Raw genomic sequence first — 62,821 nt, 5'->3', positions numbered from 1 at the left:
TTTATAAAAATTGTTTCAATTCAAAGTCAGATTTAGGATTCTTTTTAAAATATTACTTATACTTAAAGGACCTATCCACATCTGGGTATTTTCGGGCGATAATAACTCGTTTTAATTTTAATCGTACTGTAAAAGAGTAATTCAAAAACAGTTTTCAAACGGATACAGTTCATAAAATACTTGTTTTATGCGTCACAAAATTATATTTTAGCTTCGATAACTGGTTTTGTCAACATGTGTTTTTTTTGTGTATGATGTCACGATAGTTTATTTTCCTGTGGACCTATTTACTTGAGTAGCGCCTCTATAGATCCAAAATCGTATGCGGTTGGTACTTAGTGGGCCAAATTTACTAACTAGGTATTTATAAAAATAAAGAAAGAAACAATTACTTAAATTAGACATTTACTTAAATTTTTACATAACACATTTTTATTTGATTGGATCTCGTTGGAAACAATATTATTTTTATATTTTTTAAATTATTTAATTTTTGTAGGTAAGATATTAATATAATTTAATACTTAAATGCCAAACCTAGGATTAGGTACTTGTTCGCTCCAACAAGTACACAAACGCCGCTATGCTTAACTTAGGAACCCGTAGGCAATATCGCTCTATATTTATGGGCTTTACAAATCACATACCTATGTGAACATACACTACAACTATAGATTAAAATGGGCCAACTATATACCAAACACATGTGCAAAAACTGTGTTCACTGATCGTCAAATAATGTTATAATATTTATAGAAATAAAAGAAGGAATACTTTGGTTTAAAATATAAGATAATATGATAATTGTATATTTGATTATCGGTATGCAAATTTATAGTATTGATGGGAAAGAGATGATTTATGCTACAGAAGCATCGTTTATTTAATTTATATTTAATTTAACTGAATACGTGTACAGTTTCAAACGATGCGAACCCCACGAGAAAATGTATGTGGATTGAAATATGTGTATTGCTATAACCTGCCTTCGAAAATCAATGTACAAGTATCACGTTGTTTTATTATATATAATATTTAAGATAATACAGACATAATAATGTGGTTATAGATAGTAAAATTATAATATCATAGAAGCGGTTTTTTTTTATTTATGTTGTATAATCTGAATATTTTTCAAAAGTACCGTAATAATTATATTAGCTATTGAACTTTATAACAGCCGATTGGCTTTATACACAAATTAATAAATAAATAAAAAATAATTAATTTTATTTATTTAGTAAAGTCATTTATAACATTTTGGAAAAAATGGAAAGTTGTATGGTTTATGAATAAAAAAAAAATTTTTATTTATAGGTTTTTGTTGTATCTACTGACCGAGTTTTGTCAAAGAACCAACTAACAAACGAAGCGTCGACTGGCGTTAACATTTGTTGTAACTGACTTGTATAGCTTTTTAGGTCATTTAAATTAGCCGTGATTTTCTCAAATGTGTTATCAAGAATTTGATGAGTGGTCAATTTGGCCGAGTCTTTTACAGTGGACAGTGTTTCCAATTGTTCGGTAATATATTTTTCTTCTCCAAGATCTAATTTTTTCACCATGCTTAGAAATTCATTTTTCAACATGATTTCTAATTCGACAATCTTTATTTTCTCGATTTGCTTGAAATAGTTCATCATATTACGAAGTGCGAACCAATAAATATCGTCTTTAATTGAAAAAATCCGCAGGATGTGTTTTAGAGTATCTACAAGAGTAAGCCAGTATTGCTGTACTTGAATTTCAGACGGAAACAACACTATTTCCATGCTATTATGCGGTTTTGAATTTGTATACGTTGATAGCATGATGATGGACCATTTTACGTGAAACCACGTATAAAAGAGCATTCTTACTTGAAAGCAATTTAATAACAGTGTATGATACCTAATATAGTATTGCAGTAAAAGTCCATAAGTACGTTTGTTTAAAATAGTATATTTATTAAAATAGGTTATTAGGGCAAATATTGAATTGACGCTTTCCCAGTCCAAAACGATTTCTAGCTTTGAGTTTTGAGTAAAATCTTCATGATTTTCGTACAAGTGAACCAACATTAACTTTTGTACAGTCATGTGGTGTGCGTGCTCGTAAGCGCATTGTAGCTTATCATTGTTGTATAGGTTTTCGATTTCCCACAAAATGTCATAAACATCACGTGTATTCATTCTTTTATTTCCTATACATATTCCCAAAATTATAAATTCGAAACTTCTAAATTTCATTATCAATTCACTGCTAAATTCGGAGGATTGTAAATCCATAGAAACTAGATCATTAAGAAATATGAAAAATTTAACTTGCCATATAGGAACTTCCCATTGTGCTACATGTAACAACGATAAGATGCGAGTTATATGCAAAAAATATTGCTTTACTAGCATTTCTAACGAACTCTTTTCCTCACTCTTCATTAAATGTATTATATTGTCCAACATTATTGCCATATATTCTCTGTTAACGCTCAAGATCCCTTCCATTATATCGTGATATTTTTTGATGGACTCTTTTTTTTTTATCCAATTTAACCGATTTTGGCATTCAGATGAAAGCAAACTAACGTCTTGGTCGTCCAAAGCTGTCACAAAGGTTAACGATTTTAAGAGCCCCTTGTCATACAGTTTTTCTTGTTGACTCTCCTGTCTCCATTCCTGCAAATCAAATATTCATAATTATAAATTAAAATTAAATACATTTTCAACGGAACAAATTAGTGGAAAAGAATACTTATATATATGCAAACACAACATACGAAAGTAGTATTTGAGTATATGGAATGGTTGTCGACATTAATTAATATATTGGGATAAGGGATATGAATAAAATAATAATATAACTAAGTTCTTTAGCACCATGTTGTTGTTGATCAAATTGGTTTTGAATAAAGTTTGTACAAGACTAACTTGATTGGATATCAGGAGGAGGTGCAGTTGATGGGGTTGGTTGTTTAAAGCAATTGATGTGGATATGGGGTGCCCAAGTTAAGTAATGGTCTAAGGAAAACATAGATAACATTTTTTGCAGAAAAGATAGGAAGTCAATGACTCATTCAATGTGGACACATAATTTTACCATTTTATGAACAATTTTTCCAAGTGGTAAGCCGGCTCCATTTCTATCGACAATATATATATATAGATATATATTTATTCATATTTACATGCTATAAAGTATTATCAACAATTCTTTTAGAGAGGATAACTCCATACGCCGAAGAGATTATAGGACGGTACCAATGTGGCTTTAGAAAAGGAAGGTCAACGACGGATCAAATATTTATTCTGAGACAAGTAATGGAGAAACATTACGAATTTGACAAAGACCTACACATGGTATTCGTCGACTATGAGCAGGCGTATGATAGCACAAAATAGGGAAGAGTTATGGAACACAATGATCCATTTCGTGATACCAAAAAATTACGTTAATATGATAAAACTGTGCTACAAAAAAACAGAATTTAAAGTGTAATTTCTGAGAGAATTGCCATCATCCTTTGAAGTAAACTCAGGTTTACGACAGGGAGATGCCCTATGTACTGTTTAGTAGGAGCGAGAAAATGTATATTTATGAAACCAAGCAACAAATATAGGCCATAAGCAAACAGTATAGCAGAACCAACAATTGTCGTAAACACAAAAATTACAATATTTTTCAGTTGACGTTAGGTGTGTATTATTGTATATTTTTGCATGCGTTCCAAATTTGTGATACTTTGCTTTTGCTTTGTTTTTGTTCACCTTAACATATTGTGTTTGTTTTATTTTAAACAAGTGTTACTTTTTTACCTAAATAATAAAGTGACTTATCTTCAAAAGTCTTTCAAACAATCCAAGTGTTTTAAGCTAAAACGAATCTTCTGAATAGCCAAAGTCGCATCAAGTTTAAAATATCGACTGACACTTAACGGAAATAAATGATTTGATAACACATAATAATTTCTAATTTAATCGCATATTCCAGCGTCGCTATTTTACTTCCAACTATTTAATTTCCTTGTAACGGACCTTCAACTTGTTAACTATGTTGGCTTTTGTACCTTTCATACAAAAACTCAAAACACTTTTTACAATCATGGCTAAAATAATCGAAAATCATTGTTTTTTATTGTAACAGACATACAGTGTAATTTTCAAAAAAAATCGAAGGAGGGTGTCGGTCCAAACGTTTGTTCATATTAAGCGCTTTGGCCCATATACATTATTGCACACCAAAACGGGTTATAAAAGTACAAGTGTATGTTTGTGTGATTTACAAACGTAAATCACAAAAAAAATTACAATTTTGTAGTTTTTTTTTTTTTTGAGACATTTTAACTGTTGTTGATTAGTGTTAACATTTAAATTAATAAATCAAATGCGCGTTAACATATAATATGATTTTAAAGTTGATAGAGCTCGGTAAAATACTAAAAAGATAGATATTTACTTATTAGTAATTTTATATTTAGTTGTTTTAAGAGATGTTGAGTTTTCAACGTAAAATGGACCACCCTGTAGCGCCATTATAATGCAAACCAAATATCGCAGCTGTTAAACATCACTTGGAGAATATAATGCGAATAACATCAGGCTGTGCGATACAAAAATTGTAAACAAAAGCATGCTCTGAAACTAAATACAGCAAATAAAGTTAAAACTTATACGTATTATTGTTTTTTTTTTTAAATAAAAATTAAGCGAGCATAGTGAAGAAGTCTTAGCATAATGGTGAATCGAATATAATATTTAAAAAATGATTTTAATCGTTATGTTGTGGATGATCCGCAAATGTAAAACACTATTAACAAATTACAATTTTGAATCTTTTATTTGTTGCGACATTTAAACTAATGGTTAATCTGGTTATTATTTACCATATTTTCTGGCGGTTCACTTGAGCATCTTGTTAATATTAATTCAATATAATAAGCAATCATAAAAAAGTTTATAATTTTCCAATTCATTTTTCTGGTATAAATGCGGTAGCGTAGTCTGATTTTAATGTTTCAACACAATGAAATATTAAAACACTCAAATGTTAGAATAACAAGATGTTCTTAGTCAACAGGTTAACTTGTTTTTATGCTTTATACTGTTAAATTTTAAACACAAGTTTACACAGGTGGGGATAGATGAGATATTTTAAATAATGGTGTTTTATAGTGTTAACATTATAGCCAAATTGATATATTTGTTGGTAAATTCTAAAGTGCTGTTTTTATTCTGAATATCTTGGAGTTCAGCTGCTACGATATTTCCTGGTTGCAATTAGCTAAATGAGTATGTTGCTTCTAAATAATTATTACCTCTGTCAATTTTTTTAAATTTGTAATACAAGTTAATTTACGTGTATCTTGCAAAGAGCATCGCAAATTTATTTATTCTCCATTGCGACTTATGCTTGTAAAACTATAAATTACATTTCTTGATATTAAAATATTTTCGCATTTGTTAGACTTTAAAATATGTAGTTTGGCTGTTTTTTTTAACGGCTTATTTTAAAACAAAAACATTAAAATTAATTTTAAAAGAACTAAGCTACACAGTTGTCATTTATTTTGCTGGTTTATATTGTGCTTGGTTTGGATTGTACTGGCTTGAAAAACTACCGATTTGCATTGAAGCGTTTTTTCGAAAGTGACATTATCACTTTCAGATTCAAAAATTTCCGTAAACCTGAGACCTCCCCGTCTCCACTATACCCCGGCCCAACTATGCTCCGTCCCCACTATGCCCCCACCCCACTGTACTGGTATTTTTTAGTTTACATTATTGTAGTACACTTTTTTTGTATTAGACCATTTTGTGCAATCAATAATTTTATTGTAGGTAGTCATTTTTGAAAATATACTAATTATATTTATAAATGTACTTTTTCATAAGTAGACTATTTTTAGCGTGTAAAAGACCTTTAAGCGTACACAGTATCTCCCAAGCATGTTTAGAAACAATCTGACAATTTTTCGGGAAACTTATGAAATAGTAATGATCATCATTGGCAACGTTGTTCAATCCAAAAAATATATAAAAGTATCCTTTAACCGAACATATTCTAGAAAATTTGAGAAGACTCTAAAAAGAGTATTTGAAAAAAAATGTTTATGAAGGACAGTATTTTGGAATAAAATCATATGTAATACATGTATAACTGGTAATAGTTCACAAAACTTCATGGCGCAAACATGTTGTTATATTAAACATTTTTTCATTTATTTTCCTGTGAACCGATTTACATGAGTAGCACATTTATTGGTATGAAATCGTATGCGACTAGTACTTTGGTGGGCCAAAAGTAGGAAAAGTCAACCCCTTCATTCTCGACTTTGATTTGCCATATCTTCGCGAAAAGCGGTTGGATGCAAAATGTTTAAATCAAAGAATCCGTTTAAACACGTTGGCAACCATAAATTATAATGTGCCGACTATATACTAAAGGCGTATGCAAAAACTGTGTCCACTGGTCGTCAAATAATGTAATAATATTTATAAAAAATAAATAAAGGAACACTTTGTTTTAAAATATAAGATAATATGATACTTGTATATTTGATTATCGGTATGCAAATTTATAGTATAGTTGGGAAAGAGATGACTTGCTACAGAAGCATCGTATTGCTAATCGGATGTTTAAAGTAGGAGATAAAGATACTGTAACTGTGGGGTCTACGTCTTTGTATTTAGCCAATTTAATACGATTTTTACATGTTATCTCGACTAATTACGTTTGTCTATAGTGATTTCCTACTTAATTTAACTGAGTATAGTTTCAAAATATGCGAACCCCACGAGAAAATGTATATGCATTGAAATATGTGTACGTTATATCGTGCCTTCAAAATCAATGTACAAGTATCACGTTGTTTTATTATTTATAATATTTAGGATAATACAGACATAATAATGTGATTATAGATAATAAAACTATAATATCATAGTAGCGGGGTTTTTGATTTAGTGCGAATATAATATAATAGTGAATTAGAATTATAATTGTTACGGTACTTAAGTTTAATTATATCTTAGTGGTCTATAGTAATAATTAGACTTAAGTATCGTAACAATTATATTAGCTATTGAACTTTATAAATTATAAATTGTTATTTAGTAAAGTCATTTATAACATTTTGCAAAAAATGGCAATTTCACCAGTTGATGAATCAAAAAATTAATTTTTTTCATCCTGTTTCGGGAAATCAATTGACCGAGTTTTGTCAAAGAACCAACTAACACACGAAGTGTCGACTGGCGTTAACAATTTTTGTAACTGACTTGTATATGTTTTTAAGTCTTTAGAATTAGCAGTGATTTTTTCAAATGTGTCATTAAGATTTTTTTCAGCGCTCACTTTTGCCGGGTCTCTTATAGTGGACAGTGTTTCCAATTGCTCGGTAATATATTTTTCTTCTCCAAGTTCTAATTTTTTCACCATGCTTAGAAATTCATTTTTTAACATGATTTCTAATTCTAAAATCTCTTTTTTCTTGATTTGTCTTGTATTGTCTATCATACTACGAAGTGTAAACCAATAAACGTCGTCTTTAATTGAAAAAATTCGCATGATGTGTTTTAGAGGATCTGCAAGATTAGGCCAGTATTGAAGTATTTCTAATTTCGACGGAAACAATTTGCTTAAGAAAAGATCGCATTTTGAACACGTTGATAGCATGTTGACGATTAGTTTTACGTGAAACCACATATAGAAGAGAATTCTTACTTGAATGCACTGTAATAACAGTGTATGATAAGTACCATAAAAGTGTACCAAATCTCCATTGTAAGGATCATTTAACAAATTATATTTATTAAAATAGGTGATTTGGGAAAATGCTGAATTAACGCTTTCCCAGTCCAAAACGATTTTTAGTTCTGAATTATGTGTAAAACTATAATAACTTTCGTACAAGTGAAACAACATTAAATTTTGTGGAGCCATATAGCCTGCGTGCTCATAAGCTTGTTGTAGCTTATCATTGTTGTAAAGTACTTCGATTTTCAACAAAACGTCATTATCATTACAGGTAACATCTGTAATTTTTTCTAAACGATTAAAATCCAAATCTTCAAATCGCTTAATCAGTTCTTCATCAAATTCGAATGACTGTAAATCCTTAGTAACTAGATCATTGAGAAATAAAAAAAATGTGACTAGCCATTTAGGAGGTCCCCATTGGGCTACATGTAACATAGAAAAAATGCGAGTTACATAGAAAAAATAATGCTTTACTAGCATTTCTAACGAACTCTTATCCTTGCTATTGATTACCTTTATTAATTGTTTCATAATTATGCCTATATATTCTTGGTTAACAAATAAGACCGCTTTCATTATTTTTTGATATTTTTCGATGGACTTCTTTTTGTTATTAAAATTTGAGATATTTTCACATTCAGATGAAAGCAATTTAATGTCATTGTCTTCGAGTTCAATTTTGAAGTTATCCAAAGTTGACACAAAGGTTAACGATTTTAAAAATTCCTTGTCGTACAGTTCTTCTAGTTGACTCTCCTTTCTCCATTTCTACAAATGAAAGACACAATACAAAATTAAAATTAAATACATTTTCACACGTATCAACTTAGTGGTTGCTCCATAGTATAAATAAATACTTATATACATGTAAAAATGCAGGGTTTTTGATAAACAAAATCACACATTGATAGAATCCTATGGTATCCCGAGAAATTTGTATTAATTTAGAAGCTCTTCGAAGGTCACATGAGATAGTAAAAAACGGATAAGACACAAGTTCGAAGATGGTGGCCATTGTATAGTTTGAAATAGAATCGCTTGTAGGAAGTTTTGATGACGTTGAATCCGTTGAGAGGTTTTTATGGAGAGTATTATTTTAATTCACGTGATAATTTGTTAAGACTAACTTGCTTAGATATCAGGAGAAGGTGCAGATGATGGAATCGGTTGCTCATAACTGGTCAGCTAATAATCTAAGGAAATCCAAGATAACATTTTGTGCAGGACAGATGGGTAAGTAATAGTAGATTAAAGACGGGATGATTTGATGACTGATAAATGTATCTTGTTTTCCAGCCTGGCTATTTTTTTTTTAAATTGTTTTGTTTATTAGTTTTTAGTATTCATGGGGTTTTGATTTGCCCAAATTGAAACCAATTTTGCCCAATTGAACTCTTTTTTCCGCTCTTCATTACCTTTGTTATATTTTTCAAAATTATTGTCATACAATACAACTGTTAGCGCATAGAACCGCTCCCAATATGTTTAGGTTTCTTTGGGAAAAAACCTTAGTGTTTAAACAATTTAAGCTAGCATGGCATTCAGATGAATTCAAGTTATGGGCTTATTAAATGTGGAAACATATTTTCACTATTTGAAGAATTACAGTTTTTCTAAGTGGCTTGCCTGTTCCATTTTTATCGACAACATATATTTACAGGATAATTATTTTATCGTGAACCACTCAATATCTCAATGGGTTCAATAAAACATTTTTTTTTTTCATATTGTGTTTATACAATGTGAAATTAATTTTTCATAATTTTTTTGTTTTTACCCTTCTCTTACCGTTTTTACCGTTGTTAGCAACATTGATAACTATTTTTGAAGTTACTGAAGTTTCAATTATTTTTATCTGCGCACACTTTTCAACCACACTTCCCTTCCCATCTTAGATTTTTAACTCTTATAACTTTAAAAAAACCATTTCGACAAGTCAAAATGTTGAGTACATTATTTTTAATTTAAAAAGTTAATAAAATGTATACATTACTGATTACCATTCAAGTTTTAAAAATTACAAAAGGTAAAAAAAAATATGTGAAAAATTGAGATTACATTGTATAAACACAATATGAAAAAAAAATTAATTGTTTTATTGAACCCTTTGAGATATTGAGTGGTTCACGATTCAATTATCACCATGTATATATAATATATATATATATATATATATTATTGTTTTATCTTACAACTTGGCTGTTGCTTGTTTTTCAGATAAATACAACATACTAAAAAGTGTACAAGCAATAAATGTAGGTCAAATGGCATACGGTAAAACAGAACCAACAATTATTGTTAATACAGTAAACATAAAAATTACAATTTTTTTTTTTTTTCAGTCGACACTAGGTGAGTATTATTGTAAATTTTTGCATGCGTTCCAAATTTGTGATACTTTGTGTTTTTGTGTGAATTTTATTTTTGTTTTTTGTACCTTAACATATTGTGTTTGTTTTATTTTAAACAAGTGTTACTTTTTTCCCTAAATAATAAAACGTCAAACGTCTCTTAAACTATCCAAGTGTTCTAGGCTAAACAAAATCTCCTGAGTAGCCAAAGTAGCGTCAAGTTTAAAAAGTCGGCTGACACTTAATGGAAATATATAATTTGAAAACACATTACATAATAATTTCTAATTTTATCTCATATTTCAGTCTCACAATTTTATTTCTAACTATTTAATTTCCTTCTGACTTGAATGAATAAAATATAAAGCTGATACACTTGAAATAGCATTAATTAAACTTATGTCAATCAAGGATTTGTTAGTACAAAGGAATTTTGATAAAAAAATTCTCCTGTCTCCCCTTTTATACATTTCAACCATTTGATGATATTTATAGTGCTTTTTGGTACTAAGAAGTCTAAATTATTCTTAAGTCTACTAAACAAATATTATTAGTCTCAAGTGTTGTTTTCCACTAATATAATAATCTTTGTTCGTCTTGCATTTAACTAACTTAGAGAATTTTCATTTCTCAAAGTTCTAACTTGGAAACTAATCAACATTTTTTAATTTTGAAATTGTAGTAATTTTTTGTTTAAATAGGCTACTTTTGAACGAGTGGGGTAAGCAAATAAATGTTTTTTAGCCACATTCTAATATATAGGTACGTTATCTGTTAAGCTATATTAACATGTTTCGAATAGGTATGAATCATTTTAAATGATCAAGTTATCTAATTAGTATAAAATCGTTATTTACCATTTCTCTTGAATTACTTGATTCAATATAACACGCAATCACAAAAATAAGCATAATTTTCCAATTCATTTTTCTCTTATAAATGAGTGCAATGTAGACTGCTTTAACCGTTTCAGCACAACGAAATAATGAAAACATTTGCATGGTAGAATAACAAGATGTTTTTGCTGCAGAATTTTAAAAACAAGTTTGCACAGATGTGGAACCGACTAAATTAAAGCTATAAAGTAAAAAAACAATACCAGGGCGTTATAAAATCACAAGTGCATGTTTGTGTGTTTATGCTTTGTACAGAGTGGTCCACAAACGTAAACCACTCTAAAAAAATCAACAATTTTGTAGTTTTTTTTTTTAAAACATTAAAACTAATGGTGTTGTATAGTGTTAACAATAATGAAATGGTTATTTTGGTAAATTCTAGAATTCTGTCAACTTTTGAAACTCGAACGGTGGCGTATGTAGGTATTGCCTTTTTAAATTAAGAATAATTTTCAAGAAATCTCGACTAGACTAAACGACCAGTTTTAAATTATTCTAAAGGTTTAATCATTGAGTATATGCACTCAATGGTTTAAATTAAAAATGTATGACGGGATAAAAGGTGGAGAGCAGTAATATTTATCTAGCGTGTATTTGGACACGGTACCGCTGACTTTGTCAACGGCCCCATCAAACCCCGTCAAACATGGCTCGCCGGCGGGGAATCGAACCCCGGTCTCTCGCGTGACAGGTCGGGGATCGAGTTTTATCATTGTCTACTTATTTACATTAAGTAGACAATTTATTCAAACTAGTACAAACAATACAACATAAACACTTAAAATAACATTGAAATAATTCAACAAAACGTATATGTATAATCGGTTTACCAATACGGTCGGCGGAGAGAGTTTCGGCGATAACTAACGTGTGTACTCCCATAACAACATTCAACGTATTGTATGTACCTATGGATTGTGATTTATTTAGATTTTTTAAGTTGTCTCCTTGAAAACTAATTTTTCTAACACCTAATCGAGTTTAGATATCGAGTTAGACGAAAGAGTATAACATTGATTATTAAAGATTATACCGTTTGGTCCATATGGATAGGACGGCGGCCTGGTCAGAGTTTGTATGGCAAATCTTCCTAATAACAAAACAATGTCTATTGGGTAACTTGACGATTTTTTGGTACTTACGACCGTAGTTGTAAGTATAGCATCGGGTGGCGAAGCTTCAATTCCACAGTTATGCACATTTAAAATAAAATTCAATAAAATTAACGAAAGCAGCTGTTTTGCAAGTTGAAGTTTGCCCGGTCTGGGACGTTTTACTTGTATCCCGCCGTGGCTAGATGTGTCAACGGGCTCCATTAAGTTGTCCCCCCCACATCGAAAATTTGAATTTCTTTAAACATCATCGGATTGTGCTACGTTAGTGCTGGTTTGTGCCGAAAACCCCATCGTTAGTGCTCCCCCCGTTCCAAAGTTATAACGTTTTCAAAAACACATTGTGAATTACAATTGTTTTCAGTATCGCCGGGTTCTGCATTATAAAGTATATAACATGTAAATAGTATATATAATTTTTTTACGTAGTAGCTACCTAATTGTTTTATTATATTATGTTATTAACTGGTAAGTAAATGAATACATACATAATAGATATTTTTAAGAAAACTTATATTCAAATATAAAATTTATAAAGAATGTTTTTATTGCTATAAACATCATATAATATATGAAAAAAATATATTAATATATCGTGGAGATATACTATTATTTTTATATTGGAATAATATTCTTATAACAATTTTATGATATTTTAAATGTTTTATAATTTGTTTGTGTTTTCCGGGATTATTTTATGACATTTATTTAAGCGAATTGAACTTAACACGCTGATGTGAATAACGATCGATTTAATGTAGGTGACTTGTGTATACGTATAATAAAGACGTTCTAAAAAGCTTTTTATTGAATTAATGCCGAATTATGAGTTCACAAAATGTTACAATTCTGATGTAGGATCTTTTGTGCAAGTTCCACTACATGAAATTCCTACATCAATAAAATTAAAGAGTACTGACTATCATTTACGTGGTTGTATTATATTTACGGTTGGTGACAATCTAAAATTGTCAACTATTGGTCATTATATTGCAATGTGCCGACGGAGTAATAATATGTGGGAAATTTATGTCAACATGCAATCGAACACGCGTGTTAATGTAAATATAATTATGTACTCCAAATAACAGATTGTACAAATGTATAATTTTATTTTAATTTAGTTATCAAAGTTATCAAAAAAATTATTCAATTGATATAAAAAAAGTTTTAGGTTATAAAAGAGTCCTATTTTTATTTGATTAAAGTATTATTTTAATTGTGTGAATATTATGACATAATCAGTTTTTTTTTATTTGTACTAAAGTATGATAAATGTTTTCATTTAACACATTGGTATGAAAATTTTATGTTTGAGTAAAAGTTGTCTTAAAAATATCTATTATGTATGTAGCTTACTTACCTATTTAGAAGTTTATGTATTTTTTTATCTAATATCTTTGAAAATGTCTTCATAATAACTGATGTGGATAACGATCGATTTAATGTGGGTGACTTGTGTATACGTGTAATAAAGACGTTTTAAAAAGCTCTACGGTTGTAAAAACGAATAGTTTATTCATTTTTTGTGTATCAAACAACTTGATTAAAACAATCAATTATACAAAAATCAATTTTAAAATAACAAATAATTAAACTTTTACATTTTGCAATGCATTCTTATGGGATTAATAGTTTCTGTTGTTGCCTACTGTAGCGCTGAGTGTCCTAATGCACGGTGTCTTATAGAGAAATATAATAATTAAATATTTTAAAGAATATATTATTTGAACTCAAATTTCATTTGTATTTGATACAGCTAATTAATAGTTATCTTTCGTATAAGTACTTGCAGAAGCTTGTAGAGGCATAATATTTCACATTAAAGATACAAAGATGTTTCGAAAAGTTCAATTCGCTTAAATAAATGTCATAAAATAATCCCGGAAAACACAAACAAATTATAAAACATTTAAAATATCATAAAATTGTTATAAGAATATTATTCCAATATAAAAATAATAGTATATCTCCACGATATATTAATATATTTTTTTCATATATTATATGATGTTTATAGCAATAAAAACATTCTTTATAAATTTTATATTTATGTATAAGTTTTCTTAAAAATATCTATTATGTATGTATTCATTTACTTACCAGTTAATAACATAATATAATAAAACAATTAGGTAGCTACTACGTAAAAAAATTATATATACTATTTACATGTTATATACTTTATAATGCAGAACCCGGCGATACTGAAAACAATTGTAATTCACAATGTGTTTTTGAAAACGTTATAACTTTGGAACGGGGGGAGCACTAACGATGGGGTTTTCGGCACAAACCAGCACTAACGTAGCACAATCCGATGATGTTTAAAGAAATTCAAATTTTCGATGTGGGGGGCTATCGTTAAGATGGCCCCCCACTTTGAAAACGGTATAACTTTGGAACGGGGGGAGCACTAACGATGGGGTTTTCGGCACAAACCAGCACTATCGTAGCACAATCCGATGATGTTTAAAGAAGTTCAAATTTCCGATGTGGGGGGGCCAACTTAATGGAGCCTGTACAACGCTTCTTTTTTATATGCGAAAACATAAATCAAGCAAATTAATAAACGCGCATCGGACGGTGTGCCTTTCAACATGCCTGACCAAGTACTGCCAAATTTTTTTGTGATTTTATTTTGCATTTATAATTTATTTAAAAATTGACATAATATATTACGTTAATTTATCGTATTATTACTTGTGCCATAATTGAAATTTAACCACAAATAATTGTTTTAACACCATTGTCCCTATATACTATCTAGCGAAACCACAGCCAAGAATAGGGGACAGTTTCCAGTGATTGGCCCTACAAGATCTTCCCTATAAAACCCCTATTATGTGTAATTTAAATTTAATAAAATATATATTATATTATTAAATTATCAACTATTAGCTGTTCTGACGACGACGACGGACGGTCTTTATATTTATACTTGCAAAGAGTAGGAAATATTACAACAGTTATACACATTTAATAGGAGTTCAATAAAATTAACGAAAGCAGCTGATTTTCAATAATAGCTCAAAATTATATCTCCTCCTTAATTACGACGCATTATTTACATTATAGAGAATTGAACGAGAACTGTCCTACCTAAAAACCACATTAGAAATACAAATTTAACATTTAGTTACATGATGTACTTAACTACTGATATGGACCACACTTTTTTAGCTACTCAATTATAACCATGTATTTGTTGCGTCCATCAAAGCACACCTAACTATTTTAAACATATTTTTGGACATCATATGTATTATGAAATTTTAAAAATAGGGTGGTACAATATTATATTAACAATGTCCATCCATGGTATATTATATCTATCGCACAACAAACAAAACGATTGCTATTTGTATAGTTTATGAAATACCAGTATCTAAAGAATAATAATTTTTAATAAATATTTTGCAAGTGTAATTTATCTTTAAATATTATAGTAGTTACTAGTTTTTTAAAATTAAAACACCGTAATGTATTACAAATCAATTACTATACTCTACATATGAGGTGTTTTTAAAAATTCCTACCGATAAACTATTAATGTTAAAACACACTATTTTTATAGAAATTTAATAGAGATTATTTTCAGTACTTATTTTATAACCAAAGTCATTATCTCAAACTAGTTATTTATAGTGCAAGTTCAAAATCAGAAATATTGTACAAAACCATGATTCTATGATAGAAAATAATTTGTGATAATTGGATAATGTTTTTAAATCTATAAAAATGTTATGGAGACTTGAGTTGATTTTTGGAGATGTTTTTTAAGTCATTGTGTAACCTTGAATGGTTCAACGTTTTAGGCAAGGCCAGATTTTCATTGAAGACGACCAACGTACTTTACTTTGAATGTTAATTTATAATATATATTGTCACTGCCACGACAAATATGGCTCTCTGAATTTATGTATGTTATTCGTGTAAATTGCGTTTTACAATAAACGTCACGAACATTATTACTTATTAGTCTAATTGTGTTTATATTAACTATTAAGTATAACAAAAAGGCGACGAAGAATAAAATTATTTAAAATATAAATTTCATTTGTGCGTTAATTCAATTCGCATATAGAATTTATTATTTGTCAAGTGCATATTTACAATAATATAGGCTGGGGCGTTTTCGAACTTTTTGAACACCCTGTATAGTGCCGGTATGGCACTCGCATATGGTGGACAATCCCCACCATTTATATATATATATATATATATATATATATATATATATATATGTATAAAGAAACTGCTGATACGTAACGCTAATCTCTAAGCAAGAAGCATCAGAAACTCGCTTTTTTAGTAGGTCGTTTCTGACCTGACAGATGTCTACTGACACTACACTTAATCCGTACTTAGCTTGCGAAACTTGGTATGAATTCTGATTATAAGATAAAGGTACTATAAATTATAACGGCGTTAATTTAAAATGCAGTGCGCTGGCTCAACACCGTGGCCGGCGTAGCCGGTCACCCCACTTGGATCTGACCCACCGGTCCTACCCTTGTAATTTTATGGTCGTGACCCAGCTAGTCCATTTGTGGCGTTCTACACGAGAGGTGTTAATAAATGATATGTGTACTGTAATGAATAAAGTGTGTTACCTATTTAAATTATCGATTCATAAAAAGTGTTGACTTTCTTCTTGGAAAATTCATATAGTAGACTGATGTGTGTTTAAAACAATGGAAATGATATTAGAGTAATAATAAAATTAGAAAATATGAAATAAATAAACATTTAACAAACAAAACGGAAAAACTCAAATGAAAGCTTTTAACGTATTACTGATCAATACACTCAAATGTACCTCATACCACAGATATCGATATTAATTTTCTCACTTCTTTTAATTTTTGTTATAACAAGCAAATGGTCCGAGAAGTGACAAAATGGATATACTAAAAAAAAAAATGTAAGGACTTAAAATTACTAAGATTAAATAATTGTGAAGCAATGTCGACAGATGGGATGGATGGAGAGGACTAGTGGTCCCGACAAAGGGCCTTAATAGCCTGTATATTAAGCCAATGGCTGAAATAAATCTAATAGTTAATAATAGCGAGTAAAAACGTTTTATTATGCAGTAGGTTAAATTATTTAACAATTTTGATATTAGTTTGGCACGCAAAAAAATATTTAAATATAATAACAGATGTGCATTATAATTTATTAAAATAAACCTGAGAGCATAGAAAATATTTATGCTCATAATATCGTTAAATCAGGAACTATGCTATTTCCTGTATCGGTATGGTCGATGTTGTTCACATAATGTATATCAAGCCCAAAGCATTTGAATGACTTCCTGCCTACCCTTTCATGGCGTACGACACAAGTCTCGTCATCTAAAACAATTGCAGTTTTTATGTAACTTGCTGGAATTCTTGTACTCCAGAACAATCCTATGATTCGACATGTGTACTTAAAATCAATTCTGTGACTCCTTGGGTCTAAAAAAAAAGTTTTCAAAAGTTAGCCAAATTCAGCTTGCTGTACTGACAAAATAATACATATTTGGACTAATTAAAATTAAGGCTAATCTGATATCCTCACTCAAGAGAAAAAGAGTATTGAGTCACAAAATGTTAATTTTACAGGAGAGAAAAAAATTTAATTATTTATTTATAAATTAATAATAACAAACTTTTTTTTTCCTAAACCTACAACTTCACACACTTAATCATCATCCAACTGCATTACATGTTTTACCCTTTAACATTCTCCAAAATTAAACACTATTGTCACCGTTTTACTTCTGCTAATCTTCAGTCCTCTGTCTTCAAGCACTTCTCTCCACTTTTCAAGTCTCTCAGCCAATTGTTTCAGACTTTCCCACACTAATGCTTCGTCATCCGTAAACATCATACACCAAGGCACCTCCCGCTGAATATCTTTCGTACTAAAATATTCCATTTCTCCACACACACTCTTCACTCTTATATCATGCATTTCCTCTATTACTTTTACTTACATCCTTGGCACTCGTTTTTTCTTTAACGTCCACCTCTAAACCTCTAATTAATAAGTAACTTACTAATTATTTAAAATAAATAAACTTAGATGGACTCATCTAAGAGTTCAAACGTCATGTAGGACAGTAAATAGAGCGTGCGATTTAAATCTAGGTGAATAAAAAACCAGGAAAATTGAAATTTTTTACTAAATACATTTTTGCTCTAAAGTGCAGACAATTAACCTTATAAAAAACTGTAACGGTGGAATAAGTTTTAAATAAATTTTGAACTAATTTGTAGTTCCTTTAACTAGAAAATTAGTTGGACGATTTATTTATGTTGTTATTTTAACTTTAAAGTGTTAACTGTAATGTTTGTTGGTCCGAATATGCAATTTTCCGTGACACAACTAGTTTTTTTATTAGTTTATTACTTACTGCTCATAATATTGATTATTAACAATGCTAAAACTGGGTCTAACATTTTTCTTCGTTTATCTCCAAGATCTTGTATAGATTTATTACCACGAGCTGATAAATTCAATAAATGTGTTAAACAAAGTATAAATCATTTTGTAAAGAGATTTTGAAGACCTATGACGGTCATACGTTTGACTTCAAAAACCGTTACACTGAACTGAACGTATAAAAATGATTTGATTATTAAATTTTTGCAAATAAACGTTAAAAATTCAGTTCAGGGTAGCAGGATTTGAAGTTAAAACGTGTAACGTTATAAGTTTAAAAGTTCAATGAAAATACCATTTTTTATGTTCAGTTGGAGGTAAAAGTTTTTTAACGTTAAAATATATAGCGTTTAAATGAACGTAAGATTGTTGAACACATATTTTTTTAATGTTGTGTTTAGTTTATTATAAACTTGTAAATTAAACCTTTTCATTTTAAAAGTTTATTCTCATTACGTTACGGAAAACTGGATTGACTTAAAATAAATGTCAAACGACCATCTAGATTTTAAGCGCTATTTACAACTGTCGGATAATGCGTAATTACTAGAGCTTACGATTACACGGGTATTAAAATACACGGGTACCCGTGTAAATAAGAGACCCGGATCTAGACCCGGGTATTTTTAATTACCCGTGTATACCCAGGTATTTAAACTACCCGTATACCCGGGTATTTTAACTACCCGTGTACCCGGGTATTTTAACTACCCGTGTACTCAAGTATTTTAACTACCTGTGTACTCGGGTATTTTAATTACCTGGACACCTGAGTAGTTAAAATACCCGACAACTTGGTATGAAAACCCCAGTTATTCACTAAAATTTGTTCTATTAGTTGTACTTATGTTTAGAAATATATTTTTTTCATTTAAATAATAAGCCTCGAAATCAACGACCAACGTCTAAAATGTGTTTACGATATTACTATTTTAACAATAAGTTTTAAATATAATATTTATATTAAATTTTAAATATATACATAAATATCTAGTATATTTAATTTTAATACTAATTATATATTTTGCTGTCGAGATTTGTATTTCTGAGGAATGTAAATTAACTATTGATAACATATTAATCGGGTCCTAGTAGTATAGACATCGACATTCAAAATTAAAAATTGCCTTGTTTCTGCTTCACTAACTTCTTACTTTACAAGGAAAACAATAATTTGTCGCATTAATTAGTTAGGTTGCATCCATAAAAAACAGTGTTTATATTTTGTTTTATATGCTGAATATTTTTTTTAATAATCTTATGGTTAGTCCAACAAAATTAAAGTTACCTTAACTAAATGTTTATTTTATTACATTGTATTTAGACTTTGGTAGTTAACAACATCTGTTTTCAGTAAATACTAGTTTATACTTTATACAATGTAAGATTTATATTGTGTAATTTTTAAATATACTATTAGGTATACAAAAAATTAAAAAATTCCCAACTTCGCCAATCTTTACTACTAACATGACTATAATGAGTAAATTATGGAAGTTTTGTTTGACATAAAAAGTACGGTATATCCGGGCAGTTCATTAATAAAAACATTTTATGAAGTACAATAATTTGCCAATAAGTCAATTAATCCAACGTACATTTCGCCAAAATATAATTTTTTAAATTTGTAAATTAATTTGCTAAATACCCGTGTACATAATAGAACCCGGAAACCCGGATTTTTTATTACCCGGGTACACGGGTATTAAAAGACACGGGTACCCGTGTAAATAAGAGACCCGGATCTAGACCCGGGTATTTTTAATTACCCAGGTACCCGGTTTTTTAATTACCCGGGTACCCGGGTTTTTAATTTCTTAATACCCGGGTAGCAAATACGAGTACCCGTGTATTTTTATTACCCGTTCAAAACCGTAACCCCTAGTAATTACCTTGAGCTGCTACATCATCTTCAGTAAGGTCTGTAATAGAAACATTAATATTATTATGTCATTGGTCATTCCAAAATCTGCGTGGAAAAATCGTGATACGATTTCGCGTCATCATCATAAAGATAGAGATTTAGTGATATTAATTGTATCTCATAATATAATAATCGTTATGGTTAAACGGACCCGTATAACATTTCCGCGATTCAATGATTTTCCGTGGAGCGGAAAAAACAACTAGATATTTTTTTAAAAATATGTTCTGTGGCTATATACGGTTAAAACTCATAAATATATATATAAATGGGTAAAGTAATTTTGGTTTAAATCACTCTATTGCACACAATCCTGTTTATGATGTAGTAATTTTATTCATCAACGGAGTTAAGTAACTCATGTTACTCGAGTAACTCATTGTTTATGAAAAGGGTCAAATTCGTTCAATTAAACTCATACTGATGGTTAAATAGTAAATTTAAAAATTGGTATTCACAAGTTGAAATAAGTATAACACATAAGAATTTAAAATTAATTGTTTAAATGAAAATTGTATATGAAACAGTTATTTTTAATTACCCGAAGTTAAGCTTTTTGGATTAAACCCCTTCCATAAACAATCGATTCAATTTAGAACACTTGAAATAATTTCTAGTAGCTGTTTTGAGTAATGAACAGAATGATATCAAATGATCATTAACACTAAGTTGAAGCTATTTAGTTTATGACTATGATTTCAAAACGAATGTTTTTAAGTACAATTAAATTTTAATTCTCAGTTTTGTAAAGTGTTTGTAAAAATATGTTGAATTTTATAATTACCTGAGCCTTTGAGTACTTTTTGTTGCAGTTGAAGCTCCAATGCATACTCTAACATTTAAAACAAAATGCATTTTTATATATGACTATTTTTATGGCAAAATTAATATGCATATGATTTTTCTCATAATTTAAAAACTCATGTAAAAGCCGTGTGTAATATATTACTAATATGAAATATGAATTACGTTTAACAGGGTTGCTATCAAAATTTTGATCTGAAATTAAAACGAATCGTTTTATTCTTGTGAATAACCAACAACTATATTGAAATATTTTTAATTGTTACCAGGTATTGCAAACATAAAAGCCAATTGCTCTGAAATTACGATAATAAAAAATGTATTTTTAAGTCAAGGTAGAAATACATGTTTAATAATAGTAAGGAAGTTACATTTACAAATAAATATTGAGTGATTTAAATTTAAAAATTATATCACTCATAAAGTTGCATCGATAAATTGTTTTTGCAATTATTGTATAGTTTCCAAAAAAAATTCTTCTACTAGCATACTTAATCGATTTTATTGTATAATAATAGTTACCCATTGAGAAACCATCATGACAAGCAAAATATTGTATTTTGTCCCAAATGGTCCCTGAAATAAATAAATAATTGAAATAAAATTTCGAAATTTTAATTCGACATAATATGTATAAAAATGTTGTGAGTAGAAGTACATTTTGAGTTAAACATGGCCCATTTAACCACATAATAGATTAAAGCAGAAGGGTCACTTAACAATGGAACCAAAAATAACGCCCATGTTCCAAATATGCTATAATCATCATAAATTATATCTATGTACAACTAAAAATAATAATAATGTATTGATATAATTTTTTTGGGAATAGCATATTTAGACAATTGCCGACGCGTTTTTGTGTATCTTTACCGTGCCAATTTTTATTAGTGTACACCCTTTTGAGTGTTAAACCGTGTTGGAATTTTATTACACAATTATTTTATAATATCTATCCTAGGTTATCAATAATATTGTACAAACTGAATTATTATAATGTAATCATATATTTCGTGTGAAATATATGCCAAAATATATTCCAAAGCCAATAAATGAAAACATTTTTTTATAGATATTATTGTTCATAAATATAAATTACCTTAGAGTCAGGCAAATGGCAAGTACAACAAAACCATTAAATTTATAGTATTAATCATTTTAAGTATGTCATACCTTTTCCAATATGTATTTCTATGAGTATGTCTGTAATAAATTATGTATAAGAACTGTAAGTCTTAAAACTTAAAATAATATTTTGTAAACAAAAGCGTACTGACTTGTAGTATCGAGCATCTTTCTATCTTCTATTATATCTGTAAAAAATTTGAATATTGAATATTGTTTAGTTTTTTTAAACCTTAACTAAGTACCTTAAGTAGATACTTGTAAAAACGAATTACATACCCGCATTTGTCAAAACGTTTAAAATAGCACAGTACATTATCACATAGATTAGTTTCATTTTTGTCTGCAAATAATAATGAAAATTAAAATATGTTTTATTAGACTGAGGTATACTTACAATAAAATCTAAATATTTATTGCAGATTTCCCTAGGTAAATTTTTTAACTCTAAGCAATATTATTATTTTTTTCATTGTGTTTACTTATTTACATTAGTCAGATATGAAGTTTAAACTACTGTTGCTATAAACATGAAGATAAAAAATCATGGTGTCTTACATTGATTCAAATATTACTTAACCTCAAGCTACGATTACAGAAAATATTGAAAAACAATTATTGACAAATTATGTTTACTTGTTTTAAAATTTATTGTCGTTTCACGCATTTAGGAATACGGTTGAATTGAATAGAGCTGTTTTCGATTGACCAATAAACAAATAAACTTAACTTGGATCCCAGGACACGCAGGGATAATAGGCAATGAAAAAGCAGACGCTGCAGCAAAAGTCACAGAAAATGACCCAACTACTGAATTCCTCAAAATATACAAATCAAATGACCTCATCAACGAAATAAATTCAAAAATAATATTAAAATGGCAATCTGAATGGAACCTATCAAGAGAAACAAAATTGAGAGAAATAAAACAAACCACCAAATTATGGACCAACCAAACTAACAATAGAAGAGATGAAGTAATTCTTACACGTTTAAGAATAGGCCACACTTGGTATACCCATAACCACCTAATGCAAGGTAAAGACCCTGAACCATGTGTTACTTGCGGTACCAATAATACTATTAAGCACATAATACTGGAGTGTCGCAAATATGACGAAACAAGAAAGGAACTGGAAATGCCGATTACCCTACAAGAAACACTAGGAAACCAACCTCACAATGTAGCAAAAACAAAAATTTTTTTAGAACCATACCACTGTACGATAAAATGTAAACAATATTATTTATATTATATACTATAGTTCTAACTAAATCATGTAAATAAGAACATTGTAAATTTATGGCTAATGACCCCTGAAGTCAAAGCCCATATTATAATAAAACAAATTAAAAAATATTTTTTTTTTTAAAAACGTGTTTTTTAAAGTAATTATATTTAAAAGTATTATTTCGTATACATTTAATATATTCTATAATTAGGAAATATATAAAACCAGTAAATATAAGAAAACAATTTCATATAATAAAATTGTGATTTTATTGTACTAACCAAAACATGGTTAACCGATAACTTTTCCAATTCTGAACTTGGTCTCGATAGTTTTAATAGTTTTAGGTATGATAGGTGTAGTTTTACAAGTAATTGTCTTCGTGGCGGCGGTGTCCTCATTGGCGTACGTAAAGATGTTCTTGTGTACTCTGTTCCAATCACTAAATTAAATGTTGAGCATATTTGTCCGTTTTTTTATTGGTACTTTCAGCTTTATTGTTGGTGGTGTCTACATTCCTCCTCTATCTTCTCTTCATATTTATAAATCCCATATTAGTTCTGTAGAGATTTTGTTCCAGCGGTATCCTGAACACACCTTTAGTATTTGCGGAGATTATAATCTTCCTGAGGTATCTTGTAATAATGATGAATATGGCCTACCATATTCTTATTCCTCATCACCGCATGAACCTTGTATTCCTAAATCATTTAGTACTTATGGTTTTTTTCAAGTTAACAATGTTAGTAATTCACATAGCTCTATTTTGGATTTAGTATTTTGTACAGATAAACGATTAGTAGTTGAACCACTTATTCCTATTGATCAGTATCATCCAGCATTGAATATTACACTCCCTACTTGTATTCCTTTGCTTCGCTATAATCGTAGCCGTTCTTTTTTCAATTTTCGGAAGGCAAATTATGTAATATACGTTTAAGATTCTTATTAAACCAAGGCGGATATGTAGATTCTTTGTAATAACACTGAGGAACAAAATCAATAACTGATTAATGCAAAGCATCGTAAAAAATATTAAAAGCCGAATCAGTGTCATACCGGAGAAATGTTGAATGCCAATCAAAAGATGATATAAATGTTTATATTGTTTCTTAAGAAGAAAGCTCATGCAAGGTTTAAGTCATCGTCTAATAGTTTAGATTATAAGGAATTTTCGTTTATCCGCGCAAAATTTAAGTATAAATCCAAGAAATGCTACCGTGATTATATTGAAAGTGCTGAAAAATCGCTTAAAGATAATCACTTAGATTTTTGGAAATTTGTTAACAATAAACGTTCTTGTAAAAATATACCAAAGGTAATGTCTTTTAATGACATTACTACTTCTGACGAGCAAGGCACTGATAACTTGTTTTCTGACTATTTTTCCTCGGTTTATTCTTCAGAACGGAATGATGTCGATGTCTGTGAACTAGGTATATCTACCTTTGATCTTTCTAATAATATTGTTTTTAGTGTTAATGATGTTTTCCGTGGCCTATCTGCTTTGCGTGGTATCGGGTCTATTGGACCTGATGGTCTTTCTGGTACTTTTTTATTTGAACTAAAGTCAATCTTGGCGTATCCACTCTGGGTTTTATTTAGGCGGTCACTGGATAAAGGTATTTTCCCGTCAATGTTTAAGATTAGCTCAATTACACCTGTCCCTAAGTCCGGTTGCCCGTCTATTGTTTCTAACTATCGGTCAATATCCATCCAATCTCATTTATCTAAAACATTCGAGTCTCTTGTACTAAATGCTATCCAACCATCTATAAATTGTATCCTTATGGAAGAACAGCACGGCTTTCGCTCTGGTCGTTCTACAACCACTAGTAATCTACTGTTTTGTAATTATATTTATGATTCATTTCAGTGTCGGTCCCAGGGGCGTATTTAGATATTTTTTTTTGGGGTGGGGGGGGGCTGAGGAATTGAGTAAAAGAGCTGTGTAAAGAGTTATTTCTAAATTCTGATCCAGAAATGAACTTTAAAAATTTGGCCAAACTTACCCATTTCTCAACCTATTAAAAACAAGACTTCGAAATTAAGTGTAAAATTGTAATATTATAATTCTGATATAATTATTATTAGTTACACAATCTCAAGTCTTACAAAATATTATATAATAAAATAGAAATTATAATTCTTATTAATACTTATTAATACTAATTATATTAAATTCAAATTTCTCTCTTTACCACTGTTGGCAAATTTGTCTAATACCATATCATCATTTACATCAATGTCTCGGTGAATGGATAAAAGTGCTAGTCCTACTAGCCTGGACTCAGAAGTTGTATTTCTTAAATATGTTTTAAGTCTTCTAAGAGTAGAAAAGCTGCGTTCAGCCGTAGCGGTGGATACTGGAATTATAGCTAGTATTTTTAGTAATTCAAATATGTTAGGGTACATTAAACGATCACAGGCTCTTAGAGCTTCTATAGCAGTTGCAGGTCTTAAGTTTTCTTCAATATTTTTCCATTTAGCCTGCCAAATTTCATACTCTGCTTCTATAATGTCGTTTAGCCCAGGTAAATCACTTTTATAAAATTCGACAGCTTTTTTTAAAATTAAAGAATGGTTTTTCAACTATGATACGAGGTAAGACAAATTGTAATGAAATTATAGTTTCATTATGAGGTAAAAATCTTTCATTTAATGCCATTATTAAATCGTCCAAATACGGTATAAAAATAGTTTTTTTGTAAAAATCTTCAATATTATTAAACGGGACATTGCTTCTATTTTTTTGATTGCTGCATGTTCGAGGTATTTTTGGTTCAACATTTAACTTTATAGCAATACCTTGGCTGTCTTTATAAAAATCGTTAAATTTTAAATCAACGTTTTCTCTTATGGTATTTAACACAGAAACCACCTGGGTAACTTGTTTAAGAGCGTTAAAAAGATCGATATTTTTACTTTGTAAATATTTAGATAAATTATAAGTGTAACTTAATAATTTACTAGATACGCAAACAGATATTAAAAAATTAAAATTACAAATACAATGTAAAAGACTATTAGTCCTTATTGAAGAATCCGTTCCAGAACATTCATTCTGCAGTTGTTCTAATGCAGCAAGAATGGGTTCTAAAAATTCTTTAAAAAGCATAACTGCTTCATGGCGTAATACCCATCGAGTTTCACATAAAGATTTTAATTTAGTGGATTGTGAATTTGGTTTAATTTCTAGTATTTTATTTTTAAGGACTGTAGTTCGTTTTGCCGAACAGTTAAAAAATGAGCAACATTCACTTATTATACCAAAAGCATTTCGAATATCTAGAGATTTAGACGCATCTGATAAGCAAAGATTTAATGAATGTGCTACACAGTGTGTGTATAATGCTTTTGGGTACATATCTTTAATGATTGCCTGAACACCTCTAAAACGACCACGCATTGCTGCTGCCCCGTCATAACCTTGGCCTCGTATTTTGCTTAAATCAAACCCATTTTTTTTTAAAGTTTCTTTAATCGTGTTGGCCAATCCTTCACCAGATAAATCATGAACGGGAACAAATGTGAGAAAATCTTCTCGAATTGAAAAAATTTCCTCGTCAACATAACGAATACATAAGGAAAATTGTTCAACTTGAGATATGTCAGTGGTTTCATCTGCTAGTATTGTATAAAAATTTGTTTTTGATACTTTTTCAAGTATTTTTAATTGAATTAATTCCCCAAACACATTAATTATTTCATTTTGTATAAGTGAGCTTGTATACATAGATTTACCACCACTAGTTTCTAAATGTTCTTTTAATACGTTATCACCATTTTTTGCGCGATATCGAAGCAAACAACGGAAATTACCATCGTTATTTTTTGGTTCTTCTAAAGAGATTCGACCAGAATCCTCATGTCCCCTTAACGCTATTTGCTGTCTGCCACATAATCTAACTGTTTGAATAATTGGTTTAAGTTTTTCGCGATTTTTTAAAATTTCATCCTTTCGTTTATTATTTAATTGTACCAATATATTATCTTGTTTTGTATCTAAAATAGCCTTTATGTTATCAGCGGTAAGCAACGAATTTTTATGATATTTATTTTTTTCGTGATTTCTGAACTCTTCCAATGTATCTTTCAATTTCGTCAAGGGTTTTAAAACAAGTTTGCCTAACTGCTCATGAGAACCCTTACCAGCCTGACTTGAATTAAAAAACAATACACAGTATTTACAAAAAGAACCTTCTCTTAATTTTGAATAAGCCAACCATTTAAAAGTGTCAAGCCATTTAATTTGAAATTTACGTTTATATTTTCCAGTAGTATCATATGGAAAATCAAACTTACAATCAGGGGTCCATACGTTTTGTAAAATAGAAACATTTTCTTCGTCACTTAAATTTTGTTTAAACTCAACATAAGCTCCTATATCAAACTTAGAATCTAAAATATGTTTAATTACCGGAGAACTAACTTCTACACTTGAAGCGGCTTGTTTTGCTTCAGATGCCACAGTGTCTTCATCTTGGAAAACATTTGATAAAGATGGAACAGTTCGTTCCAGATCGGTTGACTGTTTAGATTTTTTAAAAAAAGTTAACAATGACTGAGTTCGTTTCATTATATTATTTTAATAAAATTAATTTTACACAACAGAAACACAGAACACAGAACACTGTACACACGTCTACACACGTTATTAGTAAAATATACTATGAATTCGATAATATTTCTTGGCAAGCCAAACCCCCCAATTCTTAACATACCATAGAAAAAACAAATAAAAACATTTCGTTTTTGCTTTATTTTTATATAACATAAATATTATTCTATTATTTCTATAACATCTGCGATTAGTTTTCCGGATGACATCAAATTATACTTGCGAGTATGTAATATTGAGGATTGTCTTAAATTACAAGCTGACTTTGATAACTTTTCTAAATGGTTAAGTGCATTGGGTTTATCCCTAAATCTTTCAAAGTGTAACGATCATATTTCACCTGACCGTTACTTCGCGTCCCAAACCTACTGACACAGCACCCCCGACTATAGGTAGGGGAACGGTCGCATATACAGGACAATGCACGTCACTATCTTTTGTGTGCGTCCGTTTCAACTCCGCTTTGACCAACCATTTCATCGTCCAACCCAGGTCAGAGTGTATATATATATCTATATATATATATATTGTATAATTTTGTATTTTATTTAACCTTTTTATATTACCTTAATTTAGAATAAAACATCTTGTAGCCTGCAGCTGAGAGTTAGATTATTTAACAGTGTCACCGCCCGTTCTAGCTCCTCGGGCGATATATTAAGTTAATAAAGGAGACTTTAAGGCCAATTAGACGTAGACAGCGACCTAGCCAACCGTTTTACCGTGGGGATCCGTCTTTTTTAGCCTTATCGACGGCTACTTTGCCTAGTCTAGCCAGCTAGACAAGTATGTCCGTTACAAAAGTGTAAGGTTTTTACATTTTCTAGGATCCTATCTCCAGTTGTTTTTTCATATAGGCTTAGTATAAACGAAATTACACGAGAATCCGATTATGTAATGGATTTAGGCTTAAAGTTTTCGCTATAACCTTGACCCTAGACCACATATTGAATATGTGTGCTGTAAGGCATTTAAAACACTTGGTTTTGTTATGAGGTTGGCAAAAGACTTTAGGCTAAGTATGTCTGTTAAAGTGTTATTTTGCGCTCTTGTGCGTCCGATACTGGAGTATGGTTGTGTTGTCTGGGAACCCCATACAGCAGGTGATTTGATGCAATTAAAGAGAGTCCAGCGTAAGTTTTTGCGCTTTGCTAGTTACCTGCTTAAAATTCGTTGTCCGCCACACAATTATAGCCCTGTAGCTAATATACTGGGCTTACCTTCCTTGGCCGAGCGGAGACGCACTGCTGGTATTAGGTTTATTGATGGGTTGTTAAATGGCAAAGTTAAATCGTCTGCACTTGTTTCACTACTTTGTTTTAAAGTGCCTCAGCGTTCATCTCGAACTAATGCTCCTTTTTACGTCCCACGTGCCACCACTAATTATTTAGCAAATAAACCATTACGACGGCTAATGTCAAATGCCAATGTGGATCCTAATTTTAATTTTAATTTTTAAGCCTAATTTTTTATGTAAAATATGTTAAGTTTTGTTTATAAGTTGCTGTTGAATTGTGTATATATATATATATATATTTATGTAAAAAGGGCCCAGCCCGTATACAATAATAATAAATATAATACTTACCAAATAAGTGCAATGATAGTTATACAGGCTGATTCAATGGTTTTTTTTACGACAGACCGAATAGCTTATATATTGCCGACCGAAACAATGAAATCTAGATGTATTTTGCAGAGTTGTTTATGCGAATTTGTTAACATAAGCCACATTTGTCATTTTTCGTTGTGAATAACATATTTACATTACAATGAAGCATACCAAGTAGAGTATAATATTACGTTTACTTAATATTATAGGCGGGATCTCAGCGGAGAGCTATGTATACAATTTTAAACTTACAAAACAATTCGTGCAAACGATAACCGACAACGAACTCGCAAAAATAAAAATATCAGATTCGACTGTTTCTTTACCCAAGACAAAAATATAGAATCGAGCTTATATGGGGATTATAGTTTTTTTTTTTTTAAAAGTTAGAAAAGCCATTGTTATTTTAATGTGATTAATAAGTACATTGTATCCACTCTGATACGTACATTTAATTAATTGGGCGTGTTAAATGTTTTGTCAATATAAACATGTCTATGTTCTTAATTATTTCGGACAAAATCTGAATTTTTTGCTTTAAATTATACCTAATCAAAATTTTTATTCTGCAAATCGGCAAAAATGTGGTATACTCGCAATAAAACGATAACCTGGTTGAGCGTTTCAACTACTCTTAGTACCTAATAATAACGTAATTGTTAATAAATCCCAACATGGAATTTAATTATTATGACTATAACTCGAATATTGTTAATAATGAGTTTAGAGATACATTAATTAGAGCATTTGTTTATTTGGTTTGTATTATAATATTATATGTTTTAAGATGATTGTCAAATTTTATTAAAAAAAATGTGTATAGTTTTATTGTAGTTTTTTTAATTGAAGGTAAATTGTTATCTGCTTTGATTGAGGAAGTGTAAATAAATGAAAATACGAGCTTTTTTTTGTAACAAATTTTGATTTGATGCTTGTATTCGAATGTATTATAGAACCTTATTGTTATAATAACTGTGGTTAGTACCTATTTTTTTAAATTTATATACAGTTAATGTATTGCGTTTTCATAAATCGGAAATGTTTTTTAATAATAACTTATTACAAGGAGTTTTTGTAAAATCATTTATCCTGTAAATTTCAATCCAATATTAGATTATTGTTTATCAAACCCAAGCTAATTTTTACAGCGACTATTGTAATGTAAACAAATGGTAAGTTCTTACTATTCTTATTCACAAACTATTCTTTTGTCTACACTCTACATTATCAAAGAATACAACACGTATTGCACGTTAAACACGTTGGCTTTTGTACAAAACAGACAATTTAGCTAGAATTAAAAATGTTTGTAAAATACATGGAAAAACTGGAAAAACTACACATTGAATGTAGTCAATTTCTAGGTTGCTATAAGTGATTAATAATGTAATGAAATTATTTTCAAATACCTGTTGACTAGAAACTAACGGTTAATGAGCAATTTCCCCCTTTTTTTGTTTTCCTTAATAAAAAAAAAAGCTTGACGATAGAATTTTGAGATTTTAGATCTACCTTTGGTCGTTTTTTTAGGCCTTAAACCGTAAAACATTAACTAAAAAAGTAATATAAAGAATAAATTTCCACCTCTCTGGGGGGAAAGGCTTATGATATTTTTTTTGGTTTCTCAAAATGTATCAATAGTTCTATGTTTAGAGTAGTTTATATAAGTTTTTTTTACTTTTTTGCCCTATTACGTTAACATGTTTAAAACTTACTCCATGCCATAACATGGAGTAAGTATATATACAAATATATACATATATTCTATATATCTAATTTTATGTTTTATATTAATCTATTTACTTTTTCAAAATGTATTTTTTATTATCTTTCAGTGTGCAGGGTGCTTGATAGACCAAAATCACAAATTAACTTCAAGGCGATGCTAGTTTGGTTTTATTAGTTTAAAAGCTTTTGTTTTTTCATAATTATGCCTATTTAGTCTTGGTTAACAAATAAGACCGCTTTCATTATTTTTTGATATTTTTCGATGGACTTTTTTTTGTTTTTAAAATTTGAGATATTTTCACATTCAGATGAAAGCAAATTAATGTCATTGTCTTCGAGTTCAATTTTGAAGTTATTCAAAGTTGACACAAAGGTTAACGATTTTAAAAATTCCTTGTCGTACAGTTCCTCTAGTTGACTCTCCTTTCTCCATTTCTACAAATGAAAGATACAATACAAAATTAAAATTAAAAACATTTTCACACGTATCAACTTAGTGGTAGCTCGATAGTATAAATAAATACTAATACATGTAAAAATGCAGGGTTTTTGATAAACAAAATTACACATTGATAGAATCCTATGGTATCGCGAGAAATTTGTAATAATTTAGAAGCACTTCGAAGGTAACCTGGGATAGTAAAGAATGGATAAGACAGAAGTTCGAAGATGGCGGCCATAGTATAGTTTGAAATAGAATCGTTTGTAGAAGTTTTGGTGACGTTGAATCTGTTGAGAGGTTTTTATGGAGAGTATTATTTTAATTTACGTGACAATTTGTTAAGACTACCTTGTTTGGACATCCGGAGAAGGTGCAGATGATGTTTATTAGTTTTTAGTATGCATAGGGTTTTGATTTGCCCAAATTGAAACCTATTTTGCCCAATTAAACTCTTTTCCCTTGTCTTCATTACATTTATTATATTTTTCAATATTATTGTCATACAATAAATGTTAACACATAGAATCGCTCCCAATATGGTTTAGGTTTCTTTGGGAAAAAACTTTAGTGTTTAAACAAATTAAGCTAGCGTGGCATTCCGATAAATTCAAGTTATGGGCTTATTAAATGTGGAAACATATTTTCACTATTTGAAGAATTACAGTTTTTCTAAGTGGTTCGCCTGTTCCATTTTTATCGACAACATATATTTACAGGATGATCATTTTATCGTGAACCACTCAATATCTCAAAGGGTTCAATAAAACATTTAATTTTTTTTTTCATATTGTGTTTATACAATGTGAAATTAATTGTTCATAATTTTTTTGTTTTTACCCTTCTCTTACCGTTTTTACCGTTGTTAGCAAGATTGATAACTATTTTTGAAGTTACTGAAGTTTCAATTATTTTTATCTGCGCACACTTTTCAACCGCACTTCCCTTCCCATCTTAATTTTTAAACTCTTATAACTTTAAGAAAAAACTATTTCGACGAGTCAAAATGTTGAGTACATTATTTTTAATTTAAAAAGTTAATAAATGTATAAATTACCATTCAAGTTTTAAAAGTTGCAAAAGGTAAAAAAAAATATGTGAAAAATTAAGATTACATTGTATAAACACTATAAACACAATTAGATTTATATAAGTAATAATGTTCGTGACGTTTATTGTGAAACGCAATTTACACGAATAACATGTAGTGCCGTTGTGGCACTCGCGTATGGTGGACAATCCCCACCATTTATTTACATATAGGAACTGCTTATACGTAACGCTAGTCTTCAAGCAAGAAGCACCAGAAACTCGCTTTTTTAATATGTTGATCGTTTCTGACCTGACAGAGAGCTAAACTAATGGCTAGACATCAGTGTCCCACTCGGAATCTGTGACCTATCCGGCCACCTACCAGCTACTATCTGTGAGCTATCCGGTCGCCTGCCAGCTTATATTTATAAAGCAAGGATAAGTGTATTTCTTTTTTTTTTTATTCAAATAGCAAAATTAACCTAGTCAACGAATAGCTACTACTCCAAGACGAATAGTGGTCCCGACAAAGGACTTAAATGGCCTGTATATCAAGCCAATACAAAATATGACTTAGTAATCATAAAGTTTATAAAGGCGAGCAAAAACGTTTTATTATGCAGTAGGTTAAATTATTTAACAATTTTGATATTAGTGACGCATGCAAAAAAATATTTAAATATAATAACAGAATACGTTATAATTTATGTATCATTTATTAAATTAAACCTGAGAGAATAGAAAATATTTATGCTCATAATTTCCTGAAATCACGAACTATGCTAAATCCTGTATCGCTATGGTCGATGTTGTTCACATAATGTATATCAAGCCCAAAGCATTTGAATGACTTCCTGCCTACCCTTTCATGGCGTACGACACAAGTCTCGTCGTCTAAAACAATTGCAGTTTTTATGTAACTTGCTGGAATTCTTGTACTCCAGAACAATCCTATGATTCGACATGTGTACTTAAAATCAATTCTGTGACTCCTTGGGTCTAAAAATAAAGTTTTCAAAAGTTAGCCAAATTCAGCTTGCTGTACTGACAAAATAATACATATTTGGACTAATTAAAATTAAGGCTAATCTGATATCCTCACTCAAGAGCAAAAGAGTATTGAGTCACAAAATGTTGATTTTACAGGAAAGAGAAAAATTGAATTATTTATTAATAAATTAATAATAACAAACTTTTTTTTCCTAAACCTACAACCTCACACACTTCATCAACACCCAACTGCCTTACCTGTTTTACCCTATAACATTCTCCAAAATTAAACACTATTGTCACCGTTTTACTCCTGCTAATCCTCAGACCTTTGTCTTTAAGCGCTTCTCTCCAACTTTCAAGTCTCTCAGCCAATTGTTTCGGATTTTCCCACACTAATGCTACGCCATCCGTAAACATCATACACCAAGGCATCTCCCGCTGAATATCTTTCGTACTAAAATATTCCATTTCTCCACACACACTCTACACTCTTATATCATGCATTTCCTCTATTACTTTCACTTACATCCTTGGCACTCGTTTTTTCCTTAACGTCCACCTCTAAACCTCTAATTACTAAGTAGCTTACTAATTATTTAAAAGAAATGAACATAAAAACGTCATACAAGACAGTAAATAGAGCGTGCGATTTAAATCTAGGTGAATCAAAAACCAGGAAAATTGAATTTTTTTACAAAATACATTTTTGCTCTAAAGTACAGACAATTAACCTAATAAAAAACTGTAACGGTGGAATAAGTATTAAATAATTTTTTGAACTAATTTGTAGTTCCTTTAACTAGAAAATTAGTTAGACGATTTATTTATGTTGTTATTTTAACTTTAAAGTGTTAACTGTAATGTTTGTTGGTCCGACTATGCAATTTTCCGTGACACATGTAGTTTTTTTATTAGTTTATTACTTACTGCTCATAATATTGATTATTAAAAATGCTAAAACTGGGTCTAACATTTTTCTTCGTGCATCTCCAAGACCTTGTATAGATTTATCACTACGAGCTGATAAATTCAATAAATGTGTTAAACAAAGTATAAATAATTCTGTAACTTCAGTAAACACGGTGAAATTTCAAAATTACAAACTACATCATTTGAAAAACACACGTTCAACAATTACACAAATCGTTAAAATATGTTTTTATTGGAATTATACGTTTACATGGTGTCTATTTAAAAAATTGTTATTAGAAAAATCTATTATTTTTCAACCATATAGTATTTTATTCGACTAGTATGTTATTATAATAAAACAACAATCTATCTAGTTACAATGACCAAAAACTAAAGTGAAGAAAAAGTAGAAACTTTAAAAAGTAGTAGTTTAATTATTACTTTGTGCGATATTTTATAATGGTAAGAAGATGTGCGGTAACTACACTTACTTGCATGATTTTTCACTGACAATTGAAGTGTCAATAGAAATAAATATCACACACAAATTTCGACAAGTGAATACAAGCCATTCTACTAGCTGATATTAGTTTTTATTCTTCTTCTTTAAGGATTTTAAAGACCTATGATGGTCATACGTTTTAACTTCAAAAATAATTAAACTGAACTGAACGTATAAAAATGATTTGTTTATTAAATTTGTGCAAATAAACGTTTAAGATTCAGTTTAGGGTAGCAGGATTTGAAGTTAAAACGTGTAACATTATATGTTTAAAAGTTCAATGAAAGTACCATTTTTTGTGTTAAGTTGGAGGTAAAGGTTTTTGAACGTTAAAATATATAGCGTAAAGTTGTTGAAGAAATATTTGTATAATGTTATGTTAAGTTTACTATAAACTTGTAAATTAAACGTTTTCATTTTAACAGTTTATTCTCATTACGTTAAGGAAATCTGGATTGACTTAAAATAAATTTTAAGATAAATGACCATCTAGATTTTAAGCGCTATTTACAACTGTCGGATAATGCGTAATTACCTTGAACTGCAACATCATCTTTAGTAAGGCCTGTAATAGAAACATCAAAATATGCAATAAATAATTGTACGGTTATTTTAAATAATTATTTTATTAGAACTACGTTTAACGGTAAATTTATAACTTAGATTACTTAGGCCAATTAATTAACTTAATCATTTATTTATGAAAAATGATTAGTCACATTTTTGTTGAAAATTACAAGTAACATGGATATGATATTGGGCTGGTGGTCATTCCAAAATCTGCGTGGAAAAATCGTGTTACGATTTTGCGTCATCATCATAAAGATAGAGATTTAGTGATATTAATTGTACCTCATAATAAAACAATCGTTATGGTTATACGGACCCGTAATGCTAAAGCATTTCCACGATTCAATGTTTTTCCGTGGAGTGGACAAAATAACTAGATATTTTTTTATAAATATGTTCTGTGGCTATATACGGTTAAAACTCATAAATATATACTATATATATTGGTAACGTAGTTTTGTTTTAAACCCTTTCCACAAACAATCGATTCAATTTAGAACACTTGAAATAATTTCTAGTAGCTGTTTTGAGTAAACGAAATGAACAGAATGATATCAAATGATCATTAACACTAAGCTGAAAATATTTAGTTTATAACTATGATTGCAAACCGAATGTTTTTAAGTACAATTAAAATTTAACTATCAGTTTTGTAAAGTATTTGTAAAAATATGTTGAATTTTATAATTACCTGAGCCTTCGAGTACTTTTTGTTGCAGCTGAAGCTCCAATGCATACTCTAACATTTAAAACAAAATGCATTTTTATATATGACTATTTTTATGACAAAATTAATATGCATATGATTTTTTTCATAATTTAAAAACTCATGTAAAGGCCGTGTGTAATATATTACTAATATGAAATATGAATTACGTTGAACAGGGTCGTCAAAAAAATCTTGTTCTAAAATTAAAACGAAAACATTTTATACTTGTGAATAACCAACAACTATATTAAAATATTTTCAATTATTACCAGGTATTGCAAACATAAAAGCCAGATGCTCTGAAATTATGATTATAAAAAATGTACTTTTAAATGATATTAGACTTGATTTCACGTTCAATTATAAATTGAGGAAGTCAAGGTAGAACTACATGTTTAATAATAATGAAGTTACATTTACAAATAAATATTGAGAGATTTAAATTTAATAATTATATCACTCATAAAGTTGCATCGATAAATTGTTTTTGCAATTATTGTATAATTTTCAAAAAATGTCTTCTACTAGCATACTTAATCGATTTTATTGTATAATAATAGTTACCCATTGAGAAACCATCATGACAAGCAAAATATTGTATTTTGTCCCAAATGGTCCCTGAAATAAATAAATAACTGAAATAAATAAAATAAAATTTCAAAATTTCAATTTGACATAGTATGTATAAAAAAGTTCTGAATAGAAGTACATTTTGAGTTAAACGTGGCCCATTTAACCACAGAATAGATTAAAGCAGAAGGGTCGCTTAACAATGGAAACAAAAAATGACGCCCATGTTCAAAATATGCTATATTTATCATAATTATATCTATATACTATTAAAAATAATAATGTATTGATATAATTTATTTGGTGATAGCATATTTAGAAGATTGCCGACACGTTTTTGTATATCTTACCTTTTCCAATATGTATTTCGATGAGTATGTCTGTAATAAATTATGTATAAGAACTGTAAGTCTTAAAACTTAAAATAATACTTTGTAAACAAAAAATGTACTGACTTGTAGTATGAAGCGTCTTTCTTTCTTTTACTGTATCTGTAAAAAAGTTGAATATTGAATATTGTTTAGTTTTTTTTAAACCTAAACCTTAAGTAGTTACTTGTAAAAACGAATTACATACCCGCATTTGTCAAAACGTTTAAAATAGCACAGTACATTAACACATAGATTAGTTTCATTTTTGTCTGCAAATAATAATGCAAATTGAAATATGTTTTATTTTAGACTTACAATAAAATCTAAACATTTATTTCAGATTTCCCTATGTAATTTTTTTTAACTCTAAGCAATATTATTTTTTTTTTCATTGTGTTTACTTATTTACATTAGTCAGATATGAAGTTTAAACTTCCGTTGCTATAAACATGCAGATAAAAAATCATGGTGTCTTACATTAATTCAAAGATTATTTGTAAATTCTGCTTCTTCAGTTCTTTCCCACGCAAAACTCCTCATTTTCGCTGACAATATGAAAATCTTCCTTAAAATAAATTCCATCCGTGATTGCCACTTACTCCAATATGATCTTGATAGATTGGTTGCTTGGGGTGAGTATATTGGTCTCTCTCTTAATATTCCCAAATGTTCCTTCATAACCTTTACTCGCCTCCGATTACCTATCCATTTCTCATACTGCATCCACAATATTCCTGTTATGTCTTCTGGTGACTCAATACGCGACTTAGGATTCACACTCACCCGTAACCTCTCCCCAAACAAACATATAGAAGAGATATGTTGTAAGGCGCTCAAAATTCTCGGGTTCATCTATCGATCCTCTCAACTATACCATCTTGTCCTGCCTCTCAAAACCCTCTACTGTGCTCTGGTACGACCTATCATTGAGTACGGTAGTGTATTGTGGGACCCAGCTCCCGCATCGGCCAGTACTATGCTTGAGAGAGTTCAGCGAAGGTTTCTCCGTGCTGTTGCGTTCAGACTTCATATTCCTTGTCCTCCCCATGATTACTCTCCTGTCCTACAAGCTCTGGGCCTTCCAAGCCTTGCGGATCGTAGGCAGGTGAGTAATATTTCTTTCCTATCCAATGTACTTAACGGTAAGATTGATTCTCCTACTCTTCTATCTCTCGTCAGCTTTAAAGTTCCACCTCGATCCACTCGCTTCCATGCTCCATTCCACATACCTCTCTCATCTACAAATTTCCTTGAAAACTCCCCCATCACCCGTCTAATGCGGACCGCAAATAACGACCCCTCCTTTTTGTCTTAATCATTTAACAAATAATGTATTAATTTTAATTCATCTTATTAAGAATATTGTTTAACATTGTAAATACTATGTACATTTTGTATTTTGGGCTTGACCCGTAGCATTAATAATAAATAAATAAATAAATTTCTTAACCACGAGATACGATTACAGAAAATATTTAATAATAATTATTGACAAAATATGTTTACTAGCTTACAAATTTATTGTCGTTACGCGCGTTTCAGAATACGGTTGAATTAAATAGAGTTGTTTTCGATGGAAACTACACAGATGTAGAGGCCTCTTACGTATGTCAAGGCGGATTTTGTTTGTTTACACGTTATATGTATTCATTCTGGTAGCCTAAGAATATAGTATCGTTAAAAATTTTCTATAAAATCAAATTTTTTTTTTATTAAAAATATATTTACAATCTGTAATATTAGATACAATAAGTAAATTTGAAAAAAAAATTTAACACAATGACAGGACAACGTGAAAGAAGGGGGTGTCCAGTTAACTAGATTTAGTTACATAATTATTTAATTAAACAGCGATCGAAAATAAATTTTTCAAGTTAGACCTAGGGAGCCGAAATTTTTACTGTACAATAACATTAAAATGTGTTTTTTTTTAAATATTTTATCACTTTAATTATTATTTAATTTTCAGTATTTCTATTTATGTTATAAAATAGGCTAACTTGGATATTAATTTAACTACTCCAAATTTTTTTTAAATATTATTTCAGTATAAAAACATGTTTAAAATGTTCAAACTTATATTTTTTTTCAATCTTTTTTTTAAAATTTTTTTTATAAGCAATACTAATTACACTAATCACTAATTAAAATAGGGACTCGGAAGTCCAGGTCGTCGTACACAAGGTCATATGCAGGGAACATTTTACTAAAATTCAAAAAAGTCTAAATTCAATGAGTAAAGTATTATGAAATGTATATGTCACACACTAATATTAAATAAAATTGAAATTACAAAAAAACTTACAATATAAAACATTCAGTGAAATGTTAACTGATAAAATTATTAGGGACTTAGTTGATAGTGTAACGATCATACAATAGGGTCCACGCTTTTCTTTTTAGTCAAAAAGTAAAGATGTTTAACATTATTTAAAATTGTAGTTAATTTTCGGTTGTTTTCAAAGTAACTGAAATCTTAGATAAAATGTGCTACAATTGATTGGTAAATTGTTCTTGTTGTAAAATTTTTATTTTTAAGTACTTAAATAATAATAATAACATGAGTAGTATCCAACAATTTCTGGTGATATAATTCAGTTGGTGAAAAATACTTGTTAAAAAATACATGGTTTTTTTGTGTTCAATATGTAAACATAATATTAGAGTTTTTACGTCTGGAGGAGGAGCTAAAATATTACTATAGGTATACTATGGTATACAACTCAACAATATCATTACGTTATACACCACTTGCATTAGGACAGCAACATAAAGTATAAAAAAATATTATTATATGTAGATGTATATTTACAATATGTGTGGTATGGATGAAAACATTTAACATAAACAAAGCTGCTACGAACAATTTTGTTTTGTTTTTGTATTTTGATCGTTTATAGCGTTTATTTGAAAGTGGTTTTACCACTTTTATTAAAAATCATTCCTGTAGACCTGTGACCTCTCCGTCCCTACTGCTCTGATCATATTATGCCTCGACCTCACTGTACTGGCTTACTAGGATAAAATCACTTTCAAATAAACGCCTGCAGTACTATAGTACTATGCTATGCGTAGTTATAACCAGAGTTTTGCATAATTCTATTAAACTCTATAGTACATTCTACATTTAGAAAATATTTAAAACCAGTAAATATAAGAAAACAATTTCGCATATTACTTACCAAATAAGTGCAATGATAGTTAGACTGGCTGCTTCAATGGTTTTTTACGACTGATCGAATAGCTTATATATTGCCGACCGAAACAATAAAAATCTAGTTGTATTTTGCAGAATTGTTTATACGAATTTGTGAACATAAGCAAAATTTGTCATTTTTCGTTATGAATAACATATTTACAATACTCTGAAGCATAATACCAAGTAGAGTATAATATTAAATTTACTTAATATTAAAGTAGTTTGAGTAATAGTAAAGGCGGAATCTCAGCGGAGCGCTGTGTACACAACGTTTAACTTACAAAGCAATTCGTGCAAACGATCGCCGACAATGAATACGCAATATTAAAATTATCAGATTCGACTGAATGTTAACCCAAGAGAAAAATACAGAATCAAGTTTATTGATATGGGGATAATAGTTTTTTTTTTTAAAGAAGTTAGAAAAGCCATTGCAATTTTAATGTGGTTAATTACCTTGTATTCACTCAGATACGTAGATTTAATTAATTAGGCATGTTTAATGTGTTATAAAATTAAACATGTATATTTCGTAACTATTTCAGACAAAATCTGAATTTTTTGCTGCAAATTATATTAGCCATAGTTAGTAGTAAACTAGCCAACCACCCAAGTAATTTTATTACCACAGCTCGGACTCGGACCCTACCAAAGAATCCACCTCGACGCTCAACCCAAGAGAAAAATATAAAATCAAGTTTATATGGGTATTATAGTTTTTTTTTAACAAGTTAGAAAAGAATTTTAATGTGATAAATAATTACATTTTATCCACTCGGATACGTACATTTAATTAATTGGGCGTGTTTAATGTTTTGTCAATATAAACATGTATATTATGTTCTTAACTATTTCAGACAAAATCTGAATTTTTTGCTTCAAATGAGTGATAATGAGTAAATTCGAAGGGTCTCTAAATATTATTTCAAAGCCACATCTTTTGCCCACTAATGTGTTTCACCTAATAGGTTCAAAACGGTTGTCTGCTTATGTGAGTAGCACAAAATAGAAAGGTTTTGCGGTAATTCTTTAGAAAGGCATGGCCAAAATCCTTAATATTGACTTCTCATGTGTTGAGTCTCTGTATGTTGAATCACAGATTAGATAAAACCAGATGGTGAACTTCGTTATTTACTAATAACTAAAACCCTCCTGAACACGGTGTGACCAAATTCTGAAAATTAATTTATTGTGCAAAACACTTTACTATATTTTAAATCGGTTATAACAATCAATAAACCCAGTAATGCTCGATTTCGAAACAATAGTTTCTCATAAAGAATATTATTCCCACCAGTGTTTACTCTGAGTTCAGTAGGGTTTTGGTTTGTTTATATTTTCAGCAATCACTTGAGCAACAAGTGTATCAATCATTCATAAAAAAATAAAACCATTGCAAAATGATCATATTTTAATGTTATTTACTATAAATTCGTGAAAATGGTTGATTGAGTGGACATTTTTATCGGACATTTATTCCCAATAGGGTATGCCTCTTTAAAAAACTATTTTTAGACCACAATCCCACTTTATCCCTTGAACTTTGAAAGGGGGTAAAATTTTAACCGTGTTATTAGGATTTATGATTTATAGTTTGTACCAGTTTGTATAGTTTAAACTCTTGAAGATTATTTGTTTAATTTGGTTAAATAAGAATTTTTTTTTTTTTTTCATAGTGTTTTCATGCAATGGGATCTCAATTTTTTATTTATTTATATTTTTTTAAAAACCCTCCCAACTTAGTTTTTTTGATAGCAAATTTTGAAACTTAAATGGTAGCGCATATATTTCATTAACTTTTTTAATTGAGAATAATGTAATACAAATTTTGACTGGCAAGAGAAAGGGTGGAGTGTAGTATTATTTTTATCTGTGTGCATTTCCCAACCGCACTTCCTCTCTTATCCTAACTTTAAAACTCTTATAACTTTAAAAATATTTATTCAAAACTGTATATTGACCAGTTAATATTTTTACTACAGAATTCTCAATTAAAAAAGATAATGAAATGTATGCATTACCATTTAAGTTTTAAAAGTTGGAATAACATTGTGTAAAAACTGTATGGAAAATTAAATTAAATTTTTAATTAAGATATTAAGTGGTTCACAATAAGTTGATCACCTATATTATACAATAAATGTATTGTCAACGTTTTTGACCAATAATAAAAATACATATATTAGTAAAATATGAGTTTTTTAAATGTTAACTTAAAAGATTGTATGAGGTAGGTATTAGCCATTTATTTACATTACTACAATAATTTCAGTAATATGGTTTAAAAAATCATGTTTTCGTAAAAGAACTATAATAATGTCGAAACTTTATGATACTAAAATACTTTTGTCGTTTGTTTACATTGTAACAGTCGCTGTGAAATAATAGAATATATAAAACTACTGATTAAACACTAATAAGATCTGTATGTAGCAATATCCATTTACGGAAAAAACAATATTAATATGTAATAATATTATAGCTTTTATAAAATAATTATTGTAAAAACATAAATTTAGTTTGAGGATAAATGGTAGTAATATAGCCATTTACACAGGGCTCGAAAACGTTTTTATAACGTTATGATTATGACTTTAAACTTGTCAAAAAACGATTGAAATGGATAACCAAAAACATAACGAAAAACATTAAACGCTTATTCTAAAAATAAAACAATAACCAAAACGTTTTGATAAACGAAAAATATTAAAACGTTAAACATATCAAAAAAAAGATAAACGAAAAGATTCAAATAACATAACGAAAATAATAACGGATAAGCGATATAAAATGTTGTAAAAAAAAAAATATTATTATAGGTACCAAAAACTAAATTACACCAAATAGACTATACATGATCAAATGTTTGGTTCTTTTGTCGTCTATAATTAGGTATGTTTAATTTGTATGAAATCGCAACACACGAATACTACGTATTGGGAAATTATTTTATCTTTGCAGTAAATTTTATTGTTCGATGTAAACGGTAGAGCGATAAAATAATGTAGAATTACTTCACTATACCAGTTATATAGAAACGGGTCTAAAATATTACATTTCAGATACAATAATAGGCATACAATTTTGATTTAGTGCACCATGACTAGACAAAATACTTCAAAAAAAGTAAAAATAAGTAATACCTCAAGCTAACACAACAATGTTTTCTACTTCCTTGAACCAATCAAAGTTAAAATCTCCCCTATTTAGTATTCCACGTGGAGCACATTTCGATTTAAAATATAATTATATATATGTATTTATATATAATAAATAAAATAACATTGATTTTATATCGATAATACTAACAAACAAGCACGCAAAGTAGAACTCTACTTTACACAAGTAATAGCGAATACTTGTTCTGATTTTGATATAATATTACAGTTTTAATTAATAATTACTATTAATTTCATATGTAATATTTAATAGTATGACTAAAAGAAATATACAACTAACTGTAGTTATAACATTTTGGTAGTTGAAATAAAAATTAAAATATGGACACTACAAAATTGCTGCAATTACTCTCCGGTTTTAAGTGCATAGATTATCTCTTCGAATTTATCTCGAAAGTGGCTTTGATTAGTATTAAACATTTTAATATTTTTTTTAAAAAAAGCCATAAACATGTGTTATTTCACCCCTTAAGTGTTTTAGCTACATGCTCTTATGTGTTTAATCAATAATCATATAAATTAAACTACATAAAATACAGTATTTTTCACAATGCCCGTTGAAGTGTAAATAAATGACTAATAACTGTTGGCATACATTTTTGAGTTTTAACATTATAAGAACAGTTATGTATACACTATACAGTAAAACATTTTATAGATTTTATTCAGTTGTTTGGGAAAAATAAGTTTTTTGTTTGAACCTTAACTATACTGAAATATAAGATAGTAAGGGAATCTGAATGTATGAACACAATAATTATAAAATGTGACTAAATTTAATTATTTTTGTCATATAATTGGAAGCTATGATATTTTAGCTTTGTATTTTTTGGTATTTTACTGCGATACTAGGTTTTACAATGCAAGAAAATAAATAGTTCAAACATTTAAGAACACAAATAACATAACAAAATACTTTTAAAACCCAACTTATTTACGAAAAAGAAATATAATATTTCTGTAATAGTAGTTTTTGTAATGTATAATGTTAAAACTTAATAATGAATAATACCTACAGTTGTTTGCAAATTACTTATATTACAACATAAAAAACAACTTGTTTCCTATAAGATAATATAGAAAATTATAAAAAAAAAATGTATAAAATTATAGAAATATTTGAAAATATATTGTATTGTAACGGTCACATTTCGCCCGACCGTTACTTCGCGCCCCGAACCTATGGACACATCACTAATGACCTAATTAGGTAGGGAGCGCTGACACACTGAGATGACATTCGCGTATCATCTAATTAACCAGTCGAGATTTACCATCACGCGCCTACGCATCCATACAGCCTTCTTACTTATTATTTGTGTACCTTAATTCGCCTACGGTTATCACCGGTCATCTCTGTGTGCGCACCGCTCGACTCCGGTCTGATCCCAATCATCACCAGCCAGTATTCAGGTCAGACTGTATAAATATATATATATTTGCATATTTTGTATATTGATTTGCCACTGCTTTTTAGTTATTAATAAATACTTTGTAGCCTGCATAACCTGAGTGTCGACTACCGTTATTTTAGTGTGATCGCCCGTTAAGCTCCTCGGGCGATATAGTAAATTTATAAAGGAGACTTTAGGGTTACTTAGGCGTAAAGCGGACTAGCCAACCGTTTCCCGTCGGGGGCCGTCTACTTTAACCTTATCGACGAGCACTCAGACTAGTTTGGTAAGCTAGTCAAGTAGCGACGTTACAATTTGGTGGAGGCGCCGTTTTCCGTTAGTTTTATTTCTACTCTAGGGGAGAGCCCATTTTTTGAGACTACGGACACGATCCCCAAACAACTACACTAAATATATACGTATTACCCTCAGGTTGTGTAGAGGTTTGTAATTTAGGGTACAAATTGCTTTGGAGAATTAAAAAATTATAAGGCGACATATTATACAGCAAATTAATTATTAAATTCATGTCATTGTATACATAATACAGTAAATATTTTATAATACAATTATTAGTCATATTGGACATTAAGTAACACACTTAAATACAATTTACGATTTTATTTTTAATATACATTTTTATTATTTTGATTAATATGTAACATATGACGCTGTATAATTATTATATTAAAAGGGTTGAAAATAATCAAACGATTCGTATAAATTCGCGATCGTGGGGAATATTAGGTTTTGATCGCAACGTTGATGTCCAAGACATATCGGCATCAGACTTAGTTGAGCATTTTAAACAGGCAAAACAAATTAATACTCTAGAAGCGTTACAAGTTTGTAGGAATATTAAAACTCCATTTGTTAGTGTGCCTATTCATAAATACGACAACTTTGTTGTGTTAAAAGCCGTTAGTACTGCAAAGTACACTTTATCACAATTTCATAATAGGTCATTAGCTGAAAAAATTAGTTTACTGAAACAAGATAAGAAGGGTTATTTGTATCGGTACTGTACGAAAAACGATCTTATCAATATATTAGCGCAATTAGGAGAAGAAGCGCCAGTATCTTCTCTAATAGGGGTCTTAAAAAATAGGTTAAGGGAGACATTTAAGCAAAATCCTTTGGTAGACGCGCATAATTCGGACGAGGACAGTGATAGTGATAATCTAGATAAGGTTTTGGAAGCTAAACCCCATAGTTACATATCTGACACTTCTGATAGTACCACGTCGTCTGACGACTTAGATAATACTGTAATCCCTTCTGATAATAAGACAGACGCGCCCGCAACTGATAAGCCCTCTACATCAGCGGAAGCGTCTAGGTTTTCCGATAGTGTTAAAGGAAGTCCTGAGGCAGGACGATTCGTATTCGACGCACGCAAAGTAAAAATGAGTATTACCCCGCAGTGTTTTTCCGGTCGACTGACCGAAGATATTAATGATTACCTGGAAACTTATGATAGGATATCAGCCGCAAATGGTTGGAGCGAGGCGCAACGACTAATAATGTTTCCGCTGTATTTGAGAGAACAAGCAAAAAAATTGTATAAGAGAATCGAGGCCAAAACTGCAGATTTGAAATGGGCGGATTTGAAAAAGGAATTTTTAGAATACTACAACTCAGAAGAGCAACGAATACTGTTGAGAGAAAATTTAAATAAGAGAGAGAAACAGGAGGAAGAGAGCTTACAGGAATACATTCTGAATGTGGTTACCGAATGCAGTCAAGTGAGCGATAAAATGACTGAAGAGGAGATAACAAAACTGATATTGAAAGGTCTACCAGAGGATGTCTACTGGAAAATATATTCACTGGATAATTCGTCAGTAGATAAGATAACGAAGAATGTAAAGGCGTATGAAGTGGCTAATGCGATCCGAAAAAACCCAGCAAAGGAGATTGAGTTTTTAAAAAGGGAAATGGAGAAACTCAGGGTCAGCAGAGAAAGCAACAGCAGCGATGAGGTAAGACAGTTGAAGGAAGAGCTTGAGAGGGTCAAAGCAAGCATAAATAACAGGCCATTTAGAAATAATGATAATTTTAGAGGCAATTCTAATAATACTGGTAACTTTAGGGGCAATCCTAATAATAATAGTAACAATACTAGGGACCGCAATTATAACAATTATAATAGGGCTAGCGATAACAATTCCAGAAATAGGAACTACAACAATAACAACAGATATAATGGTAATAATTTTAGGAACCGCAATTTTAACAATAACAATAATTCAGATAACAGTAACAGGCCTAGAGATGACGATAACGGTAATAATAACCGGAATCGTAACTACAATAACAATAATAATGGTAATAATAACAGATCTAGCGGTAATAGCGGCGGTAGAAATTACAATAATCGTAATAATAACAACGAAAATTATAGGGATACAAGACGCGATAATGGAGACGATAGGGGTAGAAACAGAAATTTTTCGGATAGTCATGAGGATGACTTTGATAGGCGCAATTCAAAAAACTATAACTCGCGTTTTAAGAACAATGACAGGAGAGACGATAGAGATAATAACTCGGGCGATCAGCAAAGCAACGCAAAAAACTAATGGGTCAAAACCCGGAAGCCAGGTCGAGTTTTGATACCAAACATTCTCAAAAACCTGACTTTAATGTAAATCAAGCAACTTTAGATAACCCCCCCCAAATAGAGCGCATAAGTAGTTGTATATTTAATGATGTAAATTATATAGGGAAAGACCCAGTAATAATAGGCAGTCTAAATAATGTATTATATAAGTTTGTTTTGGACAGTGGAGCGAGCGTCAGTGTTGTTAGTGATAAGATACTTCCAAAAGAACAAGTAATTAAATCCTATGGCGCGACACAATTATATGCTGCTAATGGAGAAAAATTACAATTGATTGGTAGAACAGTCATAGAAGTATATTTCAACGGTATACTTGTAAAAATACAATGCGCGGTCGTCCAAAATTTGAATTGTAACAGTCTTTTAGGGGTGGACTTTTTAAATAAATTTAAGGGAATTATTAATTTCGCTGATTCTAAAATAGAACTTAATGTCAATAATGAAAAAATACAAATCAATTTTCTTAGCGGTAATGACAATACAGTTAAAACCGTTGTAAATGAGATGAACAATTCAAATTTCGATGACAGGGAAAGAATACAAGAAATGGCAACATCGGCCTGTGTATTAGCGCAAATCCCTCGCGACGGTTATTGTGGAGTCAATGCACTCGTTAGCGTATTAAATGAGCAGTATGTAGAAGTTAGTTCTCACGATATTATGGAATTATTGGAAATACAGTTTGAAAAAACTGCCGTGTGGTTAGAAGCAGAAGATCTCGCTGCAGTAGCCGATTTTTTTAACTATAACTTAATTGTTATATCGAAATCCGATAGGGCATATGAAGAAGGTACCATTGCCTTTTCAAAACCAAATCGCAATTACGTTATGATATTGTTCTCACACCGTCATTGGACACCTCTTATATTCAAACCCGACGCTAATAAAATTAATGAATTTCAAACAATAACTATAATAAATGATTACGATGATTTAACCGTCAGAAAGCAAATATTAAAACAACGAATTAAAAATCATGACTACACTTGTGAGAACAATATTGTAAACGGTAACGGTCCAGACGAAATTCGACACGACGATTGTACTCAGGACGCGCGCGTCACAGAGCAGGCGCTAACGGTCAGTAATAAATTCCGCGAACGGGCCCCACGCGATGAAAGTGTTCCCAACATAGAATTTGATATCAACCCGGCGCTATCCGATTTACAATATAAAAAAATGCATGTCCTTTTAACCAAATATAGCGCAATTTTTTCTAAATCTAAGTATGATTTAGGGGAAGTGAGAATTAAACCCGTTGAATTTAAGTTATCAAGTGATAGGATAATTAACATCCCTAATTTTAAGTTAAGCCGCGTCGAAAGAGATGAAGTTGAAAGACAGACACAGGAATTACTAAAAGCCGGTATTATTGAAAAATCAAATAGTCCATATTCTAATCCTGTATTTTTAGTAGGTAAAAATATGCCCCAAGGTAATAAGCATGCGTCAATCCCGCGAGAATATCGAATGGTTTTAGACTATAGGCAACTTAATTCTATTATTTATAAGGAAAGTTTTCCAGTGCCGCTGATTCAAAATATTTACGATACATTAGGCGGAAACCAATACTTTTCATGTATGGACGCAAACGCAGGTTATTATCAGATACCGTTGGCCGAAAACTCGCGAGCTTTTACCGCATATTCGACAGCAACGGGCCATTACGCTTTTCGCGTGTTACCAATGGGAATATGTAATGCAGTAGAAATCTATCAAGGCGCGGCGTGTAGAATACTAGCAGGTTTAATGTATAAGCATGTAGTGAATTATATCGACGACACCGTCGCCTACGGGAAAACTTTTGATGACCATTTGATTTCGTTAGAATTAACTTTTGAGCGCTTCTTAAAGTATAATTTAAAACTAAAGCCTTCCAAATGTAAGTTCGGCTATCAAGAAATAAAAATTTTAGGCAATATTATTGACACTAGGGGTATCAGACCGACTGATGAAGGATTAGAGTCTATAAGAAAGTTTCCCACCCCGCGCACAATTAAGCAGCTAAGATCATTTTTGGGCCTCGCCAACTTTTTTCGTAGATTTGTGGTTAGCTATAGTAAGATAGCTAAGCCATTAACTGACTTAACTAAGGGAACTTTTAAAAACAAAAAATCGCCTATAGCGTGGGAACACGAGCACGACTTAGCCTTTCAGGAACTTAAAGATAAATTGACAAGCAAACCGGTTCTCGCGCATTTCGATGAAAGCTGTCAAACTATTATTATTTCAGATGGTTCTAAGTTAGGGCTAGGGACTATCTTAAGCCAAAGGAATTCAAATAATGAAATACACCCTGTGGCATATGCTTCAAAAAAGTTAAGCGCGTCAGAACATAATTATAGCGCCATGGAAATTGAGGTTTTAGCGCTACACTTTGCTTTTACAACTTTTCGCCAGTACGTTCACGGGAGAAAAGTCGAGGTCTGGACTGACCATAAGAACTTAACGGGTTTACTTAAGATAAAAACAGAGTCGGATGTGGTAAAGCGATTAAAAACAAAATTAATGGGCTATGACATTAATATTATATATAAACAAGGCATTTTTAATAGGGCTGCAGATCATCTTTCACGTTATCCTTGCGACGATAAATTAGGTTTAGAAGACAATAATGAATTTGACGACATTTTAGATGTTAATTTAGTTCAACCTATAAATATAGAATCTGATCAGGCTAATGATGCATATTTACAGCATATTATAACAGCCGTTAGGTACCCTGATCTAAGCGATCAAAAATGGTTGAGTAAAGCTAAGAATTACTTATTTAAGAATAACAACGTTTTATACTATAAGTCGAATTATACAAATTCCAATAAATTAACATTGGCATTACCTAGCAAATATGTTAATGATATTATTAGGGAGAATCATGATAGTCCCCTAAGCGCGCATTTAGGTTTTAGTAGGACTTATACTAAAATAAAAGAAAAATATTTTTGGCCTAAGATGCGCAAAGACATTAAAAATTATGTTTTATCTTGTTCCACGTGCCAAAAACGAAAACCCCATAAACAGCCTAAACCACCTAAGATAGGGCATTATCCGTTGGATAAAGGGGAGGTTATGCAAGAAATTTATTTAGATTATGTAGGACCTCTACAAAGTTCAAGGGGTAATAAATACATTTTAGTCGCTACTGATCGCGTATCTAAATATTGTGTAGCCAAAGCTTATCAGCACGCAAACGCTAGGTCCACAGTTAAATTTCTATTAGAATTCATTTTAAAGTACGGCCCAATGAAAATCGTTCGAAGTGACAACGGTACACATTTTTCTGCAAAAGTAGTGGTTGAGCTTTTAGAAGCCCTACACATTGATAAGAAATTCGGAATACCTTTCAAACCGACTTCGCAAGGACAAGTAGAGAGACAGAACCAAACTCTAATTGACATGTTAGCACCGTACGTACAAGAAAATAATAAGTGGGTTGACTATCTACCTTATATAGTTTTCGCTTATAACACTTCCAAGCATGAAATAACGCAATATACACCGCACTATTTATTGCACGCGTATAACCCGAAAAGCATTTACGATATCGCGCTTATACCACCCACCGATGAGAACATTATATCAGAAATAGATAAGATAAAGCATGTTAGGAAAACATTACCAGAAATTATAAAAAACGCAGCGTTAAAGTCTGATTTGAAGAAAACTAATTTGGATAATAATATTTCATATAACATAGGTGAAAAAATTTTGGTAAAAGTCCCTGTACGTGACAATAAGTTCTCTAATCGCTACGAAGGCCCCTATGAAGTAATGAAGAAGTTAGGCCCTTACAGCTATTTAGTTAAGTTACCAAAACATGGCCAACTGGTGGATGCACCAGTCCATGTAGACCAAATCAAGCCATACAACTCTCGGGAAAATTAATAAATTAATAATTTTATATTATTCTATTTTCACTTTCAGCACTTCCCTAATTTTGTTCGGCACAAAGCCGTTAAATTTTTATCTTTATTAAATAAAAATAATTCGGCCGATACAAACGTGTGAAACGTTATTTTTCTTAACAAGGTCCGAAATTCCTGCGATTTGCGATATAAGACATAACTTTGTCACACTGCCCATTTTCACTAAATTACAGAGTAGAAACGCGTGGTTATACTTAGCACTGAACCCGATAGATATTACAATAATTTGCAGCCCATATACGTATACTATAGAACTGGTGGGATCAGGCTTGTTAAAGATTAAGAATAATTGTGAGGTACATACCCCTCATACCATACTAAGGGCAATCGCAATAAATAGCGGACGATACATACATACGGATTTTATTCCTACTTTAGACTTCTTAAACAATACAATCGAAGTATCGGAGAAGCTAAAGCAAATTAGAAACGCGACTTTAGGGAAGCCAATTCATCTTATTCCTATCGCGAACGATCTTACCGATTTAACGAAAACTTCGAAATCATTGGACGATTTGATCACCCAGATAGACTCGGCAAAGCAATTTGATAACGTTTATACCAATATAACGAACCACAGATACGCGTTCTATCTTGTGGGAGCATTGTTAGGGTATATTATTATACATTGGTTAATCCAAATAATTAGGCGCAAAATTACGGAATTTTGTTTAACAGGCGATAACGCCATAGAGCCGCGCTTACGAAGAAGAAGGGTTAATTATGCAGATAGTCCATTATAAACACACCCACTGACCCCAATAATTGTTAGTTATAGTCTAGGCTTAATCTAACTTAAGATAAAACTAGTTCTTAATTATATTGCAGCGATGACCAGTGTAGATTTGCTTTTCGATGGAGTCCTTCTTCGTCTAGAAAATGCGCCACTGATGGATTTCTTCCGCGGGTCCGGCGTGATATTAGCTCACTGCGCGTCGTCGGACTTTGACGAATGCCGCCGTCAGACACGAGGCATAGCCCGTTTCTTTTCGGCGAGCTTTGGGAAGCCATCAGTGCACGATAGGATCTCCAGTCGTCTTTGTGTTCAACGTAGGGGCGCCGTATTAGTTGTCACCCTATTAACAAAAGAAAAGTTTAATGGAAAACCAACTAAAACGGGGTACAGGGAAGCAGTGCGCCAACTGGCTGCTTACCTCGCGGCCAATCATTTTAAGTGGTTGACAATTCCCGCCATCGGGATGAGTCGAGACCGAATAGCTCCGTCTTTTGGAGCCCGAGTCATATGGGAGGAACTGATAAGTCGGGGAATCAACGTAAGACTGTCAGTCATGGGCGACTTGTTTTATGACTTAAGCAAGGAATTCCTTAATATTCACAAGTCTCGGAATCCCTCTAGAATTATATAATTGTTTTTTTTAATATATCCATTTCTTATATAAAATTAGTCACCATTGATAGTAATATACTATTTTATTTTGTTTTGTGAAAACGCGTCGTATTTCTTTATTAACCAAATTTCAAGGTAAATTACCAAATTACAAATTGATCAGGTATTGTGCGTATTATATTAGTACTTGCCTACGGGCGCCGGTCGGTTTGTTATGGGCTTGCAGTGTTACCATGCCGCCGTTTGGCCATTAGTTGCCTTTATTTGCCGTTTTGCCGTCCTGCAGTGATGCCATGTTGCCGTCCTGCAGTGTTACCATGTTGCCGTTTGGCCATTAGTTGCCATTATTTGCCGTTCTGCCGTCCTGCAGTGTTGCCATGTTGCCATCCAACAGTGATGCCATGTTGCCGCCAAGCAGTGTTACCGGCTTGTCGTTTGTTTTAGGTTGATGAATGCCATGCCATGATTTTTTGTTCGTCGCACGTTTGCCAATTGTAGTCACCCGAACATTCGAATTGTTTAAGGTCAAGGGACCTCAAATTTTTCCACAAAACTTGACACTTAACTTTTAAATTTAAAAATCGGGCGTGTAGGTAGTTTAAAGAAAGGCGTAGCTAACCTCTATTTTATTCGACCGAACTGATTTTTAGGTGAACATTGTTAATTCGAGTTTCGTGCGCGGTCATCTGCACATGTGGGTTATATTTTATTCCGGCTGATCACCGATGATTTATTAATTTACGGCACATTTTTATCCCTGAAATTTGCAGTGGATTTTTGTTTTATTATTTTTACCGGCACAATTAAATCGGCGATTTATATAATTTTTTACGGCTTTTGTCTCCGAATATCACGGATTGAATTACCGATGTATTTATTAAAAACGGCATCTCGTACTAATAACGGCACTTACCAATTTTGTCACGAATTTACGACACTTCGCGTACACTTATTAATTTTCACAATTTCGTTTTCGAACACGAGGTTATTAGAGTAAAAAATTATGCTACCGAGAGCGGTTCTCGAACGATAATTCATTTTAAATTTGGACATTCTAATTTATTCCAGTTTATTTCGGAATAATTCACTATAGGTAATCGAGTAACAAATTACGTTACAAAATTTAAAGCATTACAATTACACTTAAATTTTCACTCACTCGGAATAGCAACGGCTTATTCAAGCCCCGAACGAAACACAAATGACTGGCTTTACACAGCCGCAATATACACAGCAAAGGAGAAACGATAACGGTCATCGCTAGGGTCTATTCTTGCTTAGGTAAGCAAACGCGCGCGAGTACATAGCACTGTGTGGGCGCAGACAACAAAAGGGTATATTGTCCATAGATCTATAGGATTTTTATATTATGTATATTATAACATAGCGGTTTCTCCAAGGCAAATTCTGTGCATGAAATTACATTGCCTTATAGTATTATAGTAATAACACGTTTAGCATGGTACATATACACATAAAATATATATATTTTGTTTTGAGTTTTAGAGCCAAGCAGCGGTATATGACACAGCATGATATTTTAAAAATGTCCTTTTAAGGACAATGCTTGTCCTAATTAATGCTTTTATTTTGATTTGTATTGTATAAAGCACATAGTATAGTTCCCGTTTTGAGTAATTATGATAGGCGCATGCGATACCTACGGCGCAAGTCTGCTAACGTCAAGAAACAATCCTGTATTTTTGTATCGCTTGCATAATGTTTATATAATATTCTGATAAAAACAAAAAACTAATACGACCTGGATACTGGGCTATTTTCTTTTATTTTTTTATTTTTTTGACTTGTAATGTTAACTTTCAAGACTCCCACACGATTTAGAAACACCCCTGATGTGTGCGTTCTTTAACTTAAGGACATTTGTATATGGCGTGGTTTTTTAAGCAGCTTTTTCCCCACGACCATTAAGTTAACTTAAATGCGTAAATATGTGATTCCATGACATTTTAATTTTTTATCACCATTTTTCATAGGACGCACACTCACACCTGTTGTGACCCATAATTACATAAATTAATCTCAATTTCATTTTTTGAATGTAAGTAATAATATTATACAAAGGCCACTATGAGTAAGGGGAACTTTGAGAAGACCAATGGATTTAGGATTTTTGCCCCGAGCTTTATCAAGAAAGCAACGACAGGGCGAGTCAGCCCTATGTGACGGGAACACGACCATGGGCTAGACTCAACCGAGGGATTTCCTCAAGGACTCAACAGGCCGAGAAGTTAGGAAATACAACAGAAGCTAGCCAGAAGTTCGCCAAGCTATAGGTGTGCCTTCCCCTTTTATCCATACCTTTGTTTTCAGGAGCTTTGTTCAACATTTTTAATTTTATTAGTTTTTCTTTTTTTGTTGACTACCCCTTATTTTGTATGGCAAGGTCCGAGGTCGGACCTCAACGGGGGAGGGGCAAGTTGTAACGGTCACATTTCGCCCGACCGTTACTTCGCGCCCCGAACCTATGGACACATCACTAATGACCTAATTAGGTAGGGAGCGCTGACACACTGAGATGACATTCGCGTATCATCTAATTAACCAGTCGAGATTTACCATCACGCGCCTACGCATCCATACAGCCTTCTTACTTATTATTTGTGTACCTTAATTCGCCTACGGTTATCACCGGTCATCTCTGTGTGCGCACCGCTCGACTCCGGTCTGATCCCAATCATCACCAGCCAGTATTCAGGTCAGACTGTATAAATATATATATATTTGCATATTTTGTATATTGATTTGCCACTGCTTTTTAGTTATTAATAAATACTTTGTAGCCTGCATAACCTGAGTGTCGACTACCGTTATTTTAGTGTGATCGCCCGTTAAGCTCCTCGGGCGATATAGTAAATTTATAAAGGAGACTTTAGGGTTACTTAGGCGTAAAGCGGACTAGCCAACCGTTTCCCGTCGGGGGCCGTCTACTTTAACCTTATCGACGAGCACTCAGACTAGTTTGGTAAGCTAGTCAAGTAGCGACGTTACAGTATATTATAATGTAAGAAAATAAATCGTTAACATTTTGTTTAAACATAAGGTTGAAATAAAATGTATAACGCAAGATTAATGCATATTATTTAATGTTAAACTACAAATCATTAAAAGATCTGCTACAGTTTTTGGCGAATTTCTAACAAATGATAATTTCAATGATTTCTTTCTATAATTATTGTAATTTCCTTTAAGGTACATAATCACAATATCAATATGTGAAACAAAGATGTGTTTTTTATATTTATAAAATTATTAGGAATATTTTGCAATCGGCCATAACACTTCTCATCAATTTCTTACCCAATTTTCTACATTATAGATACTATTATTATGTACCATTTATCTTTTCTGCTTCTTAATATAAATAATAAACATTGATTATACTATCACTATGGGATAAGAATATTTCATTTTCTTCAATTTTATTGCTGTTATTCTATAAATATTTTAAAATTTTGATTAACTATGTTTGAAAAAAAAAATGTAAAAGCTTGTATTTAAATAATACTATATGTACGATGGGTACGATTAACATACCCTATTGTTAATTATATTGTTGCATTTAATAAAATTACAATTAATTATGTAATAAATCATTTTAACCAAGTGATGATAAACAGTAATCCACAACAAAAACTAAAAGTTTCATTCTAAAATATATTTTCCAAAAGCGAGATTGTCTTAATAAAACGCAAGGTATATTGATTTATTTGATTTAAGGTGGTTAAAAAATACATATAAAAAAATATTTTCGGCCTATACTAGGCTGATAACAAAACAATAAAGGAAATATATTCCTTCAAAATTTAAATGTCATCTTTAAAATACAAAAAACAAAATATTAAAATAACAACAGTTTTAACTCAAGCCATCCCAAATTCTTATGTAAAGGAGGACTCATGGTGATTTAAATGGCATTGCGTTGGTGCTCACTATCTACTATAAAAAACTATAAAGGGGCCATGAACAAAGCTTTAAAAAAAATTGTCCATCCTTATACATATTCCAGATAAATACCTATATTATGTTTTATATTCTAATACATAATCCATATTATGTATTATACTTATATCCTCCTTATGATCAAGCCCTAATTGCCATTGAGCTTAACCCTAAGTAGATATATTTCTATATAAGGGATGTTAAGTCTTACAGCGAAAAATTAAAATCCATTCGGCAGGCTGAGGTGTGCTACAAAATTTCAGTCATGTGTGCATTATCCAACAGCCTGCCTAATGCATGACTTACTCAAGTAAATCCTACAAAAAGTAATAAGTTATATTCAAAATCTGTTATCCAAAATTAAAACAGCAGTGGTAAATTTTGGTAATGCGAACCAACCTCGTAACTTCAATTTTTTTTACATATTAAAATAATATAGATTACATTTTAAGTTTTGTTTATTTCCAATTCATTTGTACCTATAATAGACGAATAAATAAATTTGTGTAAATTCTAATGTAATATACAACATGTATTATTGTTGGTTAAAAATAATTGCAATAATAACAATATAATATTTTAGATGTAATATAAAACCGCTGTCAAAGCAATACCCCCGGAACGTTGTGGAGCCGGTTATAGTGACGGACGTGAACTCGCTGTCCGACTTCTATGTACAGCTCCAAGCTAACAGCAATGTGTTGTCGATGATCAAAGAAGAGCTGGCCAAGCACGCAAACGCCAAGCACATCAGCGTCAACATAGGCCACAACAATTGCCAAGTCTACTCGGTTTTGGCATCGAACCAACGCAATGGTGTCAATGTAAGATTGTAAACGGGTACGAAGAAAACGGACAGAAGTGGCTGACGGTTCACAGCGTTGATTATGGCTTTGTGGAAACGGTGAACCGAGACCGGATGCGGAAATATCCTTACCAGTTGAAAACAATACCACCTTTGGCGTTCAATTGTGCTCCGGACGATTTAAAGCCCATAAATCAAACTAGGGTTTGGTCCGACGATGAAGCGAACAATCTGTTTTGTAAGTTGAAGTTTGCCCGGTCCGGGACGTTTTACTTGTATCCCGCCGTGGCCAGAGGAGAAGTCATGGAAGTCATGACCTGTACCCGTTGTTGATAAGAAGCGCGTTGTGCTTTTTCGGCCACGGCTCGTCTGGTGGTTCCTACCGAAACGAACAAGTGGAAAACGAGCTGATAAAATCGACGGCGTTGCATCACTGTTATAATAAATTATTATGATTGATTTAAATTCTGACGTGTATAAAATAAACATCTACGTATGTAATTTCTAGCGGTCGTCACTAAGCAACGGGTAGATAAATAAATTTTTTTTTTCTTTATTAATACTTTCCGAGTTTGTTTTTACCCTTCACTTTGATATCGACTTGTATACACCAACTAGCAAGTACCTACAAAAGAACTGACATATAGATAATGTATTAACTTTAAAACATATAGTTATTATGTAAAATAAATAATAGGATAGATGTGCCAGTTTTGGCCACTGTATCAATAATGTACCAGTTTTAATTTATTTGTTTATTGATGGGCTTGGACCTTAGTAAGCTGTAATGGTTTTAGAAAACGGCAGTTAAAAGGTTTAACGGTACCTATATAATATTTTTATTCTTTAGGCGAACGAATCTACTTGTCCGTATTTTTATTATTTTATTATTACTTATTACTTTATCTAATTTATCAACTTTACCTTATAGGTTTCGCCGCCAGAACAAGGGACTTTATAATATAACGGGGAGCGTTACCTGACTTCACCTAAACTTGAGTTTTTTAAATAGTGACGTATATATTTGATTAACATTTTGAATTAAGAATTATTTGCTGAGTCGATAACAAGTTTTGGATAATTAGTTTCAGTTATTAAAGTTTAAAATTTAGGACGGGAGGAAGGGTAGAGAGTAGAGATGTTTTTATCTGCGCGCATTACTCAACCTTCCCCTCCCGTCATAACTTTTAAAATTGAAAACTAATTACCCAAAACTGGTTATCGACCAGTCAAAATGTTCATCAAATTTTTATTAATTTAATAAAATATACACGTTATGATTTAAAATTCAGTTCATACGGTTTTAAAACATTTACATAATACACCAATAACAACAATATAATTACATAAACGAAATATTCCTATTTTACTTATTTAATTAAACTTAGGCCTCGTTTTTTATTTAAAAGCTATAATTAGGGAAAATTGATACATATTTTATTATTTTTTTAATTACCTGAAATCATACGTTTTTTCGAATTCTTAGAGAAGCTCATAATCCCATAAACTAAATAGGTAAGTAACTTAAAAAAATATTTTTCATCATCTATACTCTATGACTACTTCCGTTGAATGTTTTTGCTCTAATTTCTAATAAGGCTGCATATATTACAGTTGTTTAATATTAATAATATTGTATGCATTATACTAAAATAAAAGTCCTAATACCTTTAAAATCAAAATTTGTCAGCAAAAACAAAATGTCAGAAACTTATCAGTCCCGGTCTAAGTTTCCCTTCGGTTTGTTCTGTGTTATTATTACTGATAAGATTTGATAAGATGTGACTGATAATAATCTCAAATCGATAATCAGTATTCAGCTATAATATTACTGTATGATTGAACTTCACAAGGCACTCACGAGTATTGTAATAATTATTCTTAGAAAACAAATGACTAAATGTATAATATTCATCATACTTACACAGTAGACAGTAGTTCTTCTACAGTTTTTGCTATTAGTTCTTTTCTTTGTAAATCAATTGTATTAGTGTCGTGTACAAATGATTGGATATCGACTCAAAAACAAAGGTTGGTTAATATTATACTGCATTTAGTACTACTAATTTTTACACTAGTCGATAGGATAACTCAAGTTACCAGTAAGGTATAAACAAATCGTTTTAATTCTTTTTAAATCAAAACTATCTGTCTACGGTAAACAAACTAGTATTTGTTTGTAATCAAATATATGTGGTCAATTGAGCTTTATTTTTTTTAAATTTATACTTACATTTTGTTAAATTTTTTTGATAATAATTACAGATGGAAAACCTGAGTACGGAGTAGAAGATTCAAATTTTGAATTGACCTTTTATTCAACTTTTGTTTACAAGCCATTCACGTCACTGGATTTACAAAGTAATTAGGTCCTGATTATAAAGTATCGTAACCAAATGTATGTCTACATGAGAAAATTCAAACATCAATACTTGCGGGATCTACTGAAAGCAGAAAGAGTACCCGAGTATCACAGGTAGTCAAAGTAAATAATTATGCATTTATTTTACATAACCCGCTACGAGAAATCTGCAAATACAAAGCATCAGATCAATATTTCTCTGAGGGAAATATATCAATAATAAAATACAATTACAAACTAATAAAAAAAAAAATATTTTTTTCTGATAGTGCTTAATTATAATACGAGGCCGCAATCACCATATTAGTACTTCCCAAAATGAGTGCCAAGACTTTGACAAGCTGTGAAGCACCAGAAACAAAAAAAACATCTCGATCAACTGTTGGCTGTTCAGTAAGATTGTATAACTGCTCTGAACCTAATACAAAAATTAAGGTAAAGTGTTAGCACTACAAAATGATTGTATTTGTTATTATTCATCTTTCTTTTTTTTTATTATATGATAAGGTATTTTGTTGAATGAAACGATAAGTAATCTCTTACTCTTACTAGTCAACTGTTAGGCAAAGTAAACTAGAGAAGTTTATTGACAGGTATTTAAATGGGTATTTTGAAAAAAAGTTAAAAGTAATAATACAGAAATGTTATTTAATTAGTCTATATGAAAACTGATTAGTTCTTTATTTAATCTATCATTTATTTTTTAGAAACGGCCAGCATTACAGCTAGTTTACTGCCTGCAACAACGAACACTTTACAACTTCAATTTTTTTTAAATTTTAAGTAGAGTGATGCCGCTGATGACAATATCACAAAAAAAATTGTATCAAACTAAATAATTTTTCTTGAGAGGTAACACACAAGTATTTAATATTTATTATTGCATAAGTTGTATGTCCTTGATACTTTTTGAGTCTGTTTAATATTGTGGTTTTAATAAAATACATTTAGAAGTATTGATATTTCTGTTTAATCATTTTTTTAGAACCAAATACTTAATTATTTTATCAAACGATCTAAACTGTAATTAAAATTGAAAAAATTGAATATTTTTAAACATAAGATTAAGCCAATAAAATATCATACATTTTTATTTTAGGATAAAACTGTTTCCTGTTCTGGTGCATGGATGAATAAGATGAATGATTATAAGTGCACTTAACCTGCTCGGAGAATTTCTTGTAAATTTTTTTCACCAACATCTGTTAAAACATGATTTATGGAATCGTTATTGGTTAGTAAATGATCATATTTTATTATTTAATTTCGGATTATTATTTAAATAGCTTTATTTATACTTTTTTTACGATCCAGTTATTGACTGCGGATTGGTTAATTTGACGTACGGTGCTGATTACTTTACTACCGTTCCAGTTTATATAAAGGACAAATATAGGCTGGACTCATTGGCTATATTCATATAGGTTGGACAAAGAGCCATACGAGCTGGAAGTGAGCGACCTGGAAAAGTATACAAGTATGATTTCCAATATCTTTTTTGACTTAGAAAACATTTATTAACAAACAGTGGTGTCACTGTTATTATTCAACTACAACAAATTATGCAAAGCGTAAAAGATACGTGTTTATTTGTTAAACACGATGAAATAATTTAAAATGCCATTTAATTTGTGCAAATGTGACTAATCCACAATGTTAAAAAACATAATATTAAATTGATAATTTTTATATGTATCTGTGTCTTTTTGTATGTACCGACGTTGCAGAGTCTATCTTCATTGCTCTAAAGATGGACTCTACAATGGCTCCGTAACGTCATATACAAAGACATGGATATGTCCCAAATTATAGAGTTCTCTTTCAATTGGTGAACATTTTAGTACTATAATATTATATGAAAGTTGATATAATATTAATATTTTGTTACTGGATACTTAATTCAATTCAAAGAAATTTGATTATGTAATATTGTCCACGAAGACTATTTATAAAAATTTTTCATTTTTAGGAGACAAGAATCATCCTTAAATGCAATGTGTACATAAATCTGTCGGTGCTGATGAAGATCTATTAGTTCGCCCCCGATCAATTTTCAACTATGTTAATCGATCTCATTTGTACGCAGAGATAATTGATAAAATATGATAATTACCGACTATTAATTTTAATTGGTATACATTACGCCATTACGGCATTAACAATTTCGATGAATTGTTGTGTATTTTTAAACATTTAGACAAATTATCTTTTAAAAATGTTTAAACTAAACTTGTTTAAGACCCTAACTCTTATTTAACAGAAACTTATTTCCTTTATGGCAATCTAATATGAATGTACAATTTATTTTAGATACTTATTTGTGTGTTAAATATGTTATTGAATATACTGGTAA

At 30.7% G+C, this 62,821-nt stretch overlaps 2 protein-coding genes and 1 long non-coding RNA gene across 6 annotated transcripts in view; 1 reads left to right on the top strand and 2 right to left on the bottom strand.

The window, feature by feature from the left end:
- Positions 1-7,149: 7,149 nt before the first annotated feature.
- On the bottom strand, positions 7,150-11,050 carry LOC126839743 (uncharacterized). Its single transcript, XM_050575154.1, has 2 exons — positions 10,943-11,050; positions 7,150-8,502 (listed from the first exon to the last, which is right to left on the bottom strand). The coding sequence occupies exons 1-2, from the start codon at positions 11,009-11,011 to the stop codon at positions 7,150-7,152; spliced, it is 1,422 nt and encodes a 473-aa protein (XP_050431111.1). The 5' UTR covers positions 11,012-11,050.
- Positions 11,051-17,313: 6,263 nt separating this feature from the next.
- Positions 17,314-28,258, bottom strand: LOC126839696 (uncharacterized). Its single transcript, XM_050575107.1, has 11 exons — positions 28,034-28,258; positions 22,661-22,724; positions 22,534-22,569; positions 22,430-22,459; positions 21,779-21,832; positions 21,523-21,552; positions 21,422-21,451; positions 21,237-21,284; positions 20,421-20,450; positions 18,500-18,592; positions 17,314-17,558 (listed from the first exon to the last, which is right to left on the bottom strand). The coding sequence occupies exons 1-11, from the start codon at positions 28,190-28,192 to the stop codon at positions 17,314-17,316; spliced, it is 819 nt and encodes a 272-aa protein (XP_050431064.1). The 5' UTR covers positions 28,193-28,258.
- A 31,680-nt stretch (positions 28,259-59,938) lies between these two features.
- Positions 59,939-62,821, top strand: part of LOC126839698 (uncharacterized) — a 114,151-nt gene continuing 111,268 nt past the window's right edge. For 2 of the 4 annotated variants that reach the window (XR_007685948.1, XR_007685953.1), the window contains exons 1-3: positions 59,939-60,137; positions 60,372-60,582; positions 60,738-60,903. This is a non-coding gene — a long non-coding RNA (uncharacterized LOC126839698). Of the gene's footprint in view, positions 60,138-60,371; positions 60,583-60,737; positions 60,904-61,175; positions 61,321-61,567; positions 61,703-61,782; positions 61,946-62,437; positions 62,660-62,821 lie in introns of those variants that run through there. The other 2 variants (XR_007685949.1, XR_007685950.1) reach the window with 2 other exon arrangements.

This window comes from Adelges cooleyi, unplaced genomic scaffold (genome assembly GCF_023614345.1).
Source record: "Adelges cooleyi isolate 19-005CV unplaced genomic scaffold, UGA_ACOO_1.1 ACOO_flye_CR_arks_rails_tigmint_CR_PRNA_307, whole genome shotgun sequence".
Classification (NCBI taxonomy): Eukaryota; Metazoa; Arthropoda; class Insecta; order Hemiptera; family Adelgidae; genus Adelges; species Adelges cooleyi.
The sequence above is the reverse complement of the archived record's forward strand: the minus strand, read 5'-3'. Positions and strand labels throughout refer to the sequence as shown.

Bases quoted from the DNA above. Each gene is read 5' to 3' on its own strand.
- LOC126839743 (XM_050575154.1), bottom strand. From the start codon at position 11,011: ATGAATTGGAAAATTATGCTTATTTTTGTGATTGCGTGTTATATTGAA. The intron at 8,503-10,942 runs GTAAATAACGAT...TTTCATTTGTAG, and splicing joins CAAGTAATTCAAGAGAAATG to AAATGGAGAAAGGAGAGTCA.
- LOC126839696 (XM_050575107.1), bottom strand. From the start codon at position 28,192: ATGAAACGAACTCAGTCATTGTTAACTTTTTTTAAAAAATCTAAACAG. The intron at 21,285-21,421 runs GTAATTCATATT...TTTAAATGTTAG, and splicing joins TGATAGCAACCCTGTTAAAC to AGTATGCATTGGAGCTTCAA. The intron at 18,593-20,420 runs GTAATTACTAGG...TGAATTTATCAG, and splicing joins AGATGATGTAGCAGCTCAAG to CTCGTGGTAATAAATCTATA.